This window comes from Nicotiana tomentosiformis, chromosome 2 (assembly GCF_000390325.3).
Source record: "Nicotiana tomentosiformis chromosome 2, ASM39032v3, whole genome shotgun sequence".
NCBI classification, from domain to species: domain Eukaryota; kingdom Viridiplantae; phylum Streptophyta; class Magnoliopsida; order Solanales; family Solanaceae; genus Nicotiana; species Nicotiana tomentosiformis.
This window is the reverse complement of record NC_090813.1, coordinates 10,683,331-10,755,419: the sequence shown is the minus strand read 5'-3', so window position 1 is coordinate 10,755,419 and position 72,089 is coordinate 10,683,331. Positions and strand designations below refer to the sequence as shown.

The 72,089-nt window shown below is 38.8% G+C and overlaps 1 protein-coding gene across 2 annotated transcripts; it reads right to left on the bottom strand.

Annotated features, from left to right (window-relative positions):
- Window positions 1-43,820: 43,820 nt before the first annotated feature.
- Window positions 43,821-53,603, bottom strand: LOC104101027 (syntaxin-52-like). Of its 2 annotated transcripts, XM_009608431.4 has the most exons (8): window positions 53,358-53,496; window positions 53,067-53,155; window positions 47,891-47,995; window positions 46,417-46,640; window positions 44,935-45,140; window positions 44,740-44,840; window positions 44,549-44,593; window positions 43,821-44,269 (listed from the first exon to the last, which is right to left on the bottom strand). In XM_009608431.4, exons 4-8 carry the CDS (start codon window positions 46,632-46,634, stop codon window positions 44,144-44,146), a joined length of 696 nt encoding a protein of 231 aa, XP_009606726.1. In that variant the 5' UTR covers window positions 46,635-46,640; window positions 47,891-47,995; window positions 53,067-53,155; window positions 53,358-53,496; the 3' UTR covers window positions 43,821-44,143. The 2 variants fall into 2 exon arrangements, with proteins under 2 accessions (XP_009606726.1, XP_009606725.1); XM_009608430.4 differs by lacking the exon at window positions 53,067-53,155 and having other exon boundaries at window positions 53,358-53,603.
- Window positions 53,604-72,089: the final 18,486 nt, after the last annotated feature.

The following is a 72,089-nucleotide window of genomic DNA, read 5'->3' as shown; positions in this document are numbered from 1 at the left end:
AAGGATATGCTGAGCTCTATACGGGTCTCCAACTCACTTTGTACTGCTCTCCAGAAATGTGAAGTAAACTGAGGACCTCTATCTGATATGATGGAAATTGGCACACCGTGAAACTGAACTATCTCCTGAATATAAATTTGGGCCAACCTCTCTGAAGTATACGTTGTCACAACCAGAATGAAATGTGCCGACTTGGTCAGCCTGTCAACAATGACCCAAACTGCATCAAACTTCCGCAAGGTCCGCGGCAACCCAACTACAAAGTCCATAGTGATGGTTCCCATTTCCACTTCGGTATAGTCATCTGCTGAAGTAGGCCACCTGGCCTCTGGTGCTCATATTTAACTTGCTAACAATTTAGACACCTAGCTACATGCTCAACAATGTCCTTTTTCATTCGTCGCCACCAATAATGCTGCCTCAGGTCACGATACATCTTCGTAGCACCTGGATGAATAGAATACCGAGAATTGTATGCCTTCTCTAGGATCTTTTTCCTCAGTCCATCCACATTAGGGACACAGAGACGATCTTGGAGTCGCAGAACGCCATCCACTCCAATAATAACTTCCTTGGCACCACCTCGTAGTACCGTTTCTCGAAGAACCATTAAGTGTGGATCATCATACTGGCGAGCCTTGATCTATTCAAATAGTGAAGACTTAGCTACAACACATGCAAGAACTCGGATGGGCTCTGAAATTTCCAGCCGCACTAGTCTGTTGGCCAAGGACTGAATATCCAAAGTTAATAACCTCTCCTCTGCTGAAATGGAGGCCAAACTATCCATACTCTCCACCTTTCTACTCAAGGCGTCTGCAACCACATTTGCTTTGCCCGGATGATATAGGATAGTAATATCATAATCTTTCAGTAATTTCAGCCATCTGCGCTGCCTCAAATTTAGGTCCCTCTGCTTGAACAAATGAAGCAAACTGCGATGATCAGTGTAAACTTCACAAGACATCCCATAAAGATAATGCCTCAAAATCTTAAGAGCGTGAACAATTGAAGCTAACTCTAAATCATGCACTGGATATTTCTTCTCGTGGGGATTCAGCTGACGTGAAGCATATGCAATAACTCGCCCTTCCTGCATTAATACACAACCCAAGCCAACGTGTGAAACGTCACAATACACTGTATACATCCCTGAACCAGAAGGAAACACTAGCACTGGTGCTGTAGTCAATATTGTCTTGAGCTTCTGAAAGCTCACCTCACAATGATCGGACCATCGGAACAGCACTCTTTTTAGTTAATTTGGTCAAAGGTGTTGCAATAGATGAAAAACCTTCAACGAACCGACGATAATAACTTGTTAAACCCAGAAAACTCTTGATCTCAGTCGCCGAAGTGAGACGATGCCAATTATGAACTGCCTCAATCATTTTGGGATCAACCTTAATGCCCTCGCCCGATACAACATGCCCCAAAAATGCTACACACTCTAGCCAGAACTCATATTTGGAGAACTTAGCATATAGCTTTTGTTCCCGCAACGTCTGAAGCACTACTCTCATATGTTGCTCGTTCTCCTCCTTACTGCGCGAGTAAATCAAAATTTCATCAATGAAGACAATGACAAATTAATCAATATATGGCATGAATACCCTGTTCATCAAATCCATAAACGTTGTCGGGGCGTTAGTTAAACCGAAAGACATCACCAAAAACTCATAATGACCATATCTGGTCCGAAAAGCAGTCTTCGGAACATACGAATCCCGAATCTTCAATTGATGGTACACCGACCTCAAGTCGATCTTAGAGAACATTCTAGCACCCTGCAACTGGTCAAATAGATCATCAATACGCGACAACAAGTACTTGTTCTTAATAGTGAATTTATTCAATTGGCGATAATCAATACACATCTGCATTGTTCCATCCTTCTTCTTCACAAATAATACCGGTGCACCCTAAGGCGATACACTCGGTCCGACGAACCCTTTGGCTAGTAACTCCGCAAGCTATTCTTTCAATTCTTTCGGAGCCATATGATAAAGTGGGATAGATATAGGCTGTGTATTTGGAGCCAAGTCAATACAGAAATCAATATCACAATCATGTGGCATACCTGGAAGATCTGAAGGAAATATATCAGAGAACTCCTGAACTACAGGCACTGAATCAATAGTAGGAGTCTCTGCAGTAGTATCCCGAACATAAGGTAGATAAGCTAAACAACCCTTCTCAACCATGTGTTGAGCCTTTATAAAAGAAATAACTCGATTAAATGAACTAACAGACGAGCACTTACATTCCAGCTTAGGAAATGCTAGAATAGCCATGGTAACAGTCTTGGCATGACAATCTAGAATAGCATGATATGGAGATAACTAGTCCATGCCCAGAATAATTTCAAAATTGGTCATCTCAAACAATAGGAGATCTGCTCTAGTTTCATAACCACAAAATGTAATAATACAAGACCGGTAGATCCGGTTCACAACAACAGAATCGCCCACAGGAGTGGACACATAAATATGAGTACTCAAGGACTCACGAGAAAGACCCAGGAATAGAGCAAATAGAGATGACACATATAAATATGTAGATTCTAGATCAAATAATACTGAGGCATCTTTGCCACAAACAGAAATAGTACCTGTAATCACGACATTTGGGGCCTCGCATCTGGTCTGGACAGAAAAGCATAGAACCGAGCTGGAGCGCCAACTGGCTGACCTCCACCTCTAGGACGGCCCCTACCCACCTGTCCTCCACCTCTTGGTGGTCAGACAACTGGTGGAGCAACTGGTCCGGTAATTATAGGTTGCTAACCCTGTTGCACTAGTTTACCCTGAAGCCTCAGGCAAAATCTCCGTATGTGACTGGGATCCCCGTACTCGTAACAACTCTTTGGTGCGAGGGCCTGCTGACTAAGTGTCTGGCCCTGGGGACCTGAATAGCTAGTGGGCGATAAGAACTCTCTAGTATACCACGTAAATAAGGTCGCACTGGAGTACCCCGAGGAGGCGGTGGTGCTGGATATGGGGGACTGCTGGACTGCCCTCTCGCGAACTGACCTCTACCCCCCAGACAGAGCACCTATGAACTCTCCAGAATACCTGAATCGCTTATCTCTCATAACCTTCTCTCGGCTCCACTGACGTACACCTTCATTCATGCGGGCTATCTCTACGACCAGCTCATAAGAAGTACCCATCTTAACCTCTATAGCCATAGTGGTTTGAATGCCAGTATGTAAACCCACAACAAACCTCCGCACTCTCTCCGCCTTAGTAGGGAGTATCATAAGCACATGGCGAGATAACTTTGAGAACCTCGCCTCATAATCGGTCACTGACATCTGACCCTATTGGAACTGCTCAAACTGAAACCCAACTCTTCCCTCTGAGAGGGTGGAATATACCTGTCCGGGAAAATATGGGTGAACCTGTCCCAAGTCATGGGAGGAGAATCTGTTGGTCTGCTAAGAACATAAGACTGCCAACATCTACGGGCTCTTCCCTCTAGCTCAAAAGTAACAAAATCTACCCCATGAGACTCCAATATCCTCATGTTGTACAGTCTATCCTTGCACCGATCAATGAAATCTTGGGGATCCTCATGTTGCTCACCCCCAAATACAGGAGGATGTAGTCTAGTCCATCTGTCCAATAGTTTTTGAGGATTAGCGGTTGCAACTAGCCTGGGCTCCAGTGTAGCTGCTGCCACTGGCTGGGCTCCACCCACAGGTAGTGCACCCTGGGTCTGATATACAACAGCTACCTATCCATGAGCCTGCGCGGTAGGGTCTGTGCTCCCACGCCCACCTGAGATGTGGTTGGGTCTGCCGGAAATAAATTGGCCTGAGCCATATTGTCCATGAACCGTAACATACGACCCATGCCATCCTGAAATCCCGGTGCAGATGTAAAATCCACCAGAGCTGGCTCTGCCACAGGCACCTCACCCTGTTCCTCAATAATGGAATTCTCTGCTGGACCCACTGGCGGCATAACTGGAATAGTCCCAGGACGTCCTCCCCCTACCACGGGCTGGAGCCCTCCCTCGGCCTCTGCCGCAGCTTCTAGCAACTGGGGGAGTAGCTCTTCCCTGGACTGGAACCTCATTAGAGCCCGTTCTCACAATTTGTAAGAGAATAAGAGAAGGATATTTAGTACTACATTAATTGCACGATGGAATATAAAGAAAGGTAGTTTCCTAACACCCTATAGCCTTTCGAAGATAAGTACAAACGTCTCCGTACCAATCCGCAAAACTCTATTAGGTTTGCTCATAACTTGTGAGACCTACATGAACCTAGTGCTCTGATACCATGTTGTCATGACCTAGTTTCACCTATAGGTCGTGATGGCACCCAACACTACAACTAGGCAAGCCAACAAATAAATTAAACATATATCAATTATTTTCAGGATAATTTTCTAAGTAATTTTATTATTTTTCTAGCAATATTAAATAAATTTGAAAAGATACTCATTAACATAAATCCAAGAAAATAAAACCAAATTCTAAATTCTACCAATGTGTGTGCCAGGACCTGGTGTCACAAGTGTATGAGCATCTAGTAGATTATACAAAACTCCAAATACTGTCTGAAATAAAATAGACAGAATGTAAATACAAGAAGAGGCACTGGTAGCTGCAGAACGGCTTAGAAAGGCAGCTCACCACTACGCCTCTGGATAACTTAGATGTGCGATGATAGGTCCTCCACTAGTACCTGTCTCAGATCCTGCACAAAAAGTGCAGTAAGTGTAGCATGAGTACGTAAACAACGTGTACCCACTAAGTATCATGCCTAATCTCGAAGTGGTAGAGACGAGATGGCCAGCTTGACACTCACTAAGAGTTAATAATAATAAATAAAATAAAAATAGCAATATCTAGATCAACATGATTTATAGAATTTACAATGATTTTTCTTTAACCAGCAGAAATAATTAAATTCCTTCAAATGCAACAATTCTCAATATATTAATTAAATTCCTTCAATTCCAATAAATTTCCAATTTATCAATTAGCTTTACAAGCTGCAATAAAATATCAAAGTATCGTGTAATTATTATTATTAGGTACGATTTCTGTCGAGGTCGTACGGCCCGATCCAGAGTGTCGTGTACACTGCCGAGGGACGTGCGGCGCGATCCATAGATGCATCTATCCTGCCGAGGCGTTCGGCCCGCTCCACTAGAAAGGAAGACATTTTCTTATGTACCTTCAGAAGGAGAGTATATTTATTATAAAATAAATTCGGGAGGAAGAACAATTTCTCTTAATAATTAATTAATTTAAACAGAAAATCAACCATATGAGATTTCCATCCTTTAATATTTTTATCTAACAATTCACATACACACACACACACACACACACACACACACACACACACACACACATATATATATATATATATATATATATATATATATATATATATAAAAATTAAACAAAGAATACAATTTACTCAAATAATTCATGCACTACCCGGACTTTAGCATTAATAGTAGCTACGCACGAACTCTCGTCACCTCGTGCGTATGTAGCCCCTACAGTTAGCAACAATAATTACTTTAATTACCTATAGGGTAATTTTCCCCTCACAAGATTAGACAAGAGACTTACCTCAATTTGCTCCGATTTAATCCAATAGTAGGACTTTTCCTCGACTATCCAACTCTAAATGGTTTGAATCTAACCAAAATAATTCGATACAGTCACCAAAAATTATAGGAATTAATTTCATAAGAAAATACTACATTTGCAATAAAAGTTCCGAAATTAATTAAAAATTCGTTCGTGGGGCCCACATCTTGGAATCCGGTGAAAGTTAAGAAATTCGAAAACTCATTCAATTATGAGTCCAATCATACCAGTTTCACTCAAATCCGATTCCGAATCGATACCGAAATCTCAAAAATTCGTTTATATGAGATTTCTAAAAATTTCCCAAATTTCTATCTCAAAACACTACTTAAATGGTGAAAACAATGATATATTCGTGTATATTGACCAAATCCGAGTTAGAATCACATATCCCAATGTCCTTTCCTTGAAAATCTATCAAAAATCGCTTCTGCTCAAGCTCCAATTTGTCAAAAATGACGAATGAGACGAATGCCCTCCTTTATAATTCGGCCCAGGCATCCCTTGTTCATGACCTCGATCCTCGGCCTCGATCATTTGTCTTCGAGCATTGTAACAACCCGGCCGGTCGTTTCGAGAGTTATAGCCCAGTTTCCCCCATTTCTACTTCCTTTACTCTTTTAAGCTATATTATGATATACCGGGTTAGTTGGTTCGGGTCCGGAGTAGTTTCGGAGTGGATTGAGACACTTAGTCTCCTATTTAGATGTTTAAGTTGGAAAAGTCAATCGAATGTTGACTTATGTGTAAACCATCTCGGATTTAAACTTTTATGGTTCCGTTAGCTCCGTTAGGTAATTTTGGACTAAGGAGTGTGTTCAGAATGTGATTTGGAGGTCCGTAGTGAAATTAGGCTTGAATTGGCGAATTGGAAATTTGGCGATTTTCGGTCGGCAGTGAAAAATTTGATATCGGGGTCAAGATGGATTTCTGGAAGTTGGAGTAGGTTCGTGGTGTCATTTGTGACGTGTGTGTAAAATTTGAGGTCATTCGGACGTGATTTGGTAAGTTTCGGCGTTGTTTGTGGAATTCGGAATATTTGAAGTTCTTAGGCTTGAATCCAAGGGTAATTTGGTGTTTTGATGTTGTTTGGAGTGATTCGAAGGTTCGACTAAGTTTGTATGCTGATATATGACTTGTTGGTATTTTTTGTTGAGGTCCCGAGGGCCTCGGGCATGTTTCGTATGGTCGACGAATTGGTTTTTGGTATTTGAGAGTTGTTGGTGTGAATTCTGCTGGTGTTTCCGCACCTGTGGAAGGGGAGTCGCAGGTGCAAGGCTACATGTGCGCTTGGGAAGTTCGCAGGTGCGGACAGTGCTGGGCTAGGCAGGATGCGCAGGTGCGAGAAGTCTGTCGCACCTGCGAGCCCGCAGGTGCGATGCCTGGGCGCAGGTGCGGAGGCTGAAGAATTAAGTGAGTTTCGCAGGTGCGGCGATTTGACCGTAGGTGCGGTTCCGCAGGCGCGAAGAATAGGCCGCAGGTGCGAAAAACCTGGGCAGATAGTATAAATTTCACACTTCGCGAATTTTGGTCCATTCTTCACCATTTTCAGTCGGTTTTGAAGCTTTTGGGAGTGAGTTTGAAGAGGGATTCAAGGGGATATCAGTGAGGTAAGTTTCTTGAGCCCTAATACACGTATATATGGTGATTTTCAGTTGTTTAATCATGTAATTAGTGGAAATTAGGGGTGAAAATGAGGGGTTAGAGCTTGGGATTTTGGAGAGTTTGATTTAAGGATTTGAGGGACCAAGTGAGGTCGGAGTTTGATAAATTTCGTATGTATGGACTCGTGAGTGAATGGGCTTTCTAGCTTTGTAAATTTTGTTGGATTTTGAGACGTTGGGCCGGGGGCCGGGTTTGAGCCGATTTTGTTTTTTTGGTCTAAATTGGTAGTGTTTCTTGTGAAATTGATGGTATTGTACTGATTGTAAATAGATTCAGAGCATTTAGAGGCCGAATCGAGGGGAAAAAGCATCGCGGAGTAGGGATTTGATCGGTTTAAGGTAAGTAACGATTGTAAATCTAGTCCTGAGGGTATGAAATCCCGGATTTCGTATCATTCTACTATTTTAAGGTGACGCACATACTAGGTGATAGGCGTGTGGGCATGCACCGTTGGGGATTGTGACTTGATCCATCCCGTAGCAACTGTAAAGTTGCATATTTTGTTGAAACTATATGATACTTATGAGTTTTAGAAATGTGTTTCTGTAAATTGGGCGGAATGCCATGTTTGGGCCTTGTGTCAGTGCTGTTTGGACACTTAGGGGCATTTTTCTTACTATCCTCTCACTGTTTTCGATTGAAAAAATCTATACTCAGTCATGGTTATACATGTTTACTGCATAACTCAGTTTTATTACTTTGTTTTGATGCATATAAATGTTGTTTTGGGCTAAGTACCCTGTTTTTACTGAGAGCCCAAGTGATTTGAGAGGTTTATGATTGAGTGAGGCCGAGGGCCTAATTTATGAGGATATTGATGGGATCGGGATGCATGCCGCAACATGTTTGGTATATACCGGGGGGCTGATTGATTTATGCCATGATTTGGCTTGATATAGTGCTTGGGCTGAAGGAGCTCCTCCGGAGTCTGTACACACCCCTAGTGAGTGCAGGTACCTACTGAGTGCGAGTGCCGAGTGCTGAGTGACTGGGAGGCATGAGTGATTGTGAGGTACCTGAGAGGCTGTATACGAGTGATTGTGAGGTTTTCCTGAGGGGCTGTATATGAGTGATGTTGTCCGAGGGGATGATTATGATTTCATCATTTTTTTTGCTCACATTTGCATTGAGCCTTTGTTGAAAATTTTTTGAAAAAAATATCTTTAAATGATTTTTACTGGAACTACGTTTAAACGAGATGATTTGATTCAAACACTGATTTTAAAGCATGTTGTATTTTACCGAGATTTCATGATATGAACTTTATATGCTTTATTGCTCGTCACTATTGCTCAGTCTTTATTTACTGTTGTTACTTACTGAGTTGACGTACTCACGTTACTCCCTGCACCTCTTGTGCAGATCCAGGTGTAGCTTGACACGGTAGCGGCTGTTGACTATTCTGGTTGCAGATTTTCTCGATGATAGCAAGGTAGTTTCCTGGCGATCGCAACCCTGCTCTTCTCCCTCTTATCTTCCTTTAGTTGTATTTAGCTATTTTTTTCAAACTATGTTAGTCTCATGACTAGTGACACCCCGATGTCGGGCTTTTCTTTCTGCACTTTTGTTTTGCTTTGAACTCCTTTACGAAGGTTTTTATGTTAAGAAGTCTTGAAATTTTCTTCGAAATAAAAATATCGGTTTGTTTTGAAAATGAGTCATGAGCGGGTTTAGTAGAGTCTTGCGAATCGGTACAGAGACGTTTGTACATATCTTCGATAGGCTGCAGAACCCTTAGGAATCTCCACATTCTTGAATTCTTGTCATGTGAATCTGTTGATTCTAGTATCTAAACATCTGTTGTTTCATTCTCTCATAGATGGTGAAGACTCATACTACCAGTCAGGAGGGCCAGCCACCAGTACCACCAGCCAGGGCCGCGAGAGGCCCATGCCGCAATAGAGGCCGTGGTAGGTGAAGAGGTGCAGGCCGCACCGCAGCTGGGGCAGTACCTGCAGATCTACCAGTTGCCCCAGATCAGGACCAGATTCCAGTTGATGATGCACAGCTCAGGTACCACCTGTGCCTATTGTGATTCCAGACCTTCAGGAGGCCCTAGCTCAGATTTTGACAGCATGTACCGGCCTTACTGAGGCAGTCTCTATCTCGACGGCCGCAGCCACTTCTCAGGTCGGGGGAGGCACTCAGACTCCCGTCGCTTGCACACCCGAGCAGGTTGTTCAGGGAATCTAGGCACATGGGGCACCACCAGCCCAGTTGGTTGCAGCTGCATAGGATTATGTGGTTCCTGATATGCCTGAGGATGATCAGTGTAGGTTGGAGAGGTTTGGAAGACTCCAGCCACCACCTTTCAGTGGCACAGAGAGAGGATGCTCAGGACTTCTTGGACAGGTGTCAGAAGATACTCCGTACTGCTGGTATTCTGGAGACTTGTGGGGGTCTCATTCACTACTTTTCAGTTTTTCGGGGCTGCACTCAGATGATGGGAGACTTACGAGAGGCATAGGCTTGTTGGCGTAGCACCCCTTACGAGAGGCGTAGGCCTGTTGGCAGCAGTTCTCCGTGATCTTTTTGGAGAAGTTCATGCCTCGGTCCCGCAGAGATGAGATGTGCAGACAGTTTGAGCTGCTTCGCCAGGGTGGTATGTTTGTGATGCAGTATGAGATGCGATTCTCGGAGTTAGCCCGTCATGCTATCTGGTTGGTTCCCACGGACAGGGAGAGTATCATGAGGTTTATTAATGGTCTCACTTTTCAACTACAGTTGCTTATGACCAGAGAGAGGGTGTCTGGTGCTACCTTTGATGAGGTTGTCGACATTGCTCGGTAGATTGAGATGGTTCGTGGTCAGGAGAGGGTTGAGAGGGAGTCCAACAAGCCTCGTGGTCAGGGAGGATGCAGTAGTGCTCCTTTTGGTGGTCAGTTCCAGCACGATAGAGGTCGTCATTTCAGACAAGCTCAGTCAGCCCGGCCATTTCACCGGGGGGCATCATCTGGCCATGGTTCTCACAGTTCTCATCAGGGCCACTCATCACTCAGTGCCCTTCCAGCTCAGAGTTCGTCCCGTGCTCCATCAGTTCAGGGCTCCAATATGCCAGGTTCTTCTACCAGTTATCCCGGTGCTCGGGGTCCCTTCAGTTCCATCCACCAGCACCAGGGAGTTGTTTTAAGTATGGGGAGTTTGGGCATATGTGGAGGCAGTGCCTCGCCGTCATGGAGGTCTATCGCAGTAGAGGAGTCAGCCTTCGACTTCAACACCAATTACTTCACCACCCGCCCAGTCAGCTCGGGGTGAAGGTCAGTCAGCTAGGAGTTGCCCTAGAGGGGGAGGCAGATCAGGAGGTGGCCAGGCCCATTTCTATTCCCTCCCTGCCAGACAAGATGTTATTGCTTAAGATGCTGTGATTATATGTATTGTCTTTATTTGTCACAGAGATGCCTTTGTATTATTTGACCTTGGTTCCACATATTCATATGTTTCCTCGTATTTTGCCCATTTTCTGGATATGCCCCGTGAGTCTTTAATTTCATTTGTTCATGTATCTACTCATGTGGGTGATACTATTATTGTGGACCACGTATATCGATCATGTGTGGTGACTATTGGGGGTCTAGAGACCCGAATGGACCTTTTTCTGGTTAGTATAGTTGACTTTGATGTGATATTGGGTATGGATTGGTTATCTCCATGTCATGCTGTTCTAGATTGTCACGCAAAGACCATGACGTTGGCGATGCCAGGATTTTCGAGGGTTGAGTGGAGCGGTTCTGTAGATTATGTACCAAGTAGGGTGATTTCATATTTGAAGGCTCATCGTATGGTTGAGAAGGGTTTCCTGTCTTATTTGGCTTTTGTGAGGGATGTTAGTGCAGAGACTCCTACCATTGATTATGTTCCGGTGGTACGTGATTTTTTGGATGTGTTTCCTGCAGACCTGCCGGGCATGCCGCCTGACAGGGATAGTGACTTTGGTATTGATTTGGTGCGGGCACTCAGCCTATTTCTATTCCACCGTATCGTATGGCACCGGCGGTGTTGAAGGAGTTGAAAGAACAACTTCAGGAACTCCTTAATAAGGGGTTTATTCGGCCTAGTGTGTCACCTTGGGGTGCACCGATTCTATTTGTGAAGAAGAAGGATGGTTCCATGAGAATGTGCATTGATTACAGGCAGTTGAACAAGGTCACAGTCAAGAACAAGTATCCTTTGCCTCGTATTGATGATTTATTTGATCAGTTTCAGGGAGCAAGGGTGTTCTCCAAGATTGATTTGAGGTCCGGTTATCATCAGCTGAAGATTCGGGATTCGGATATTCTTAAGACAGCTTTTAGGACCCGTTATGGCCATTATGAGTTCTTGGTGATGTCTTTTGGGGTGACCAATGCCCCAGCAGCATTCATACATTTGATGAACAGTGTATTCTAGCCCTATTTGGACTCATTCGTTATTGTATTCATTGATGACATCCTGGTGTACGCTCGTAGCCAGGAGGAGCACACTCAACATTTGAAGATTGTATTACAGAGATGGAGGGAGTAGAAGCTTTATGCAAAGTTCTCCAAGTGTGAGTTGTGGCTCGGTTCAGTACCATTCTTGGGGCACGTGATGTCCAGTGAGGGTATTCAGGTGGATCCGAAGATGATAGAGGCGGTGCAGAGTTGTCCTAGACCGTCCTCAGCCACAGAAATTAGGAGTTTTCTTGGTTTGGCGGGTTATTACCGTCGCTTTGTGGAGGGATTTTCATCTATTGCTTCGCCCTTGACAAAATTGACTAAAAAGGGTGCTCCATTTAGGTGGTCGGGCGAGTGTGAGGAGAGCTTTCAGAAGCTCAAGACTGCTTTGACCGCAACTCCAGTGTTAGTTCTGCCATCAGCTTCACGTTCTTATACCGTGTATTGTGATGCCTCGAGGATAGGCATTGGTTATGTTTTGATGCAGAAGGGTTAGGGTGATTGCCTATGCCTCGGGCCAGTTGAAGACCCATGAGAAGAACTATCCTATCCATGATCTTGAGTTAGCATCCATTGTTCACGCCTTGAAGATTTGGCGCCATTATTTGTATGGGGTTCATTGTGAGATCTATACTGATCACCAGAGTCTGCAACATCTTTTTAAGCAGAGAGATCTTAATTTGCGTCAGCGAAGATGGTTGGAGCTTCTTAAAGACTATGATATCACTATTTTGTACCATCCGGGGAAGGCCAATGTGGTGGCCGACGCTTTGAGTCATCGGGCGGAGAGTTTGGGGAGTTTATCATATCTTCCAGTAGCAGAGAGACCTTTGGCATTGGATGTGAGGCCTTAGTGGGCCAGCTTATGAGATTGGATATTTCAAAGCCGAGTCGGGTGTTGGCTTGCGTGGTCTCCAACTCTTCTCTTTATGACCGTATCAGGGAGCGTCAGTATGATGACCCTTACTTGCTCGTTCTTTAGGACAAGGTTCAGAGAGGTGATGCTAGGGATGTGACTATTGGTGATGACGCCGTGTTGATGATGCAGGGCCGGATATGTGTGCCTAATGTAGATGGGCTTTGGGAGTTGATTCTTGAGGAGGCCCATAATTCGCGATATTCCATCTATCCAGGTGCCGCGAAGATGTACCATGATTTGAGACAACACTATTGGTGGAGGCAGATGAGGAAGGATATATTTGGGTTTGTAGCTCGGTGTCTCAACTATCAGCAGGTTAAGTATGAGCATCAGAGATCGGGTGACTTGCTTTAGAGATTAGAGATCCTAGAGTGGAAGTGGGAGCGAATCACCATGGATTTTGTAGTTGGTCTTCCACGGACTTCGAGGAAGTTTGATGCTATTTGGGTGATTGTGGATCGGCTGACCAAGTCCGCGCACTTCATTTCAGTTGGTACTACTTACACTTCAGAGTGGTTGGCTGAGATTTATATCCGAGAGATTGTTCGCCTGTATGGTGTCCCAGATTCCATCATTTAAGATAGAGGTACTCAGTTCACATCGCAGTTTTGGAGGGCTGTGCAGCGAGAGTTGGGTACTCAGGTTGAGTTGAGCATAACTTTTCACCCACAGACGGACGGTCAGTCTGAGCGCACTATTCAGATATTGGAGGACATGTTGCGTACTTGTGTCATTGACTTTGGGGGTTCATGGGACCAGTTTTTGCCACTCGTAGAGTTTGCATATAACAATAGTTATCAGTTGAGTATTCAGATGGCTCCGTACGAGACTTTATATGGGAGGAGGTGTAGATCTCTGGTTGGATGGTTTGAGCCGGGTGAGGCTAGGAACCTTGTTACAGACTTGGTCCAGGATGCATTAGATAAGGTAAAATTGATTCAGGAGCAGCTTCGCACGACACAGTCTAAGCAGAAGAGTTATGCGGACAGGAAGGTCCGTGATGTATCTTTCATGGTTGGGGAGAAGGTTTTGTTGAAGGTATCATCCATGAAGGGTGTTATGAGGTTTAGGAAGAGGGGTAAGTTTATCCCCCGGTTCATTGGGCCTTTTGAGTTGCTTCAGAGGATAGGGGAGGTGGCTTATAAGCTTGCCTTGCCACCCAGCTTGTCGAGCGTGCACCCAGTGTTTCATGTTTCCATGCTCCGGAAGTATATTGGAGATCCGTCCCATGTTTTGAATTTCAGCATGGTTCAGTTGGAGGGTGATATGGCTTATGATGTGGAGCCGGTGGCTATTTTGGATCGGCATGTTCGAAGGTTGAGGTCAAAAGACATAGCTTCAGTGAAGGTGCAGTGGAGAGGGAAGCCAGTGGAGGAGGCCACCTGAGAGACCGGGTGGGAGATTCGGAGCAGATATCCACACCTATTCGAGACCCCATGTATATTTCTAGATCCGTTCGAGGACGAACAATTATTTAGGGGGGAGGATGTAATGACCAGGCCGGTCATTTCGAGAGTTATAACCCTGTTTCCCTCATTTCTGCTTCCTTTACGCTTTTAAGCTATATAATGATATAACATGTTAGTTAGTTCGGGTCCGGAGTAGTTTCAGAGTGGATTGAGATACTTAGTCTCCTATTTAAAAGTTTAAGTTGGAAAGGTCAACTGTATGTTGACCTATGTGTAAACGATCTCGAATTCGAATTTTTAAGGTTCCGTTAGCTCCGTTAGGTGATTTTGGACTTAGGAGTGCATCCGTAATGTGATTTGGAGGTCCGTAGTGGAATTAGGCTTGAATTGGCAAATTGGAAATTTGGCGATTTTTGGTCGGCAGTGAAAAATTTGATATCGGGGTCGGAATGAATTTTCGAAAGTTGGAGTAGGTTCGTGGTGTCATTTTTGACGTATGTGTAAAATTTGATGTCATTCGGACGTGGTGTTTGGAGTGATTCGAAGGTTCGACTAAGTTTGTATGTTTATATATGACTTGTTGTTATTTTTGGTTGAGGTCCCGAGGGCCTCGGGCGTGTTTTGGATGGTCGACGGATTGGTTTTTGGTGTTTGAGAGCTGCTGGTGTGAATTCTTCTAGTGTTTCCGCACCTGCAGAAGGGGAGTTGCAGGTGCGAGGCCGCAGGTGCGCTTGGAAAGTTCACAGGTGCGGACAGTGCTGGGCTAGGCAGGATGCGCAGGTGTGAGAATTCTGTCACACCTGCGAGCCCGCAAGTGCGAGGCCTGGGCGCAATTGCGGAGGCTGAAGAATTAAGTGAGTTTCGCAGGTGCTGCAATTTGACCGTAGGTGCGGTCCCGCAGGCGCGAAGAATAGGCCACAGGTGCGAAAAGCCTGGGCAGATAGTATAAATTGCACACTTCACGAATTTTGGTCCATTCTTCACCACTTTCAGTCGGTTTTGATGCTTTTGGGAGTGATTTTGAAGAGGGGTTCAGGGGGAATATCAATGAGGTAAGTTGCTTGATCCCTAATACTCTTATATATATGGTGATTTCCCATTGTTTAATCATGTAATTAGTGGAAATTAGGGGTGAAAATGAGGGGTTGGGGCTTGGGATTTTGGAGAGTTTGATTTAAGGATTTGAGGGACCAAATAAGGTCGGATTTTGATAAATTTTGTATGTATGGACTCGTGAGTGAATGTGCTTTTTAGTTTTGTTAATTTTATCGGATTTCGAGACGTGGGGCCGTGGCCCGGGTTTGAGCCGATTTCGAGTTTTTGGTCTAAATTGGTAGTTTTCTTGTGGAAATTCATCCCTTTAGCATAAATTGATGGTATTGTACTGATTGTAAATAGATTCTAAACATTTGGACGCCGAATCGAGGGGCAAGAGCATCGAAGAGTAGGGATTTGATCTGTTTAAGGTAAGTAACGATTGTAAATCTAGCCCCGAGGGTATGAAACCCCGGATTTCGTATCATTCTACTATTTTGAGGTGACACACATGCTAGGTGGCGGGCGTATAGGCATGCACCATTGGGGATTGTGACTTGGCATGTCCCGTAGCAACTGTAAAGTTGCATATTTTGTTGAAACTATATGATACTTATGAGTTTTAGAAATGAGTTTCTGTAAATTGGGCGGAATGCCATGTTTGGGCCTTGTGCCAGTGTTGTTTGGAACCTTAGGGGCCTTTTTCTTAGTATCCTCTCACTGTTTTCAATTGAAAATCTATACTCAGTAAATGGTTATATATTTTTACTGCATAACTCAGTTTTATTACTCTGTTTTGATGCATATAAATGTTGTTGTGGGCTGAGTACCCTGTTTTTACTGAGAGCCCGGGTGGCTTGAGAGGTTTATGACTGAGTGAGGCCGAGGGCCTGATTTGTGAGGATATTTATGGGATCGGGCTGCACGCCATAATATGTTTGATATAGGTCGAGGGCTTGATTGATATATGCCATGATTTGGCTTGATATAGCTCTTGGGCAGAAGGAGCCCCTCCGGAGTCTGTACACACACCCAGTGAGCGCAAGTACCTACTGAGTGCGAGTGTCGAGTGCCGCGTACTGAGTGAATGGGAGGCATGCGTGATTCTAAGGTATGCCCGAGAGGCATGAGTGATTGTGAGGTATGCCTGAGAGGCTGTATACGTGTGATTGTGAGGTTTGCCCGATGGGCTGTATACGAGTGATGTTGCCCGAGGGGCTGATTATGATTTCATCATTTTTTTTGCTCACCTTTGCATTGAGCCTTTGCTAAAAAGCTGTTGAAAAAAAAGATATCTTTAAATGATTTTTACTGGAACTGGGTTTAAATGAGATAATTTGATTCAAACACTGATTTTAAAGCATGTTGTATTTTATCGAGATTTCATGATATGAACTTTATATGCTTTATTGCTCGTCACTAATGCTCAGTCTTTATTTACTGTTGTTACTTACTGAGTTGGCGTACTCACGTTACTCCCTGCACCTTGTGTGCAGATCCAGGTGTAGCTGAACACAGTAGCGGCTGTTGACTATTCCGGTTGTAGATTTTCTCAGGGATAGCAAGGTAGCTGCCGGGCGATAGTAGCCCTGCTCTTCTCCCTCTTATATTCCTTTAGTTGTATTTATCTATTTTTTCCAGATTATGTTAGTCTCGATATTGTCAGACAAATTGTAGTAGATGCTCATGAGTAGTGACACCCCGATGTCGGGCTTTTCTTTCTGCAATTTTGTTTTGATTCAGACTCCTTTACGAAGGTTTTTATGTTAAGTAGTCTTGAAATTTTCTTTGAAATAAAAATATCGGTTTGTTTTGGAAATGAGTCGGCTTGCCTAGTTCCACAATAGGCGCCATCACGACAAGGCTAGTTTGGGTCGTAACAATCATGGCTTTCGATCATGGGCCTTCGATCATGACCCTCGAGCCCTGCCTTCGATCATGAACCTCGGTCTTGGCGTTTCGATCCTGGGCCTCGATCTTGGGCTCGATCACACCCCAGAATTTCCAGCAAAAAGGAAAAATTGTAGCAACTGTTTTAAGTCAAACTTTTGATCCGTTAACCATCCGAAACTCTCTCAATGTGATAGGCAGAAACTTCTCTATGAAGAGCTGAGAGAAATGGTCCCAAGTAAGAGCAGGCGACCCAGCTGGTCTGGTTAGCAAGTAATCTCTCCACCATTTCTTGGCGGAACCAGTCATCTGAAATGCAGCAAAATTGACCCCATTAGTCTCCACTATACCCATGTTTCGTACAACCTCGTGACAGTTGTCAAGATACTCCTAGGGATACTCTGAAGGAGTGCCACTGAAGTGAAGAGGAAAGAGCTTGGTAAACCTGTCCAATCTCCATAAAGCCTCAGAAGACATAGCTGGTCCATCTCCGACCTGTGCCGCAATAACCGGCTGAAATAATCCGATTGGCTGAGCTGCTGGAGCCTGATATTGGGAGCTATATGCTCTGGAGAGGGAGTGGTGGGAGTTTGGGCTCCTCCTCCAGCCTGAGAGACTGCTGGTGCCATGGGAAATGCGCTGGTCTGGGCCAAACTATCCATAAGGCCCACCAAACAGACCAAAGCGTCCTGAAGTACTGGTGTGGCAATGAACCCCTCCGGAACCTGAGCTGGTCCGGTAGGAACAGTCTGGGCTGGAACCTCCTCGTCAAGCTCTATGTGAGGCTCCACTGCTGGGGTTGCTGCTCGGGGCCTAGGCTGAGCTCTGCCCCTACCTCGGCCTCTGGCACGGCCTCGGCCTCGACCTCTGCCCTGCGTAGGAGCTCTCACTGGAGGCTCTGGCTGCTTCTCAGCTGAGGAAGCGGTACGTGTTCTCGCCATCTACGAGAGAATAAGAGTAGAAGAGTTCAATCAGCATTGAGAAAGCAAAATCGCACGACAGAGAAGAAAAGAAGTGAAACTTGTTCCTAACTTCATAGCCTTTGGAAGATAAGCACAGACGTCTCCGTACCGATTCTCCAGACTCTACTAAGCTTGCTCGTGAATCATGAGACCTAGGCAACCTAGTGCTCTGATACCAACTGTCACGACCCGAAATTTCCCACCAACGGGACCGTGATGGCGCCTAATATTTCACTTGCTAGGCAAGCCAACGTTAGAGAATCATTAAACCAATTCCTTATTCCCATTCAGTAATTAACAATAATTAACTAAGATGAAATATAATAAGTGCGAAATATCATAAAACTATATTAATTACTACCACCCGGATCTGGAGACACAATTCACAAGCATTCTAGAATTTACTACAAGTAATAGTCTGAAGAAATACAACTGTCTGAATGAAAGAAACAGTAGAACAGAAAAGATAGACGGGGACTTCAAGGTATGTGAATACCGACAAATCTACCTTGAGTCTCCGGACAGCGGACCAATAGCAAAATCTCGATCAACCCGAGCCAGTATCAAAATCTGCACAGAAAGTGCAGAGTGCAGTATCAGTACAACTGACCCCATGTACTGGTAAGTGTCGAGCCTAACCTCGATGAAGTAGTGACGAAGCTAAGGCAAGGCACCTACAAATCAACCTGTAGAATTCAACAGTATATATGCAAATAATAGAAATGGAGAACTAAACAGGAAATGCCAGGAGGGGAAACATACTGAGGGGAATACAAGATAAAGAACTACAACAAAATGACCACCGGAGCAGTCAATATACCATGAATCAATAGGAATAGTGAATACAGTAAGGAAAAATGCATGGCATCACCCTTCGTGCTTTTACTCTCAATCTCACCATAAAATTAATAGAAACGGCATGGCGTCACCCTTCGTGCATTAACTCTCATATCATGGCACGACATCACCCTTCGTACTTTTACACTCACAATATGGTACGGCATCACCCTTCATGCATTAACACTCACAACATGGCACGGCATCACCCTTCGTGCATTAACACTCACAATATGGTACAGCATCACCCTTCGTGCATTAACACTCTCCCTTACCATAATGCAATGCATAAATAACAACAGGGAGATAGAATAACAAGTACAAACCTTACCTCAACATTTGATTCCACAATATAAATCTCAACTTTTAAATGAATACTCGATTACCAACAAAAAATCCGTAAACATAATAAGAACGATAAATTTAACAACACTAGTATAACACGTAGCAATTAGGCATAGGAATGAAACAATATAAGAAAAACTAAGAAACATGGAAAACAAGTAAATTGGCGGCGCATAAATACTCGTCACCTCACATATACGCCGCTCACATGAATTTCACTTAGCAAGTAATCTAAGGTTCCTAATTCCCACAAGTCGGGGTTAGATACAACACTTACCTCGCTCCGAAGGCCACTTAATTCTCAATCACAGCTTTTTCTTTGGAATTCACCTCCAAACCACTCGTATCTATTAAAAAATGACTCAATAATATCAAATATTGCTAAAGGAATCAATTATATTGCATAAATTAAATTTCCCAAATTTTCCTCCAAAAAGTCAAAAAATCAACCTTGGACTCGCTTGGTCAAAACCCGAGGTTCAGACCAAACTTTATTTACCCATTCATCCCCGAGTCCGAATATATAATTAGTTTTGGAATCCGACCTCAAATTGAGGTCTAAATCCCCAAATTCCCGAAATTCCTAGTTTCTACCCTAACCCTTAATTCTACCATGAAAACTCTAGATTTTACGTTGAAAATTCAAGAAATGTAATGGGTAATTGAAAGAAAATGGTTTAGAATCACTTACCAATAATTTGGGAAAGAAATGGCTATTGAAAAATCCCCTCTCAACATTTGGTTTTTGAGAAAAATGAGTTTTTTGGCTAAAATCCCGTTTTTGGATTATGTTAAGTGCTGGGCGACTGTGTTCATCGCGTTCACGAGAGCACTGTCATGTTCGCGAAAGTACTGGCTGCCAAGCCTTCGCGTTCACGAGGCATTGCTCACGTTCGCGATGAAGGAACGACTGACTCCCCCTCCCTAATGCCTAACACTACGCGTTCGCGATGGGCATGTCGCGTTCGCGAAGGGTAATGCCCCCATCGCTTCGCGTTCGCGAAGAAGAAATCCCTGCCTCATCAGTTTAATCTTCGCGTTCGCGAGAGGACCTTCGCGAACGCGAAGAAGGACATGCCAGAACACCTGCTGTAGCAAAATACTAGATTTTCAAAGTCCAAAATATCTCGTGGCCTATCCGAAACTCATCCGAGTCCTCGGGGCTCCAAATCAAACATGCACACAAGTCTAAAAACATCATATGAACTTGCTCGCATGATCAAATTGCCAAAATAACACCTAGAACTATGAATTTAGCACCAAATCAAATGAAATTCTCAAGAACACTTTAAAATTTCTATTTTCTCAACTAGACGTCCGAATCATGTCAAACCAACTATGTTTCTCACCAAATTTCACACACAAGTCTTAAATATCATAGTGAACCTGTACCGGGCTCCGGAACCAGAATACGGACCCGACACTAATAATGCCAAACATCAATCAATTCTTAAAAATAATTAATTTTCAGACTTTTAATTTTTTTTATCAAAAATTCATAACTTGAGCTAGGGACATCTGAATTCGATTTCGGATATACGCACAGGTCCCATAATTCGATACGGACCCACCGGGACCGTCAAAATATGGATTCGGGCCTGTTTACCAAAAATATTGACCGAAATCAACTAAAATCAACTTTTAAGGCATAAATTCTTATTTTTATCAATTTTCAACATAAAAGCTTTTCGGAAACCTTCCCGAACTGCGTACGCAAATCGAAGAGGGTAAAAATGAGATTTTCAAAGCTTAAGAGCGCAGATTCGAGTTCTAAAATATAAAATGACCCTTTGGGTCATCACAAAGGATGAGTAATGTTGTGTTGATATTTTACAAAAAATAACTTAGTAATGTATAAAAAGATATAGATTTATTGGAATAAATAAAAAAGAAAGGAAATAATTAATAAACTCTCATTTAGAATACCGCAAAAAATTATACTTAGGTTATAATGTTGTGATTAAATAATATCAAAATTATTTATTGGATATAAATTATTTTGGTAGATGTTTGAGTCAGTGGATTAAAATAGAATATAAAGAGTATAATAGAAATAATTGTTTGATTTATCATATTTAAACTTGAACAAATTTTTATTATTAATTTTAACCTTAGACTTTTTAAATAATTTAGGCGAAAAGCTTTGAAGGAGGAGGTCATTTGTTTTTTTTTTTTCCTTGTGATACATAGCTAATCTTTATATTATTATGTCATATTGAATATAAAATCAAAATAGTACCAAATTATGGTATAACTATTTTCGTAATTTCTTATGTCGAAAACTTAAATTCAACCAAACATGAAATTGAATAATCTCACATTCTATCTCAAGATTATTATCCTTCAATATTGTTCGCGTGAAATTATTTTTACATTCTTTAATTTTATTATTTATTTTTTAAATTGTTGAGAGTAGTTTCAAGTACTACACATATAATCGATGAAGAGAAAGTAATTAGTGATTTGTTCATTTAGTATAGTTCCAAAAATTATGAAAGAAACGATGAAGAAAAAATATATTATGAAAGGAGGTCAAATATTAAATATATGAAAGTGTCGACAATGTCTTCAAAGTTATTTATTGTCGAAAACTAAAAAATGTTGGTCCAATATAAATTTAAAGATGTTATGTAATAGGATTGGTTTACTTTGTTGGAGAAATTTTTATACGTTTATTACTTATTTGCATAATATATTTTTTAATCCTAAATAATAGGGCTTCCTACCTGTATAGTTCAAATGTGAACAATTTAATAAGTAAAATTTTAATAGATTTCAAAGTCCTAAATGTTAGGAATGTAAGATTTCAAAGTCTAAAATATTAGGAATATAAATTAAATTATAATTTTGTCCAGTGTAATATCGATTTTAAAAGGGTAGAAAAGGCGAACGACATTTCGCTAAGGGCCTTCGTGCTTTTAATATAGTATAGATATAGATATAGATATAGATATAGCAAGATATACATTATTAATGCATAAATATCTATGTATTATTAGTTGACTAGTCAAAGTGCATATCCAATATTAATAAGTACGTAATTTCTATGAATTAAATAAATATTATTAAACCATGTGTTTAGGTTATAAAATAAATATTTAAGAAATTATATATTCTTGAAAATGATGAATGTTGATCCCATTTAGCTAGCTTATTATGAAAAAATATTGTGCCTTCTTATTGTGATTTTTGAGGATTTCTTTGAAGATATATATTATGAAAATTATTGTTGTTGTGAGACTTAATACTCGAAATAAGCAAGTGACACAGCAATGGTTCATTACAATTCTCCAAAGATTTGTCAAATAACGCAATTGAAAAAAATATTTTTTTTTGACCTTTTAGACATTTGAGAATGGAGTGGTTGGTTCTATAGCTCCTAACAAAACATTAATAAGTAACAATATAAAGTATAAAATAACCAACTTTGAGTTACAATTTTAAAATAAATAACTTAATATATTAAAAAAAACTTGTTATTTGTTAGACAAATTCAAAGGAAGGAAAAGTAATTAATGAAAAATCATTTCGAAAATATTTTTTTTTACTATTTTGTCCTTATTACTTTAAGTATGTATTTTTATCAACTTGACTCTCAATACTATATTATAGCTGATTTTGCTTATCATTAATACTCTTCTTATGAGAATAAGTTTATGTATACTATGAGTTTTACAATTACTTACATGATGAATTTGTAAATAATTGAATTGGATTCTCTAACTAATTAGTTAATTCAAAAATATTGTTAAATTAGTTCAAAAACCTAACTATTCATATTCAACATTAGGGAAATAATTTTTCTTTATTCAAATTATCAATATCAGCTTATCCCAAGTTTTTTTTATATTTAACTATAATTATATTTTATCTAATAAGAATTATATGTTTAATGGATAAAATATCGATGGATAATTTTAGTTGATTTAAAAATTCTAAATATTAGAGAGATAATTAAATAACAAAAAAAATCAATGTAAAATCTATTTGCAGTGCATAAAAATATTGACCAACATATCATTATAACAAATTTTAAAATTTAATTATTTTTAACCACTATATTAGAGTGTAAAAAATTCAAATCCTTCAATATGTTTAAATAAATGCCATCATAAATAAGAGACTACCTTGAGTCTTAATGTCAGCTATATATGTTTGAGAAACTTAGTTGGGGTGGAATTAATTTATATAATTAAATTAAGAAAATATTTACTAATAAGTAAATTTTTAGTTGAAAGTCCTAAAAATTTAAAAAATTAATTGAATAAATATTCCTAAATATTACTATATTAATTAAATAAAGTTTTAGTAAATATTGGAGAAATAATTAAATGACTATTTTATCTAGTCTGAATTTTATTTTTGAAGAATAAAAAAATGAAAAGGATATAGATAATATCGTAAAAAATTTATATGGCGCCTAGTTTTGCGCAACCCATTGAATTTGTACCAACTTTTAAAAAAAAAATTTAACTGATACTTAATTTTTGGATAACTTCATATACATATACTTTTCTCTTCTTCTTTACTGTTGTTCTCTTCTTCTTCTTCTTCTTCTTCTTCTTCTTAGTTGCAAAATGGGTGTTAAATTTATTGTTATTTTAATAGTTTGATGATTGAGATTTTTTCTTTATGATATTTGAAAGTTATGTTTCAAATTTAAACTCATTTGGAGTAGATTTGGGTATTGAATTATGTATTGGATTGTTGAAATTCGAAGAATAAATTTATGTTTTAGAACGTAAGATTCGAAATCCGAAGTTGCATTAATTAAATTGCACTACTCAAGATTCGAATTTCTGAAATTGCATTTGAAAGATAGAAGAACTTCAGATTTGACTTTTGAAATTGCATTGAAGAGTCCGATCCGAACGGATACACTTTACAAAATTTTGTGCAATGCGATTATAATTTTAATTGTGGTCCCAAAAGTAGGCCTCTTGCAACAAAGAGACTTAATGCGGTCTTCTTGATGCATGTCAGTGAAGATAAGCATAAATCGGTGAGATAACATATTAGCCCATAACAAGAGATGAACAAAGCAATCACCTAGATTATGCTAGTGATGTGATTATCTTCTCAGCCGGAAATGATTCATCTTTAAATTTAATCATTCAGCAACTCCAAAAGTATGAATTATGTTCAGGCCAACTTATTAATACAGATAAAAGTTGCTTTATGGTACATTCAGCTACCCCCAGTGATGACATTCAGAGAATAAAGGATATCACAGGATACAAGTATAAAGAATTTCCTATAACTTACTTGGGGTGTCCATTATATGTGGGAAGAAAGAGGATTTCTTTATTTAATGATATGATCACAAAGATTGTGAGAAAAATATCTGCATCGCAAGAAAAATTTCTATCAATAGGAGGCAGGGCTATTTTAATCAAACATGTACTGCAGTCGCAACAAATTCATCTGCTAGCAGCTATGGAGCCTCCAATCACTGTTTTGAAGAAGATAGAGAGATATATGGTTAAATATTTTTGGGGTTCTTCTGAAAAAAAACAAAGATATCACTGGAGTTCTTGGGCCAATCTATGTTATCCAGTGGAAGAAGGGGGTATAGGTTTTAGGAGTGTGATGGATATCAATGAAGCTTTGGCTATGAAAAGATGGTAGAGGTTCAGGACATTTGAGTCCTTATGGTCTACTTTCCTGAAATACAAATATTATAGGATTGATGATCTAGTAAAGAAGAAATGGAGGACAAGGCAGTCACATGGATGGAAAAAGCTCATGCAAGTTAAGGACAAAGTTGAAGACAATATGCTATGGAAGATAAATTCATGCAATTCTAGCTTGTGGTGGGACAACTGGACAGGTTTTGGGGCCATTGCTCAGGTCATTCATTATGATTATTCATCGGCTAATCAAATTGTTAATAATATCATCGTAGATGGAAGATGGAGTATTGATCATCTACAACTACCTAAATACATGACTGAACAGATTTTATCCATTACCATTGGAGATCACAGGAAACATGATGCTCCTATTTGGATGCCAACTTAAAATGGCAATTTACGGCAACATCATCTTGGAGGATAACTAGACAAGTTAGGGGACACATTCCCCTTTTTCAGAATATTTGGCCTAAACATTTGCCTTTCAAAATGTCTTTTCTCATGTGGAGACTTTTAAAAGAAAATTTTCCCTTCGATGAAGTTTTTCTCAAGTTTGGTCAACATTTTACTTCCAAATATTTTTGTTGCAGGATACCTAAGGGAGAAACAATTCATCATACATTCATGACCGGAGAAGTAGCAATCAGACTATGGAAAACCTTTGGCAACCCTTTGGACATTAAATAGGAAGATATTCTCATAAAATTGATAATTTTAAGATGGTGGTCAATGAAGCCCAAGAATTTTATTCATAGAGAGATTCTGAAGATTACTCCTATAGTTATTTGTTGGGAGATATGGAAGGCGAGATGTGTAGTCAGATATGGATCTTCTAGAGTTTATGTTGCTAGAATACTCCATCAAATACTTTCACACCTTAGATGTCTAATGCAAAGAATCTGAAGAAGGGTTGGGGCAACTAATGTGATGTCATTTGCCATCAAATTTGTGCACTTGTTCCTACTGTTGAAACTACTATTATTAGATGGATTAAACCAGTTACAAACTGGTTTAAACTTAACACAGATGGTAGTAGGGATGGAGAAGGGAATATGGGATCAGGGGGTATCATTATAAACTCTAATGGTGTTTTGATTATGGCATTTGCACAACCACTAGGAAGGGGTAGTAGTAACTTAGCTGAGGTTAAAGCAGCATTACTTGGAGTTAAATGGTGCATCGACCAGGGATATCGCAATTTAATTTTAGAATGTGACTCTTTGATCTTGGTTAACATATTAAAAGGCATGTATGATCCATCTTGGCAAATGCAGGATACAATTAAGGATATTCTACAACTCTCACAATCTAACGAGTTTTCCATCGAGCATTGCTATCGTGAAGCTAATTAAGTAGCAGATGCATTGGCTAAATGGAGCATCATTCATGGGAATTCTATCTTTTATAATTGGAAGGATCTTCCCAATCAAGTTACATGCCCATATCTGATGGATAAGATACAAATGGCTATATTTAAACACAAGGGAAGAAGGAAATTTGTTACTGAACCTATGTCATTTTCTGTATAGCACTTTCTGAGAGCTCCTTTCATACATAGGTAGATTTTCCTACGTACTTTTGATATGTGCTTTTTGTATATTGGTAAGAAAGCTTCTCTATCTTCGTATTTGTTCTATTAACGGTTATAAGGATGGTCTTTTGGATGTAATGAACAGAGGTCAAGTAGAATGTCCCCTTCTGTTATGTGCTCTTTTTGATGGGATTATATAAAAGGAAGGCGCCACCTGAAGGCGTAAAATTTAAAAAAAAAAAAAAAAAACAAAGCAATCCTCTACTTTTTTTTTATAAATTCAGAATGTTATAAATTATTTTATTAATAATATTATTTTAAGACTTTTTAAAAACTAAAATAATTTTAAAATATACTTTATTTGTAGCAAAATGATCAAGTATATAAGAAGCTATCGGACAGTCAGAGCAACTCCAATCCCTTAAATCAGAAGAAGAAAAATGGATGCAATTTATGCACATAATTTTCTCTCCAACATATTAACAATTGCTTCTTGTCACTTGCTTTAACGAAAAAAATGGATGCAATTTATGTAAAAAGTTTTCTCTCCAACATCTTAACAATTGTTTCTAGTCACTTGCGTTAGCGAACATAAAATATTAACTCACAACACTCCTTGGACTTGAAAGAGAAATTGCATGTTTTTAACTCAATCTAATTAAGATTCCAAATGAATGCCCGCTCCTAGACAAGCATGTTGGCTTGTAAGGAATGTATTTGATACTAGAGAATGGTTTTTGCACATGGATCCTTTTGCAAACCTAGCAAATACAGCAAGGGAAGAAGTTTAATATCCAAAAAACATACATCTCAGGACTTGCACAATATTAAAAGATGCCATGAAAGAGGTTAGTACTGGGCTCAAATCGTAGTTCCTAGACACCAATTGATTGATTGACGTGAATATGTATTATGCAGAACGAATACAGAGGAAACAATGTCTCATCTCTTCTTTGACTGTGAGTACTCTAGGACCATCTGGAATATGTTAAATTGGTTGGAGAGAGGCATCATTGGAATCGGGAACCCGGGTACTGTAAAATTAAAGCAGATAAAGAAGGCACAAATTTAACGTGGTTCGGTCAAGGTGACATACGTCCATAAGCGGAGAGGAGCAAATTCACTATATCAATAAGAGTACATAAGAGAGTGCAAGATTAGAGTAAATATTCTAATTAATCCCTAATACCCCCGAAAGAATAACCTCACTATATCACTCCAAAGAAAGAGGATCACACAAGTGTTTCCCAACAGTCAACTCTCTTAAAAATACTCTTAATAAATAAAGGAGGAGAGAAAAAGCAAGAGAAGTTCTCTCAAATTTTGGTGTGTTTGACATTAACATTTGCTAACCTCTTTATAGAGAAAATATGAAGTTTTTCTCTCTCATACAATTGGACAACGAGGCCTAGAATGAGAGGACATAATATGTCCAACAAAGTCACTAAGGAAAGGCCATGAAGAAGCCAACAAGGCTAATAATTATTGCTCAAAAGTAGGCCACATATATTACAAATCTTCACCTTGGACTAGTTTTGGTTGATATAGTAAATTTGCTTCACCTTCTCCGAAAAATCCCTAACAGGCAAAATCATTCTTCATAAATGCCAATCAAGTTCACGTAAAGCTTGAACTTGACAACTGGAAGAGGTTTCGTAAACATGTCAGCGGGATTGTCTCTAGTGTTGATCTTCTGAACAAAAACTTTTCCTTCAGTAATAGTTTCTCAGATGAAGTGATACTTGATATCAATATGCTTCTTCCTCTTATGATACATTTGATATTTAGTCAAGTGAATGATACTTTGACTATCACAGAAAATGGTAATACTACTTTGGTGTAAACTGAGTTCAACAAATAGACTCTTCAACCATAAGGTTTCTTTGATCTCCTCGGTCACTGCTATATATTCTGCTTCAGTAGTAGATAAAGCTACTACATATTGTAATTCCAACTAAAAGCGCAACACCAATGCAAAATACGTAGCCTGTCAGTGATCTTCTTTTGTCAAGATCACCTGCATAATTTGAGTCTACAAAACCAACCAAAGTGTTAGTATTACTCCCAAACTCCAAATATGTGTTTGAAGTACCTCACAAGTATCTGAGAATTTATTTCACAGCTTGCCAATGAATTTTACCAGGGCAAGACATATACCGACTTACCACACTCATTGCTTGTGAAATGTCTGGATGTGTACAAACTATTGCATACATAATACTGTCGACTGCACTAGAATAAGGTACATGTACCATATACCTCCTTTTTTTCTCTGACTGTGGTGACTAAGTAGCTGATAACTTAAAATGAGCACCAAGAGGAGTAATTACTGGTTTAGCATCTTTCATGACAAACCTCTCTAAGACTTTCTCCAAGTACTTCTTCTGGGTCAGGAATAGCCTGTTGGCTCCTCGATCTCTTTTGATCTCCATACCAAGAATTTTTCTAGCTGCTCCCAAATCTTTCATCTCAAATTCACATTCAGGAGACTTTTCACATTATGAATTTCTGTCAAATCCTTAGAAGAAATGAACATGTCATCAACATATAATAATAGGTATACAAATGAACCATCATTTAACTTCCGAGGGTAAACACAACTATCATACATGCTCCTCGAATAACAGTGACCCAACATAAAGGAATCAAACCTATTGTACCATTGTCTTGGAGACTGCTTTAATCCGTATAAGAATTTCTTCAACGAGCAAATTGTAATGAACCGACCGGTCGTTTTGAGTATTATAACCATGTTCCTCCATTTACTGCTCAATCTATGCTTTACAGTTGTCTTATCACTTACCGAGTTAGTTGGTTCTGGTTCGAAAGGATTTCGGAGTGAATTGAGACACTTAGTCTTATAATCGAAAACTTAAGTTGGAAAAATTGACTGGATATTGACTTATATGTAAACGACACCGAATTTAAATTTTGATGGTTCCTTTAGCTCTGTTAGGTGATTTCAGACTTAGGAGCGTGTCCGGATTGTGATTTGGAGGTCCGTAGTGGAATTAGGCTTGAAATGGCGAAAGTTGAATTTTTGAAAAGTTTAACCGGGGAGTTGACTTTTTGATATCGGGGTCAAAATCTGATTCTAAAAATTAGAACAGGTCTGTTATGTCATTTATGACTTGTGTACAAAATTTGAGGTCAATCAGACTTGATTTGATAGGCTTCGGCATTAAATGTAGAAGTTGAAAATTCTTAGTTTCATTAGGCTTGATTTGGGGTATGATTCGTGGTTTTAGCATTATTTGAGGTGATTTGAGGGTTCGACTAAGTTCGTATGATGTTTTGGGACTTGATGGTATATTTGGTTGAGGTCTCGGGGGCCTCGGGTGAGTTTCGGATGGTTAACGGAATGAATTTTGAACTTGGAACTTGGCTGGAATTTTCTAATGCCTTTGTCTGGTTTCCTTCTTCGCGTTTGCAAGTGGGTTCTCGTGTTTGCGAAGGGGAACTTGAGGCAGGTAAGATTTTCTCTTCGCATTCGCGAGTGGGGTCTCGCATTCGCGAAGAGGAGCTGGAGGCAGACGAGGTTGTTCATCGCATTCGTGATTGGGTATCGCGCTCGCGAAAGGGAAAATAGCTAGCAAGGATTTTTGGCTTCGCGTTCGCGAAGGGAAGCTCACGTTCGCAAAGGTTCGCCCGATAAAGATTCGTGTTCGCGAGCTGTGACTCGCGTTCGCGAAGGGCAATGTTTGGACAACACAATTTTGTGCTTCGCGAACGCGAGGGACCTATCGCATTCGCGAAAAAGGAATGCCTGGAAAGAATGTTTAAGTTCTAAAAATGGGTCCATTTTTGACGAAATGGAGCTCGGGAATAGGAGATATTTTGGAGATATTCAAGGAAAACAACGGGATTCGAGGCGTTTGGAGGCCGATTCCGAGGCAAAGGCATTGCAGAATAAAGAATTACACGGTCTGATGTAAGTAACTGTTCTAAATTTGGTCCTGAGGGTATGAAACCCCGGATTATGTGTTATGTGACTGGTTTTGAGGTGACGCACATGCTACGTGATGGGTGTGCACCATAGAAATTGCGACTTGGTCAATTCCATAAAACTGTGTAGTTGAATAATCTGTTGATATCCGTATATTTTTCCACGTATTTAGAGAAATTAATCTATAAATCATGTTTAAACTATGTGTTGACATTGTTGGGATCCATAGAGGTCGTGTACATGTTGAATTATCTACTAAATTGTTGTGTCATACTCAGTCACAATTGTTACTCACATATTACATCTGAGTCTCTCTTATTCATTATTGATGCATCATATCATTGCTGTTGGGCTGCTTATCATGATTTCTGAGAGCCCAAGAGACTGGATAGGTTGATGGCTGAGTGAGGCCGAGGGCCTAATTGTGAGCATATTTATGGGATCGGGTTGCACGCCGCAACATATTTCATTGATTTATGCCATGATTGGCTTGTTATATCGCTTGGGCTGAAGGAGCCCCTCCGGAGTCTGTACATACCCCCAGTGAGCACAGGTACCTACTGAGTGCGAGTGCCGAGTGCTGAGTGATTGAGAGAAATGAGTGACTGTGAGGAATGAGTGACTGTGAGGAAAGAGTGACTGTGAGGTTGGAGTGAATGGAATGACTGAGTGACTGTTACTCTGAGAGGATGCATTGATTTCATTATTGCTGCATTTCAGCTGTCATATGTCACTGTTTTGGAAATTTCTGAAAGACGTTATCTTCTGTTTCAGTCGAAGTTGATATGAAATTACTGTTTGGGTTTTTAAATGTTGAACTTAAAAGCATGCCTACCTTTTTATGTTGGAAACTACTGTATTTGGACTTAGTTGTGAAGCTCGTCACTACTTTTAATTGTTACTTACTGAGTTGGTTGTACTCATACTACACCCTGCACTTCGTGTGTAGATCCATGTGATCCCGGACACAATGGGTGTTGATTCTTTCGCACAGTTGATTTTCTGGAGATTTAAAGGTAGCTGTCGTGTTTCGTAGACCTTGTCTCTCCTTCCCTATCTCCTTGTTTACTATATTTGGTCTCAGATTATTATAGACCGTATTTTCCAGACTTGTAATGTATAGATGCTCAAGTACTTAGACACCGGATTTTGGGAGTGTATTTATATCCACTATTTATGGGATTTTCTCTAAAACTTAATTATTATATTTTCAGTATTTAAAAGAAATTGTGGGTTATCGATGTTGTCGGCTAGTCTAGTATTAAGATAGGCGCCATCACAACATATGTGATTTTTGGGTCGTGACAAGTAGGTATAAGAGCCTAGGTTACATAGGTCTCACGAGTCATGGGCAGGTTTAGTAGAGTCTTGCGGATTGGTACAGAGACGTCTGTACTTATCTTCGAGAGGCTGTCGAACCCTTAGGAAAATTTCACCTTCTTGTATTCTGTCGTGCGAATTTTTTGATTCCGGAAACTAAATTTTTATTATTTTATTCTCTCACAGATGGTGAGGACACGTACTTCTGGATCGGACGGTCAGCCATCAGAGCCACCAGTTAGGGCCACGAGAGGCCGGGGCCGAGGTAGAGGTCTAGATGTAGCTCGTATAGCAGTTGGAGCAGCACCTGTAACACTACCAGTTACTGCAGCTCAAGAGCGGATTCCGGGTATAGTTGAGCCGCGAGACCAGCTCAGGCACCAACTACACCTATTGTGATTCCAGGCCTTCAGGAGGCTCTAGCACAGATATTGACAGTTTGTTTCGGCTCAGGCCGCACCTGCCACTTATCAGGCCGGGGGAGGTGCTCATACCCCTGTTGCCCGTACTCCAGATCAGGTAGTGCAGAGACTTCAGATAGGGGTGGCATTACCAGCCCAGCCGGCTGCAGTTGCTCAGGACCCGGTAGTCCCCGTTATGGCAGATGATGACCAGAGGAGACTTGAGAGATTTGGGAGGCTTCGACCTTCATCATTTAGCGGTGCTGAGTCAGAGAATGCTCAGGGTTTTCTGGATAAGTTCTAGCAGATGCTTGGTACAACGGGTATTCTGGAGACCAGTTGGGTTTCGTTCACTACTTTCAGCTTTCTGGGGCTGTCTTTAGATGGTGGGAGGCTTGTGAGAGGTGCAGGACGATCGGTGCGGTACCACTTACATGGCAGAAGTTCTCCGTTCTCTTTTTAGAGAAGTTTGTGCCTCAATCTCGCAGAGAGGAGCTGCACAGACAGTTTGAGCAATTATGTTGGAGGCAGTGACCTCATCGCCTAGGAGGTTCAGTGCAGCAGAGGATTCAGACTACGACTTCAGTACTAGTTACTTCACCACCCGCCCAGCCAATTTGAGGTAGGGCTCAGTCAGCTAAGGGTCGCCCAAGAGGGGGAGGCCGATCAGGTGGCGGTCATGCCCGATTCTATGTTTTTACTGCCAGGACAGATGTTGTTTCTTCATATGCGGTGATCACATGTATTGTTTTAGTGTGCCACATGGAGGCCTCTATATTATTTGACATTGGTTCCACTTATTCGTGTGTATCATCATATTTTTCTCATTATCTGGATAGGCCCCGTGAGTCCTTAGTTTCACCTGTTCGTGTATCTATACCGATGGGCAATACTATTACTGTGGATTGTGTGTATCGGTCGTGTGTGGTAACTATTGGAGGGCTGGAGACTAGAGTTGATCTTTTATTGCTTAGTATGGTTGATTTTGATGTAATTCTGGGTATGGATTGGTTGTCTCCATGTTATGCTATTCTAGACTGTCACGCAAACACTGTGACATTAGCAATGCTAGGGTTGCTAAGGTCTAATGGAGAGGTTCGCTAGATTATGTTCCCAGTAGGGTAATTTCCTATTTGAAGGCCCAACGTATTATTGGGAAGGGGTGTTTGTCATATTTGGCATGTGTGAGAGATGATGTATATACTCCTACTATTGATTCAGTACCGCTCGTGTGAGACTTTCCAGATGTATTTCCTGCAGACCTGCCGGGTATGCCACCCGACAAGGATATTGATTTCAGTATTGACTTGGTGCCGGGCACTCAACCCATTTCTATTCCTCTGTATCATATGGCACCAGCTGAATTGAAAGAATTAAAAGAGAAACTTTAGGAACTCCTTGATAAGGGGTTTATTAGGCCTATTGTGTCACCTTGGGGTGCACTGGTTTTGTTTGTGAAAAAGAAAGATGGTACTATGCAGATGTGCATTGATTACAGACAGTTGAACAAAGTTACAATCAAGAACAAATATCCTTTGTCGCATATTGATGATTTATTTGACCAACTTCATAGAGCGAGGGTATTCTCCAAAATTGATTTGAGATCGGGGTATCACCAGTTAAAAATTCGGGATTCAGATATTCTAAAGACGACATTCAGGACTCGTTATGGTCACTATGAATTTCTTGTGATGTCATTTGGGCTAACCAATGCCCCAACAATATTTATGCACTTGATGAATAACGTATTCCAACCGTAACTTGATTCATTTGTCGTGGTATTTATTGATGATATCCTGGTGTACTCACGTAGCCAGGAGGAGCATGCACAACACTTGGGTATTGTATTGCAGAGGCTGAGAAAGGAGAAACTATATGCCAAATTCTCTAAGTGTGAATTCTGGCTTAGTTCGGTGGCATTCTTGGGACACATAGTGTCTAGTGAAGGAATTAAGATGGATCCGAATAAGATAGAGGCAGTCCATAGTTGGCCCAGGCTATCTTCAGCTACTGAGATTTGGAGTTTTCTATGCTTGGCCGGTTATTATCGTCGCTTTGTGGAAGGTTTCTCATCTATTGCATCGCCTTTGACTAAATTGACCTAGAAAGTTGCTCCATTCAGGTGGTCAGATGAGTGTGAAGAGAGCTTTCATAAGCTCAAGATGGCTTTGACTACAGCCCCAGTATTGGTGTTGCCTACAGGTTCAGGGTCTTATACTGTATATTGTGACGCATCACGTATTGGTCTGTCTCGGTACAGTGCTGATACAAGACGGTAGGGTGATTGCCTATGCGTCCAGACAATTAAAGGTACATAAGAAGAGTTATCTGGTCCACGACCTTGAGTTAGCAGCTATTGTTCATGCCTTGAAGATTTTGCGGCATTATTTGTGCGGTGTCCATTGTGAGGTTTATACCAATCACCAGAGTCTACAACATCTGTTTAAACAAAAGGATCTTAATTTGCGGCAGCGGAGGTGGTTGGAGTTGCTTAAGGATTATGACATCACCATTCTCTATCATCCCGGAAAGGCCAATGTGGTGGACGATGCTTTGAGTCGTAAGACGGAGAGTTTGGGCAGCTTAGTATACCTACCGGTAGCAGAGAGGCCTTTAGCCATGGATGTTCAGGCCTTGGCCAACCAGTTTGTCAGATTGGATATTTCCGAGTCGAGTCGATTTTGGCTTGTGTGATTTCTCAGTCTTCTCTTTATGATTGTATCAGAGAACGTCATTATGATGACCCTCATCTCCTTGTCCTTAAGAATACGGTTCAGCATGGTGATGCTAAGGAAGTCACTATTGGATATGACGGTGTATTACGGATGCAGGGAAGGCTATGTGTGCCTAATGTAGATAGTTTATGTGAGTTGATTCTCCAGGAAGCTCACAGTTTGCGGTACTCCATTCATCCAGGTGCCGCGAAGATGTATCAGGATTTAAGGAAGCACTATTGGTGGAGGTGAATAAAGAAAGATATAGTTGGGTTTGTAGCTCGGTGTTTAAATTGTCAATAGGTAAAGTACGAGCATCAGAGACCGGGAGTATTGCTTCAGAGACTTGAAATTCCTGAATGTAAATGGGAGCGTATTACCATGGATTTCGTAGTTGGGCTCCCACGTACCTTGAGGAAGTTTGATATTGTTTGGGTGATTATAGATCGGTTGACCAGATCTGCGCATTTTGTTCCAGTAGGTACTAATTATTCTTCTGAGCGGTTGGCTAAGATTTATATCCGTGATATTGTTCGCCTACACGGTGTGCCAGTGTCCATCATTTCAGATCGGGCCACGCAGTTTACATCACAGTTTTGGAGAGCAGTGCAGCGAGAATTAGACACACAGGTTCAGTTGAGTACAATATTTCACCCTCAGACGGACGTACAATCCGAGCGCACTATTCAGATATTGGAGGATATGCTATGCGCTTGTGTCATTGATTTTGGGGGTTCTTGGTATCAGTTTCTTCCACTCGCGGAGTTTGCTTACAATAACAGCTACCAGTCCAGTATTCAGATGGCTCTGTATGAGGCTTTGTATGGGAGACGGTGTCGGTCTCTGGTGGATTGGTTTGAGCTGGGTGAGGCTAGGCTATTAGGTAGTGACTTGGTTCAGGATGCTTTGGAGAAGGTAAATTGATTCAGAAGAGGCTTCGCACGGCACAGTCTAGACAGAAGAGTTATGCCAATAGGAAGGTCTGTGATGTTACTTACATGGTTGGGGAGATGGTTCTGCTCAAGATTTCACCTATTAAGGGTGTGTTGAGGTTCGGGAAGAAGGAAAAGTTAAGCCCTCGGTACATTGGGCCTTTTGAGATACTTAAGAAGATTGGAGAAGTGGCTTATGAACTTGCTTTGCCACCTAGTCTATCAGGTGTTCATCCAGTGTTCCATGTATGCATGCTCCGGAAGTATGTCAGGGATCTGTCTCATATTTTGGATTTTAGTACCGTGCAGTTGGACCGTAATTTGACGTATGATGTGGAAACGGTGGCCATTTTAGACCGGTAGGTTCGAAAGTTGAGGTCAAAAAATATAGCGTTAGTGAAGGTACAATGGAGAGGCCAACCAGTCGGAGAGGCTATTTGGGAGATTGAGCGGGCGATGTGGAGCAAATATTCACACCTATTTGAAACTCCAGGTATGATTCTAAACTCGTTCGAGGACGAACGTTTATTTAAGAGGGAGAGAATGTAATGACCCGACCGGTCATTTTGAGTATTATAACCCCGTTCCCCCATTTACTTCTCAATTTATGCTTTATAATTGTTTTATCACTTACCAGGTTAGTTGGTTCGGGTTCGGAAGGATTTCGAAGTGAATTGAGACACTTAGTCTCACAATTGAAAACTTAAATTGGAAAAGTTGATCGGATGTTGACTTATGTGTAAACGATCACGGATTTGAATTTTGATGGTTCTGTTAGCTTCGTTGGGTGATTTCAGACTTAGGAACGTGTCCGGATTGTGATTTGGAGGTCCATAGTGAAATTAGGCTTGAAATGGCGAAAGTTGAATTATTGAGAAATTTGACCGGGGAGTTGACTTTTTTATATCGGGGTCGAAATCCGATTCTGGAAATTGGAACAGGCCCGTTATGTCATTTATGACTTGTGTGCAAAATTTGAGGTCAGTCAAACTTGATTTGATAGGGTTTGGCGTTGAATGTAAAAGTTGAAAGTTCTTAGTTTCATTAGGCTTGAATTAGGGTATGATTCGTGGTTTTAGTGTTGTTTGAGATGATTTGAGGGTTCGACTAAGTTCGTATGATATTTTGGGACTTGATGGTATGTTTGGTTGAGGTCCCGGGGGCCTCGGTGAGTTTCGGATGGTTAACGGAATGAATTTTGAACTTGGAACTTGGCTGGAATTTTCTGATGCCTTTGTCTGGTTTCCTTCTTCGCATTCGCGAGTGGGTTCTCGCGTACGCGAAGGGGAACTTGAGGCAGGTAAGATTTGCTCTTCGCATTCTCCAGTGGGGTCTCGCGTTCGCGAAGAGGAGCTAGGGGCGGGCGAGGTTGTTCATCGCATTCGCGATTAGGTATCGCGTTTGCGAAAGGGAAAATAGCTGATGAGGATTTTTGCCTTCGCGTTTGCGAAGGTTCGCCCAGTAAAGCATCGCGTTCGCAAGCTGTGACTCGCATTCGCGAAGGGCAATGTTTGGACAGCACAATTTTGTAATTCGCGAACGCGAGGGACCTGTCGCATTCACGAAGAAGGAATGCTTGGACAGAATGTTAAGTTCTGAAAATGGGACTTCGTCCCATTTTCCATTTTTGACGGATTGGAGCTCGGGAAGAGGCAATTTGTGGGAGATTTTCAAGGAAAACAAGGGGATTCGAGGCGTTTGGAGGCCGATTCGCGAGGCAAATGCATTGTAGAATAAAGAATTACACGATTTGAGGTAAGTAACAATTCTAAATTTGGTCTTGAAGGTATGAAACACCGGCTTATGTGTTATGTGACTGGTTTTGAGGTGACGCACATGCTAGGTGATGGGCGTGTGGGCTTCACCGTAGGAATTGCGACTTGGTCAATTCCATGGAACTGTGTAGTTGAATAATATGTTGATATCCATATATTTTTCCACGTATTTAGAGAAATTAATCTATAAATCATGTTTAAACTATGTGTTGACATTGTTGTGTACATGTTGAATTATCTACTAAATTATTGTTTCATACTCAGTCACGATTTTTACTCGCATATTACATCTCAGTCTCTCTTATTCATTATTGATGCATCATATCATTGTTGTATGGCTGTTTATCATGATTTCTAAGAGCCCGAGAGATTGGAGAGGTTGATGACTGAGTGAGGCCGAGGGCCTAATTGTAAGCATATTTATGGGATCGGGCTGCATGCCGCAACATGTTTCATTGATTTATGCCAATGTTGGCTTGTTATAGCGCTTGGGATGAAGGATCACCTCCAGAGTCTATACATACCCCAGTGAGCCCAGGTACCTACTGAGTGCGAGTGCCGAGTGCCGAGTACTGAGTGATTAAGAGGAATGAGTGACTGTGAGAAATGAGTGACGGTGAGGAAAGAGTGACTGTGAGGTTGGAGTGAATGGGAGGACTGAGTGACTGTTACTCTGAGAGGATGCATTGATTTTATTATTGCTGCATTTCAGCTGTCATATATCATTGTTTTGGAAATTTCTGAAAGACATTATCTTCTGTTTCAGGCGAAGTTGATATGAAATTACTGTTTGGGTTTTTAAATGTTGAACTTGAAAGCATGCCTACCTTTTTATGTTGGAAACTACTATATTTGGACTTAGTTGTGAAGCTCGTCACTACTTTTAATTGTTACTTACTGAGTTGGTTGTACTCATACTACACCCTGCACTTCGTGTGCAGATCCAGGTGATCCCGGACACAGTGGGTGTTGATTCTTTCGCACAGTTAATTTTTTGAAGATTCAGAGATAGCTGTCGTATTTCGCAAACCTTGTCTCTCCTTCCCTATCTCCTTGTTTATTGTATTTGGTCTCAAACTATTATAAACCGTATTTTTAAGACTTGTAATATATAGATGCTGATGTACTCAGTGACACCGGATTTTGGGAGTGTATTTATATCCAGTATTTATGACATTTTCTCTTAAACTTAATTATTATATTTTCAGTATTTAAAAGAAATTGTGGGTCGGTTAGCCTAGTATTTAGATAGGTGTCATCACGACAGGTCTGATTTTTGGGTCGTGACACAAACATGATCTGATTTTCCTTCAACTTCAAATCCTTCGGGTTGATGCGTGTAAATTTGTTCCTCAAGTTCACCATGTAAGAAAATTGTCTTAAAATCAAGATGTTCTAATTCCAAATTATACATGGCAACTAATGCAAGCAAGACACGAATAGAGCTATGTTTAACAACGGGTGAGAAAATATCATTAAAATTAACTCCTTGTACCTCACTATAGCCCTTTGCAACTAATTGTGCCTTATACCTCGCATCTTCAACCCCTGGAATGCCATCTTTTTTCTTGAAGACCCATTTGCAACCAACAACTCTCTTTCCTGATGGCGGCTTCACAAGAGACCAAGTACCATTCTTGTGTAGAGACTCAATTTCTTCATTCATTGCAATAAGTCACTTGGCTGAATAGTACCAGAAACTGCTTCTAAATATTTTGATGATTCTCCAATTTCTTCAATTTCATGTGCAACTGAAAAAATAAATGCAACATAATCTCCAAGCCTTAATTGTTGTTTACTTTCTCTTCTTGGTCTATGTTTGGCTATAGAATACTCCTCTTCTTTCATTTCAATTTCAGGAGTCTCAACTTCAGGAATTTCAGCTTCTAGCTCAACTTCAGGAGTTTCAACTGTATTTTTCTTCAAAGTTGATAAGCTTGGCTCAGAAGGAATACCAATCTCAACCTCCACGTGCTTCTATGTACTCTTCCCTTTATCTGTATTACAAGATCTAGAAGACTCTTTTCTGTAATGTAACATAGATGATTCATCAACGGTTACATCTCTGCTAATTATAAATTTTGGTGTCATGGGATCATGATACTATAGTCGGTATCCTTTCACCCCAAATGCATATACAAGGAAAATGCACTTTTTAGCCCTTGGCTTTAATTTTCCATCATTTACATGCATGTATGCATTACAACCAAATTTCTTCAAATAAGAATAATTAGCAGGAGTACCTGACCATATTTCCTCTGGAGTCTTAAAGTTTAAGGGTGCAGAAGGAGCACGATTGACAATATAACAAGTTGTAGAGATAGCTTCTGCCCAAAAGGCATTTGTCAACCTAGCATTTGAAATCATGCAACGAGCCTTTTCCTAAAGAGTTCTATTTATCCTTTCTGCCACACCATTTTGCTGAGGTGTCATTCTCACAGTACGGTGTCGAGTAATTCCTTCATTCTTGCAAAATTCATTGAATTCATCATTACAAAATTCCAAGCCATTATCTGTTCTAAGCCGCTTAACCTGTTTTCATGTTTGCTTCTCAATCAAAACTTTTCATTGTTCGAAAGTTAAGAAAACATCACTTTTATTTTTAAGGAAATAAACCCAAACTTTTCTTGAATAATCATCGATGAAAGTTAACATATTCATGGCACCACCTTTTTGATGGGGTACGTGAAAGACACCAAAGATCTGAACAAATGTAATCCAAAGTACCTTTTGTTCTATGAATTGCTGGAGATTTGAAGCTGACTCTTTTCTGCTTCTCGAACACACAGTGTTCACAAAACTCCATATTTTCGGTACTTTGGTCACATAAGAAATCTCTTTTGCTAAGGATGGAAAGACATTTTTCACTCATATGCCCCAATCGCATATGCCACAATATGGTGATGTCAGAATTGGATTTATCTGATGTTGAAACTGCAGCAGCACCTGTAACTCGGGGTGTACATGGACCGGTTTGATTCGATTTTTATCAAGACCAAACCAAACCAACTATATCGGTTTGGATTGGTTCGGTTTTTCGGAATTTTTTATATGAATATTATTTCAATCTTACTTTTTTAAATTTTTGATAAGTAAATATATGTTTAGTAAAAATTAAAAAAACTGACAAATATATGATCTATTAAAATATTCTTATGAAAGAATTTTCTTAGTAATACATGATAGTTATTTTTTTGTCGTCTGACAATAATTTTACGTTGATGTACAGTTTCAAGGTTAACCGAATTTAATAATTAAACATAAAAATAAATATGAACCCATATAATAAGGCTGGCAAATGGGTCGGTCTCAGGCCTAAACGGGCCTAGTGGGCCGGTCCAAACGGTCTTGGGCCGGTCTCAAATTAAACGGGCCAAATGGTCCCGGACCAAATGGTCTTTTTGTAGGGACCGGCCCGGGATCGGGACCGTTTGGTCCCGGGCTAAACGGTCCCGACCCGCGGGCTAAATGGGCTAAGTGGGCCCAATAATTTGTTTTATATATAAATTAAATAGAAATTAGAGACAAAAGGATGTTAAAAAATAATATCTAAGGCAATGCCTTGTAAATTTTATTATAGAATTGTGACCTAAATTTTTTAATTCAAATTTAAAGTCTAAAGACAAAAATATTGTAAAGAGATATTCAAATCAATGCCTTGTAATTTTATTATAGCATTAAAAAAAATATGGCAATATCTTTCTTAGTCTTCATCTCCCCTATGGAATGAGCACAACAAGGTGCTAATACCACCATTGAGAAGAAAAAGAAACTAATCAAGATGTGCCAAAATACAAGTTACATAATACATACTAATTTTTGTTCATACAAGTTATTTGGTATCCCTTACAAACTTCATAAATCCATCAAGGTTCGAAGGAATTTCCGTTGATGGTGGCAGAAAAATAACTTGGTCATCGTCACTTTCGGGCGAAGCTACATCCTCCGCAAGTTCAGCTAGTCCCATTGCTTGCCAAGAGTGGATGCACTAAAAGTATACAAATAACCTGAAATGACGCATTCTCCAATAAGCTAACTAGCAAACAAGGTGAAATATATTTTCAATATAAGCTTGTCGGATTATTATGTCAATACATGAATACGCTGATGCAATTACAAAGACGTATCTTCAAATTACTATGTCAATATAGGAATATGCTGATGGCATTCTAAGATGCATCACTTTGGTTAAAGGTATAACATATATGGAATTTATTACTTACATTTATATGTTCAAAGAAGACTTATTAGCTTTATCAAATGTAAATAAGACATAGAAAATTTAGAAAACAGTTATAAGACCAAATTGATGACATATTCTTAAATTTTATATAAGACATTCACTTCATAAATTCATGTGTGTGCAGAAAATGTTACATGCAAAGTAAGAAAAAAGTGTAATTATAAAAAGTTTGGGGTTAAAACAAAGTTGAGAGGATTAAATATCTATTTTATAAATAGTTAACGGCTATTTTTGACAGCCCAACAATTATTTTTTAATTTATTTTTTTTTAAAGTTGACCGTTGGGACCGTTTGGCCCGCGAGGGGACCGGTCCGGTCCCGATCCCTAGCAGGACGGTCCCGGTCCAGGCGGGCCCAAAGCATAGGACCGGCCCACGAGACTGGCCCAGGCCCACTAAAATCAGTCCTAACGGTCCTGGCCCGTTTGGCCCGCGGTTCCGAGCCTGGACCAGCCCACTTGCAAGCCTTACCATATAATGATATGTTCTATTTAATTTTAAATCATCAAAATTCCATTTCAAATTCGAAAAAGATACAAGAATATAATAGATTTTGATATATGAATATGGAAGAACAAATAAATTGACGCATTCACTAACACTTGATAAAAAAATTATCATACAACCCATTATTTAAAGTTAATAAATATGGAGCACTTCATATTTAACGAAATATTATATCCCATAAGCGAATCGCAAATATTTCTAGACATTTTTAAAGAACATTCTATAAAAAGTCTTAAAAGTAAATATAAATATTATATATTTATATGTCCGTTTGGTTCGCATTTTTTTTTTTTTGCTAAATACCAAACCTAATCGGGGTTTTCAATCGGTTTGGTTTGACTTTTCGGTTTGGTGAATTTTTCGATTCGGTTTGTACACCCCTGCCTGTAACAGTAGATCCCAATAGAGTATACAACGTACCAGATCTGCGTGCTTTCATGATTACAAGAGTACTATGTGAAACTTTCAGAACTCCACATTCACATGTGTACTTGCACCCAAGAGATTCTAGAGTGCCCAAAGAGATGAGATTTTTCTTCAAGTCAGGAACGTGTCTAACATCGGTGAGAGTTCTCACCACACCATCGTGCATTTTGATTCGGACTGTACCTTTTTCAATAACTTTGCAGGCAGCATTGTTGCCCATAAAGACAACTCCACCTCCAATAGATTCATATGTGGTAAATAAATTCCGATTGGGACAAATATGAGAACAACCCGAATCTAAAATCCACTCATTGTTAGATTTGAAACTATTATTAGTTGCTAAAAAAATAGTTCCATCAATCTCAATAGCAGCTACACTTGCTTCGACAATTTTAGTATATTTGTGCTCTTTTTTTTTTCTATATGCTTTTCTTTGTTTTTCAATTTAAGGCATTCAGAAATAATGTGACTTTGACCTTTCTTATGACAGTATTTGCACATGACATTTTTGTATCTGAATTTTGACTTTGATTTAGATCTCTCACTACTTGAATCTTTTTTATTGGATCTAACTCTTATGAACAAGCCTTCCCCTTGGTTCCCACTAGCTTCCCTAGTAATATTTTTATCTATTTGTTCTTTTAATTTCAAAATAGATTTGATATCTTTATAAGAGATATTATCATTTCCATAAAACATAATATCTCTTATATGCTTAAATGACAGGGGTAAGAAAACAGGCAATAACACAACTTGATCCTCATCTTGATTTTAGAAAGTTCGAATAGTTTTCCTCTCTAGTTTTGTAAGACTAATTATAAATAGATGGATCAGAGGGGAGACAATTAAGTAGCAATAGTGGTTTTATTTGAGTTCAGCTCTATAGTTCATTGGAGCTACCGGAAGTAAATAATTATACTTTGGTTGAACAAAATTTAGCCCATTTGACCCACCCCCAAAAGAAAAAAAGATTCTAAGTGAATATTTATATTTATTTTCATATTTGACACTCAACCGTTCTTCTTAGAAGATAGGCCAAACATGGAACTGTCTCTTTGTTACTAACAAAAGCACTTCTCAAATGACTTAGACCAAACACAAATTATTATTATTATTCCAATGTAATTCGAAAATATAATTTGAAGAAAGCGATTCTGAAAACTTGGCCAAACAGGGTCAAAGTGACAGTAACAATAAAGTGGATTAATATGTGTGATCCTTATACATTCAGAAGCATGTATGCAAGAGAGTAAAACCACCAAAACAATCACATTTTGATAAGTCATAAACTGCGTAATAGTTTAACTATAAGCCTGAAGAATGCATTGCACCATAAAATTTAATACGTTCATAAGAATTGCCACTAGTATCCATGGCAGAGTTTTGTTTCTTCTTAAATTAAAAGCTATATTGTGTTATGTACGACTTCCAGTAGCACAGGAAAACGCAAAATATACACACTACCTGCTTTCAAAACAAATTGATGAAAAAATTGCAGTCCTTGTATAACTAGAACTTTAGAAGTTGATTGAAGAAGTTGCAAAAGGAATGCAACAAAGGGCTTCTCTTGTAGCCAACAATGAACAATATAGAAGAATTGGATGATACTTTACCATCATATTATCACAAGAACTTTACCAATAGGAAGATGACAACAGCTAGAATAACGATAAATATGACCAAAAGGCACAACCAAGTACAGCCACCTTTTGTGCGTTTATTCAAAAATGCCAATTTCCTTTGCACTCTCTGTTTCAAAGGACAGTAAAAAATCGCATTAGCTTGAGCGCGACAAAATCAGAGATTTTACTTCTTATTAATTCCTTCGTCCGATTTTACCATCCACAGGTTTGAATTGGTAGCATTGGTTTGTGTAGTGATGTTATGCAATAAACTATATGACTTTAGCAAAAGCAAAACTACTACTCAAAGAAATGTATCTATAAGAATGAATAACTCATGTAACACACACAACACAACCAAAAAAAGAAAAAAGTCAATTTGAAGCATATTGAAAACGAGCAATACCAGAAGCCGGGAGTTTGTTGTATCAACATGGTAGTCTAAGTTATCCTGCATATTAGATCAAACATTATGCTGCTAAAATTTAGAAATAGTTTTTGAAAACCCCATCAAAATGAAAGGGAGAGAAATGCTTTCAAGTGTTAGACAAAACCATAAAAGATTAAAATGAAACTTTTTGCAGTGATATCACCCACCAGTAGTGCAGTATGTAGGTTCAGCTCCTCATTGATTGCTAATGCAACATGTTTTGTGCTTGTCACTGTCTCCTCCAATTTATCAAGATCCTCATCCTGCTCTGTTTTAAACATAAATCAAAAGACAACCACATTAACTAAGCTTTTTGAAAAAATAAGCAGAACATGTAGATTTCCAGTGTTATGACAACATGCCTTTAATAACTTGTCGTTGAAAACCTACAAGACCCTGGTTGTCAAGACCAGTTGCCCGACTGATAACATCAGGTCGCTTAGTTTCTGGGCCAAGCAAGCTATCCCTATTTGCAAGGTTATTCATGTTGAGTGTGGTCGCCATCTGATTAGCTTTCGTAATCATATTATCGAGCATGTCATGACGACGCTTCATCTCCTTTTTGGTTCTGTTTACGAGTAAAAAACCATGAATAAACTTACAAATCTTCATCAATTAATAACAGCAAAATATATACTCTGAAAAACTGTTGAAGACATAATTAAGTAAATAAAAATGTGCTCTCTCTAACAGCTTAACCTTTTAGATGAGATGGTCGCACACTTCAACATTGTATCAAAGCATCAGAGGTCCTGGGTTCGAGTCTCACCGCCACCCAATATCAAAAAGAATTTTCACGTGCTTGGCTCATCAAAAAGAATCAAGCCCGTACGTGAGGGGGCGTGTTAAAGACATAATTAAGTAAATAAAAATGTGCTCTCTCTCTAATAGCTTAAGCTTTCAGATGAGATGGTCGCACACTTCAACAAAAACATAAAAATTCCCATACAACTATTAAAATGATTTCGCGATTAACGAATCACTCCACTTTCATTTTTCAGCTATAAATATTTAACACCTCCGGTTTATGGACTAAGACCTAACTTATTTTTGGAACTAATAAAAGTGTACTGCACCTGTACCTCCAGAAGATGAACACTTCTTTAACTATATCATTTGTATGCTGACCATCAAAGTCATCTATTCAGCCACCAAGTTGACCATCAAAGTCATCTATTCAGCCTACTCCCTTAACTCCCATCAAACTCCACCGGAGTCACACTCTCCTCAAACCACACCAGCAATCCAGCTTTTCCTAACCTCTCCGCCCTCATGTTAACCCTCTCAATCTCTATGCTCCACTCAACCCTATACTAAACCCTGTTCCAACATACCTAGGACTCATCAACTCACCTTTAAATAATGATTTTAAACTTTATGTTCAAGTTGCAAATTGTCCCTCCCGTATCAACAGTGGATTAAGATTAAAAACTTATTAACTTCACTTCTACCCGTTATCACAGCGGGTTATAAACATAGCTAATAATCTGAGGAGTTATATCTCAAATCTGAAACTGGAATTTAACTCTATTCCAAAGGCAATAACCAGAGAAACAAAGCCATTTCAGACCAAACTGTATACAGAGGTAACTAGTACCAGATCTTTCAAGTAAAGATAAGGTTATAATCATGAAGTAAATTTTCAAGTCAATGATAGTGCATCCTTGAGCACAAACGATAGAACAGAAAATGTTGAAGTAAATTTGTGAAACAACATGAAATCGTTGATTTACCATCTTTCTGTTTAAACCTGAGTACTTTATAAGGATATCATAATAAACTGAAAGATGATTTAACATAATATCATAAAAACCCAAATAGAAGTCTGTATGCAGTTTTCTTACAAAGGCTGCTTGCTTGGGAGTGTTGGAAGAAGGGACTGGAGAGTATCAAGCCTTGTCTTTAATATAGTGATTTTTCTCCGAGCTGCAGATAAATGTCGTTGTGTTTCAGGTCCGGAAGAGGGCAAGGAGTTCCTCGCAGAAATCATAGAACCGATTTCATCCGCAAGTTTGGATGCTTCATTAAATTCTCGCATCCATGAGTCAGCAGACGATGCCATAGATAGCTGAGAAATCAAAATTGCATCTTAGGCAAAAAAAATAAGAAAATGAATATTAAACATTACTTCTGACTCTTATTCAAAATATAAAAGGGATACTTAATTAGCTCTACGACCAAATTGAATTCCCACGTTTGAGTTGACAAAATTAGTAACGACGCAAGTCGAATTAGGCATTGTATGTGGGTGACTATTCTGTTATTGAGGAATAGATAGGAAAAGAAAAGAGAAAAGGTTGTCTCTGGAACAATAAAGCTGGATTCCATATAATATTTTCTTGTGTAAAATATTGCGAAATTTCCTTTTCAGAAGATGAACATTGTTTTAGGAATGATAAAAAAGATATAGGCAGACAATCATTTTGGGAGTACGTTATTTGAAGTTTAACTTTGGAGCTGCTTTCCATAATGAGTTAATTTGCAATAACTTTATAGTTAATTCCAAGGTGCAACAGAAAAATAACATCTCAGACTTTTATAAACACACAAAGATCAGCATCCATGCCAAACTGCCTCTGAGATATCACAGTGCAGCCAAAAGTAAAGAATATGTGGAAAGAAATAAAGAGAAATAAAAGGGGGCACAGGCTTGGAGCTTGCCATAAAAGTCAAAACGCAGGGAAAAGAAGCAGAATGTTGTATAATAAGGCTTTTCAGTGTAAAATAAGGCTTGATGCTGCAAATAAAAGTAATGAAAGATAAGATACAGGTAAAGAACAGAAAAAAAAGCTTCATGATTGTTGGTTCAACACTCAAGCATAACTCACGCAAAAAAGTTTAAGTGTAAAAAATATAACTCTAAAGCTTGAGTTCACATAGTCTAAACTCTAAAGTGAATATTAAAAGTCTAGTAAAACTATAAAAATCTGAAACCAGAATAAAAAGTAAACATTGACAGATGAAACTTAGGACACCATGTCTCCTTATTTGAAAGGACAAAAACTACAATCAACAATGACTGTCGAAATAAAGGGAACCATAGAAAAATAAGGCCACCCGGGACATGGCAGAACAGAAGCCCTTATTCTTCATCATCCAAAAATGCAAATATGTTATACACTTTGGGAGCTGTTTTACAACGTATTACATCTAACATTTACAAGCAAAAACATCTAAACGCAAATACACATGCACATGAATAGGTTTTCACGGAATGAAGCTCATAAGAAGCAGAACAGGCATGTTTTGGAAGTTTAACATACTAGAACATCAATCATATGCCAAATCTTCCACAGTGTGAAAGGAAATGAATCTGACCTTTCAACCAAAACGATTTCAACTAGGCTTGTTGATTTAGAGCTTTAAACTAACTCACTGAATTACCCCAATATTGCCTGAGAACTTCTCAATTGCAGCCCATGCCTAACAAAGAAGTAGATATACATAAATATTCATAAAATTTAAAGAAACTAGAGTAAAAATCTGAAAAAGTTAATGTAATAATGGTCATGACTTGCTATAAAGAAGCATATTAACTCTTGACTTGTGTGCATGGAACGAACAAGAATGAAGTTAAGCAAACCAAATGATTGTGAAGACAACCCGTTGCAAGTAAAGGGAAGTTATATAGAAGCATATTAACTCTTGACTTGAATAGCGCAATTCATTTGAGGGATTTGTCTAGCAAACCCTTCTAGAGTTGTATGCTCATTAAATAATGTGGAATAAGATTCTAATAGGGGTTGATAAGAAAATATTATAAAAGCGATCAGAGATTTGTAAACCCATCCTTCAAGAAGCTATTCAGCAATAGGAAAAAGAACAACAACAACAACAACAAACTCAGTATAATCCCACGAATGGGGTTTGGGGAGGGTAGTGTGTACGCATACCTTACCTCTACCTTGAGGGTAGAGAGGTTGTTTCCGATAGACCATCGGCTCAAAGAAAGAAAAAGAAAGTACTAACAACAAGCAATACCAACAACAAGATAATAAGAAAACAAGCCGTAACAATAACAAGATAATAAGAGAACAAGCAGTATCAACAACAATATAATAAGAAAACATGTAGTAATCAAGACTGTCAATAACCGAATACAAGGCTAACTACTACTACTACCGGTATGGGGAAGACACACAGTCGACTGCCTACTAAACTTCTACCCTAATTCTCGACCTCCACACCTTCCTATCAAGGGTCATGTCCTCTGTGAGCTGAAGCTACGGCAAGTCCTGCCTAATTACTTCTCCCCAATACTTCTTTGGCCTACCTCTACCCCTCTTCAGACCACCCGAGGCTAACCTCTCACACCTCCTCACTAGAGCATCTGTGCTTCTCCTTTTCACATACCCAAACCACCAAACCCTCGCTTCCCGCATCTATTCTTGTCCTCCACTGAGGCTAATCCTACCCTGTCCCAAATATCTTCATTTGTAATCTTATCAATCCTGGTATGTCTGCACATCCATCTCAACATCCTCATTTCCGCTACTTTCATCTTCTTGACATGAGAGTTCTTGACTGGCCAACACTCTGCTCCGTACAACATGGTAGATCTGACCACCACTCTGTAAAACTTACCATTAAGTTTAGGTGGCACATTCTTATCACATAAAACACCGGATGCGAGTCTCCATTTCATCCACCCTGCTCCAATACGATGAGTAACATCCTCATCAATCTCCCAATTCGTTGGATAATAGACCCAAGGTACTTGAAAAATAGGAGTTTTGCTGCTGTTCCTGAACGGAAACTAATAGAGCAAAGCATCTCTTTGAACCAGACCATTCCGACACCCAATGATTTATTTCTTAAGACAAATTAGGGGTTCAACACTAGAAGGATGCCCATCATAAAGAGAATGAAATGCTGCAGGCAGGAATGCGACCCAATGGCTAGTGAAAGCTTAGGAGGTAGACGTTCATCCGGTAAGCCAGAATAAATCCTTGACCGATAGATGTCTTATGCAGGCTGTCAAATTACCACGACAGTCCTCCTTTATTTGGGTTAGACAGTTGACACTAGCAATATGAGGTCAAATAGAACACTAAGCTCTCAAAATTCTGTGAAGACTCCCAAGAAAATTAAATAATTGAAAAAATGAAGAACATCCTGTAGAACATTTATTTGGGATAACAGAATTTTCTGATACCACTAATTACTAGCTGGTGAATAATCTTCTGAGGTTAAAATATACCATATTCCCTACTTAACAAGCTTTTTCTATTATGTTCAAATTAAAGAGGTATAGAACCAAGATAAGAACTAGTTTTACAAATTCGGTTATTATCTGCCCACAGAAACCGTTCATTCTTTTCCATATGCATAATTTCTCCTTAATGCAGTTTTAGATAATTAGTTTTAAACACACAAACACACAATATAACTCAGAGTGATTATGTGTCCACAGAAATCATATTCATCCTTTTCCCATTGACAAAAGTTCTCTTTAGTGCAGTTGCAAGTTAACCGTCTTCATCACCTCATATGACCATGATGATATCATGTCTACAGTGAAGACCCAAAAACGAGCCAAAGAAAATAGATAAATAAAAGTTCACCCAAAGATGGTGTTCCTTATATTCTGGTAAGCACAGAGATTATGAACTAATATGGTCTAGTTCACCATAACATTAGAAAGAACAAAAAGTACGAACAGTTACGCTAAACAAATGAACAAATACACAATCACCAAACACAAACACATTTTATCTATATAGGTATAGGTAACTCTAGTGATGAAGAAATCAAGTTGCTTCCTTAGTGCTGTTCACTCCTACTTGATACTTTTAACGGTACGGACAAATTTGCAAAGCTACTTCTTTTTGGGAATTGATTTGCGAACTAGCTGTCATGTTTATTCGATCAAATTTATGTAACACTTCCATATGCCTTGCCTATTTCCTCTTTGTATGGGAACATTAGTAACTGCATCAACAGAAAGTAAACAAACAGTTGAGCCACCACATACAACCAGAATCGATCACTTTATTATGAATGTAAGTTTCTTTAACTAAGTGACAATATTAAATTCTATTTGTCCAGCGTCACTCCTATTAAGAAAAGACCAAGTTCCTGGTATAAGATGTTCTGAAATCACCTGACGATTAACAAGGATAGCTTTGCAAATTTCTTTCTTTGACTAAATTTGCTATCGAACCGCAACACTAAAATCATATCACCATTTCATCTTATAGAGATAAAATCGAAGATAAATTTATTACAGCGCATCCATAAGTTTGAAGAGACACCCTTTTCTATGGAACACATGAAGGCATTTGCTTAACGGTTATCTGCTGCATATTTACTTTGGGACTACGAGGCGGTTCCTCGGGAGATCCCCTTGTCTTGCATATTTACTTTGGGACTACGAGGCGGTTCCTCTCCCTGTCTTGCATACTTACTTTGGGACTACGAGGCGTTTACTCGGGAGATAACCCTGTCTTGCATATTTACTTTGGGACTACGAGGCGGTTCCTCAGGAGATCCTCCTGTCTTGCATACTTATTTTGGGACTACGAGGCGGTACCTCGGGAGATCCCCTGTCGTGCATATTTACATTTGGGACTACGAGGCGGTACCTCGGGAGCGCCCCTGTTGTTTACCTCTAATTGTTGTGTCGTTATTCTCTGAAGTTCTCGTTGTTTAAATTCTGAGTCATTTCAAATATTATTATATCTTCTGCCTTAATTTCTTTTAAACCAGTAGGGCCATGACCTGACCTCGTCACTACTCTACCGAGGTTAGGCTTGGCACTTACTGGGTACCGTTGTGGTGTACTCATACTACACTCTGCACATCTTTTTGTGCAGATCCAGGTTCTTCCTACCATACCAGATACCAGTGAGCTAGACTGTACGTGGAGACTTCAAGGTATATCTGCCAGCGTCCGCAGACCTCGGAGTCCCCCTATATCTTATTATGTTGCTTTCCTTACTCTCTTTAGACTCTGATGTATAAAGACACTCAGTATTTTCTCTTAGAAGCTTGTGACTTATTTCTACTGGATTTTAGGAGTTGTAATTATTGATTTGCAGTTTTATATTTATTTCACGTGTTGAGAATTGGGCTTCAGTTTTATATTATATTATTCCGCAAATTTGTTAGGCTTACCTAAAAAGCTGCTTGCTCTGAAGCCAAAATTTATTTTATATTGTAGCATTTTCAGAAAGCTGCTTGCTCTGAAGCCAAAATCAATTGACTTCCCTGATATGTTTTGTCACACATGTCCAGGCCTTCAATAGACTCTTTAAAGTCTAGCAAACGGCTCACACTCGACAACTTACAAAAGAGAGGCATCATCCTTTGCAGTTAATGCATACTCTGTGAGGAAGAAGAGTTAAATGTCAATCACTTATTCCTATACTGAAGCTTTACATACCAAATCTAGAATTTTTCTTGAACTCCTTGGGCATTAGAAGTTGTATGCCAAGATCTAGTGATCTACTCTGTATTCGTGCTTGCTTGGCATAAGAAGGGAATGACCAGATCCTCTCTTGGTATATGGAACTCAATTCCAGCAGTCGCATGGTGGGTTATTTGGAAGGAGAGAAATGCTAGAGTTCTTGAAGATAAGGACATGTAGATATCTCAAACACAAATGTCTATGTTGGTTTTTGGTGCAACATGGGCATGGAAAATGTGTTAAGAGCCTGACACCATGAGTGACTCCCTTAGTTCTTTACACACACTGTAAAGTACTTACCTTTTTGGATGTACATTCCATCATTATCTCTTTGCTGGGTTTACATTAACTAAATACTTACATTACCTATCTTAAAGTGTGGGCTCACTTTTGTTTCTCATAAGAGACATATCCTGTTCACACATTACCTATTGAGGGCATCATATCATTGTACAGTCTATGAAACAATATGGTCCTATCCTCGACCAACATAGGTTTTAATTACGACACCAACTGCATAACAGAATCTCAGTTATTACAAAAACTCCAAAGTATTTGTTTTCTTGAATCTAACTCGGAAGTCCCTAATTGTCTTAAACTTATACCAAAAAATATCTTAAACGCCAAATTTATTGAGTATTGAAACGAACCACGTCGAAGTAGAGCAGAATGCATAACGAGGATTCGTAAAATCCAAAATGAATTAGTTTGAGAATTACAATTAGGCATAGTCGTTGTCGTAATATTGCAACTCATAAGTGACAGCATAAGACTAAGATCAGCTCTTTTATACTTATAAAGGAGAGCTGAGGCCCCAGTTGCTACTAAAGGAGAGCTGAGGCCCCAGAGCTCTTTTATACTCATTAGAAACTCTTAACAATACAATAAGATTCAATTTAAGGTAACAATCAAAACAAACATTTTATTTAAGGTAACAGTACACTACAACACAACACGTAACAACTAACCAAACAAGCTATTATGTTACAGTTCTGTTAGATGTTTCAAATGTAATACAAGTTCTTTCTGCAGTATTGCGGAAACTAAAATTGTAACTGAAGCAACTAATTCCAGAATTCAATTTACCTCTAAAACATAGCAAACCTTTAACACCAGAAGTGAACTATTGGCTCTATTAAGAACCCACTTTTGGCATCATTACAATCTCCATACAACTGTCAAAATAGTACCAAAATAACAAAACCCAATTAAGATAAAAGCTAAAACTTTCGAAATTCTTAATGTTTACGCAGCACTCTTCCTGGGCTTATCAGAAACTCAAAAAGAAAGGATAAATACAAATTCATCATGAAAACAAGAGGAATTTAGATTCAAATCAGAAGGAACAAGTAATTAGTGAAGGGTGTTGGAATTTACCTTACGCAATGAATTGAATCAACAGTTTGCTGAGAAATATTGGATCAGGATTCCCCGAGTATTCTGTATATGACCATTTTTTTCCCCTTAAATTCTTTTAAAGAATTAATTGAGGAAAAGGTCAAAAGGAATGAGGGGGAAGGAAGGAAGCCAGCTTTATTGTCCGTTTCCACGTAAATTACGACACGAATTTACTTGTTATGCTACTCCCATAATGTGGGCCGTCTGATCTTTGGCAAGTTCTTTGATTGGGAATTTATTTTGAAGGGATAGATATAACGAGTATTTCTTTTCCTGATTTCTTTAAAACAGGAAAAAACAATTGTGTTTGTTCTATAATCGTTTGGTTTGAGGTATAGAAAGAAATAATTAAGGTATAAAGGAATTGCAATAGTTATACAATATTTAATTTATCTTTTTATTCATGTATAGTTAATCCTTATATAAAGTTGGAATAATATAATTTTATACTACTATCAACATGTAATAATTAATTCATGTATAATTTATATATGGATAAAATATTAAAAGGACAAAATTATCCTCTCTTTTTTTTCAAGAAATCTATGAAATTCAGGCATCCAAGGTATAATTGTAAATTCATTGGTTTTTAGTTTTAAACAATATCTTATATATTCAATTTTATTGCAATGAACCAAACTCCCAATAAAAAATAATTCAAGCATTATTAATCCATGTGTTGCTAATAACCTATTAGGCAAGCTTCTCTAAGGCCAAAAATACTTTTTTTAAATTAAAAAAAAATCAAAGTTGAAGTGTTTGGCCAAGCTTTTAGAAGAGGAAAAAAACTGCTTTTTTGAAAAATATATTTAGAAACACTTTTTAAAAGTTTGGCCAAACACTAATTACTGCTTAGAATTACTTTTCAAATTAATTAGTCAAACACAATCTACTTCTTACCAAAAGTATTTTTGTGAAAAATCACTTCTCAAAATAAGTTGATTTTAAAAGTTTGATTAAACATGGTATAATACTTGTAGTGTAGTCCTTATCGTAAATTTGCAATCCATATATAATTGTTATATAGTATACATGTTTTCATACTACATCATACAACTTTTATATAACTTTTATAGTATATGTTTCATACAATGTTACATCTTCAAACGTGTAATCAGGTATAGTTTGTTTGTCATGCTTCATACAACATCATACTTTTTTCACGCAATTTGCATACAACTTACAAACAATTATGTATATCGTTTGTATGTATTTTGTATGTCATGTATTTTTTTCGTCTTCGAATTTCAATCTGTAAAACCAAAATCAACTATAATCTCACAAACACCATCAAAATTGATATATAAATTTCAAAGAATATTCCCAATCGTTTGCAACAACACCTAATCTAAACAATAAAAAATTAAAACAATCTTAATTTAAATTTAAAGCTATGAAATTTTTTAATTGTTGTCAATGGCTGGCACTGCTTTAGAATTAATGAACAAAGTTGGAACTTTGTCTAGACAGTGAGTTGAATTTAGAGAGAGAGAGAGTGTGTGTGTGTAGGGTAATTCTTATTCTTATAAAGAGAAAGGGAAGGGTTTTGAAATTAAGTTGAAAAGCGAATAAAAAAAAAGAAAAATTTTTAGAAATCACTATTGTTTGGTGGCTATTAACTTACTATAGCTACCATATACATAATTACTTCCTATAACTACTATTCAGTTATTACGGTAGTGTATTCACATATATTCGTATTGATGTATTCATGAATACATCAGCAAAAAGCGCCTAAAATCAGGGCAGCCCAACTGTACGCGCATGTATTCGCGCCATGTATTTATGAATACAACAGTAAAAAGCATCTAAAATCATGGCAGTCCAATTGTAAGCGCATGTATTCACATGTACTCGCACTACTCTATTCATGAATACAGCAGTAAAAAGCACCTAAAATCAGGACAGTCCAGTTGTACGCGCATGTATTCACATGTATTCGCGCAATGTATTCATGAATGCAGTAACGACAATCTTTTAAAAATAGGTATGTCTAGTTGTCTAAAAGAAAGAAAAAATATAAATAGCGTATTTCATGCCTTATTTCATGCCTCAATGGTAATATATACCATAAAATACTTATTTTGCTATAAAATATAAAAGGTAAGTATAAAAAATAATATTTTAAAATAATTTTGGTTTATAATAAATAGGGTGTATTCCTTTGCTATATGAGGTAAAATTTCCTAAAAAGAAATTGTGGATTGGGACTGATTACAGCAGTGTGATCGGATGACAAATGTGGGGGAGGGGGGAGAGAATTAATTGCCTATAATTAAGGATTTTCTGTTATTATGAATCTGTATATAACTTATAAATATAGATATGATATGTAATTAAGAAGAAACTCTATAAAAATGATAAAAGCCTATAATTTAGCATAGCTATGTGTAGGCATATAAATTTTATTAAAATTAAATCCATAAAATAATTTGGACTACATTTTAAATTCAAGATATGTTGGTCCAAATAAATATATGGGCTAATATAATTGAATTAATTGTATAAGTCCGATATAAATGGATTAAATAAATAAGTCTTAATACATTGGGCTAGTCCATTTAATTGGGCTAAAGTGATGAGCTCACTTCATTAGGCCCAAGATGTCATCTTTCTAGAGGCCCACTTTGGTGCCACTTGTCAAATAACGTGGCGCGCCAGGTCAAATAGAAGAGCCAATAGGATCATGCCACGTGTCAAAATGACAAGGCATATCAAGTCACATTATAAGGCCAAGGAAACCGCGCCACCTGTGCAAGTGACATGCTCTACCCAATCAAATGCGGTCATGTCACACTTCAATTTGATTGGTCGGAAAGAGTTTATTCTTATCACAACTCCTCCTTCCATAACTATAAATAGGGATCTGCATAACTTAGAAAAGGGACCAGAAGTTATAACAAGAAGTAAGAGGGAGCTCGTGGATCAAACGTTGCGGATTTCTCTAAAAGCTACAAGCATTCAAGTTGTTGGCCCAAGAAAGAGAATAGTTTTAAAGATTGACAAAGGAACTCAGATATGAACCAGGTCCATCACTAGCAGACATAGACACCGGCATAGTCAAGGCACGTGAGGTACACATGCAGAAGATAAGCGTATTCTGGTAGAATGAGATATCTCCCGATCGAAAAGATTGCGAAAATGATAAGGAGAAGGACTCCTTATTCAGTAAGAACAATACTAAGATAAGGAAGGATTTAGGAGTTGAGTTTAACTAGAACTCTTCCACCAAGGAAGAGTAACATTAGGATTCTAGTTAATTCTTTATCTACTAACTCCTATATGTTGCAGAATATTCTTATTGTACAGGTACGCACAAAATCAGAAGTTAAGCAAGAATTAAGAGCAAAATAGCAAGGCAATTTCGCAAGCAGTTCGAGTGATATTTGAGTGTGCGAATCTGACGCTACTTGAACCAGCTAGAAGAACTAGTTCCAACTGTTGTCTTTTAGTCTAGTTATTTGTAGTAGGTAGTTTTAACTTGTACCTTTTTAGCTTTATATAAAAGCGTCTGTAATAGGTACTTTGTGTTTTCAAGTTAGAGTTTACTTGAAGTTTGTCGCAAATAGCTAGAGGTTAGTTTGCTACAAAGGGTTAGAGGTAATCCTAGGTTTACAAAAGAGTTTTTATAAATGCTATTTTGGCTCACTGATTTAGTAAAGAGTTTTGGAAAAATTCTACTGGGAAGTAGGTCGTGGATTTTTTACTTTTTAAGCCAGGTATTTTCCACATAAAAATCTCTGTGTTCTTTATTTCCTGTACTTATTATTCCGCAGCAGTAGTAGTTGGAACACATAGAAGAACCAGGTCCTTCTATAATCTGTGCACGTGAAAAATTAGACACCACACAAATCACCCTCCCCCTCCCTCTTGTGTGGTATTGGTGTATAAAATATCAATTGGTATTAGAGCGGGTTATCCTTGAAGAGGCTAACACCTTAGGAGAAGATCAAGATGAGTGCACCACCTGGGAACTGGGAAGGACAATCAACTGCTAGGCCTCCACTCTTCAATGGCCAGTACTACTCCTGGTGGAAGAACATAATGAGAGACCACATAATTGGAGAAGACTACGAGCTATGGGACATTGTTATTGATGGTCCTTTGGCTACCATGAAGAAGAATGCTGAAGGAGTAGATGTGCCAAAGACAAGAGCTGACTGCACTGCTGAGGACTTGAGAAAGTGAGAGAAAAATGCTAAGGCCAAGAAATGGCTTGTGTGTGGACTTGGTCCAGACGAGTACAACAGAATTCAAAGTTGTACTACTGCTAAGGAAATTTGGGACACCTTGCAAGTGGCTCATGAAGGAACTGCTCAGGTGAAGAGGTCCAGAGGTACTTTACTATATTCTCAATATGAGAATTTCTCTATGAAGGAAGGAGAGACTATCCAAGAGATGTATACAAGGTTCACCACACTGACTAATGAACTGAAGTCTCTTGGAAGGACTCTTCTTGAAGAAGACAAAGTTGAGAAGATTCTGACTAGGGTTTTACCAATTTCTTGGGAAAGCAAAATCACTGCAATTCAGGAATCTAAGAATATTGCAACTCTTAAACTGGATGAGCTGATTGGAAATCTCATTGCGTATGAACTTAAAAGGCAGACCATAAAGATGGATGTGCCCAAGAAGGAAATGAGCATGGCACTCAGAATCATTGAAGGTGCTGATCTGGAGGAAGATTAAATGGCTATGATCAACAAGGACTTCAAGAAATACCTTATGAGAGGAAAAGGTTCCTCAAGAGGTGGAAATTACAACAAAGTAAGGGTTCCTGAAAAAACGACCAATGAGGGATGCTACAAGTGTAGGAAGACTGATCATCACACCAAGAACTACCCTCAATGGGAAATTGAATGGAAGAAGGAAAGATCTGAACAAAGGAATAGGAAGAAGGAACATGTTCATCCCAAGAAGAACAAAGGATCAACAAAGGCTATGGTTGCTGCTTGGGGAGAAAGTTTAGATGAGGAATCAGATGATGAAGATGAAGATGAACAAGCACTTATGGCAATTGGAGAATCATATGGGGAATCTCATGAGGAATCTGAGGTTCAAGTGAAGGGGAGCAGCCAAATATGGTACATGGACAGTGGCTGCTCAAAGCATATGACATGAAGCAAGGACCAGATCCTTTCACTTGAGGACCTCAAAGGAGGAAATGTCTCCTTTGGAAATGGAAAGAAAGGTGAAATCATTGGGGTTGGTAAGGTAGGTAAGGATGACTCTCATTCCATTAAGAATGTCTACTTGATAGACGGCTTGAAGTATAGCTTAATCAGTGTGTCACAATTATGTGATAGAGGTAACTTGGTAGCATTCACCTCTACTAAATGTTTTGTGATAAATCTTATCACTGACAAGATTGTTTTGCAGGGTAAAAGAGTGAATAATATATATATTATAGATTTGTCCACACTCTCAGAGAATGAATTAACTTGCTTAAGTGAGTTGTATAGTGATCCCCTCCTTTGGCATAAGAGGCTTGGACATGGAAGTCTAAGTCAACTCAACAAATTAGTCTCCAAGGACTTGGTGATAGGACTGCCTAACATTAAGTTAAAGGAAGACAAAGTTTGTGAGGCTTGTGCAAGGGGGAAGCACGTAAGATCATCGTTTAAATGCAAGAAAGTGGTAAATACTACCAGAACGATGGAACTGGTTCATATGGATCTCTGTGGTCCAATGAGAACATTAAGTAGATGTGGTAAGAGATATGTGATGGTGCTTGTTGATGATTATTCTAGGTTTACCTGGACACTTTTTTTAACATCTAAAGATGAAGCATTTGACATGTTCACTTCCTTTGTTAGAACAACTTAGAAACAATTAGGAAATCAACTTGCATCAATTAGGTCTGATCATGGTACTGAATTTGAAAATGCTAAATTTGCTGAATTTTGTGATGTGCATGGCATAAATCATAATTTTTCTGTCCCTATAACTCCATAACAAAATGGAGTAGTTGAAAGAAAAAATAGGACTCTTGAAGATGTGGCTAGGACTATGCTTCTTTCTAGTAAGCTGCCCCATAGCCTTTGGACAGAAGTTGTAAATACTGCATGTTATATCATAAATAGGTGCATGACAAGACCTCTAGTAGAGAAGACTCCCTATGAGTTACTTAAAGGGAGAAAACCAAACATATCCCATCTTAGGGCATTTGGATGCAAGTGCTTTGTGCACAATAATGGTAAGGACTTCCCAGGTAAGTTTGATCCCAGAAGTGATGAGGGAGTATTCTTGGGATATTCTTCACATAGTAAAGCTTATAAAGTTTATAACAAAGAACTATGTGTGTTGAAAACAGTGTACATATGATTTTTGATGAAACTAACATTCTTTCTGAGAGACAAGAACAGGATGGTGAAGCAATTGGGCCGGTTAAACACTTAAATGAAACCATAGCCCAGACTGAAGCATCTCTGGAGGAAGGAACATGTGATAGAATAGGTTCATCTATCCCCAGCAATATGACAGGGGGAATAGAACAAAACAATTCTCAAACTTCAGTGGAACCTGTACCTGAACCTGTTCCACAACAACAAAATATTGAGGGAACATCAAGGGGTAACCAGTTGGTTGTGAAACCTTACATATATCAAAGTTCTCATCCTATTGAGAATATCATCACTGATCCAACCTCTAGAATCAAAACCAGATCTTCTTTAAAGAATCTTTGCACTTTTGATGCTTTCTTATCTCTTATCGAACCTAAAAATGTTACTGAAGCTTTGCAGGATGCAGACTGGGTAAATGCAATGTAAGATAAACTCAACCATTTTGAAAGGAGTCAAGTTTGGAATCTGGTACCAAGACACTTGGATAGATCTGTAATTGTCACTAAGTGGGTCTTCAGAAACAAACTTGATAAAGATGGAAGCGTTACAAGAAACAAAGAAAGATTGGTGGTTCAAGGATATAGTCAGGAGGAAGGCATAGACTATGATGAGACTTTTGCCCGAGTGGCAAGGCTGGAATCTATAAGGCTCCTCATAGCCTTTGCTGCCTATATGGAATTCACCCTTCACCAGATGGATGTCAATAGTGCCTTCCTAAATGGCTATTTGAAGGAAGAAGTGTTTGTCAAGCAACCTCCAGGGTTTGAGAACAAGAAAAATCCTGATCATGTGTACAAACTTGACAAAGCACTCTATGGACTCAAGCAAGCTCCAAGAGCATGGTATGAAAGATCATCAAAGTTTTTGCTTGAGCATAACTACAAGAGAGGTAAAATTAACAGCACTTTGTTCTTGAAAGAAAAAGGTAAAGATCTCTTGGTAGTTCAGATATATGTAGATGACATAATCGTTGGAGCAATTACTGATAAACTAAGTAAAGAATTTGCTAAACTAATGGGAGTGAATTTGAAATGAGCATGATGAGTGAGCTTAATTTCTTTTTAGGCTTACAAATTAAATAAAATTCAAATTGAACTATGATCCATCAGCAGAAGTATGTAAAAGAGTTGCTTAAAAGGTTTAAAATGGAAGATTCCAAAGAAATTGACACTCCTATTGCAACAACCACAAAGTTTGATATAGATGAACCTGGTTCATTTGTTGATTAGAAGTTGTATAGGGGATGACTGGTTCATTATTGTATCTCACTGCTAGTAGACTTGACATTGTTTTTAGTGTAGGACTTTGTGCAAGATTTCAGACAAATCAAAAGGAATCTCACTTGACTGTTGAAAAGAGAATCTTGAGATACCTAAAAGGCACTACTAATCTTTGTCTTTGGTATCCAAAATGTAGTAATTTTAATCTTGTAGGATATGTTGATGTTGACTATGCAGGTTTTCTAGTGGACAGAAAGAGCACCTCAGGTATGGCACACTTTCTTGGCTTATGCCTTGTGTCTTGGGCCACTAAAAAGCAGAATTCTGTGGCCTTATCTACTGCTGAGGCTGAGTATGTTGTTGTAGCCTCATGTTGTGCTCAACCCCTCAACTATTGTGGATTAAACAGTAATTGAGGGATTTTGGAATCGATGTTGGATGTATCCCTATCTTTTTTTATAACACTAGTGCTATTAGTATGACAAAGAACCCCGTTCATCATAAAAGAACAAAGCACATATATGTTAGACATCACTTTTTAAGGGACAATTATGAGAAGGGATTGATCATTATAGATTTTTGTGCTACTGATAAACAGATTGCTGACATCTTTACAAAAGCACTAAGTAGAGAGCACTTTGAAAGGAACAGGTTAGAATTAGGGATGATTAAGATCACCTAAGTGAACCAGTTCAGATTGTACATGAAAAAAAAATGAAAAAAAAATTTGGTTAGAAAATCTGGAACTTGTGTAAATAACCAGATTAATTGTTGCTCAGTCTCATACTGTAAATAATATACTCCTATGCCATGTTTTGATATGAATCACTGGTCTCTAATGAAATTTTCTCTATTTTTGCAAATTGAGACTTGGTTGAGAGGATTCTTAGTGAAGAACCTGGTTCATCAGTGATGGTTCATCTGAAAAATGAGGTATGTGTTCTACACTCTGCACATTTTGAAATACTAATATTTAAATCATGAGCAGAACTCTACCCAAGTCAAAAATCTTCCAAAGCCTATCCAATAAAAATTTGAACCAGTTCTGTTTCAACTAAAGAATTCTCACTGAATTAAAACACCTAGATTCTAGGGGAGCTGTAACCGTCATTCCAAACTAAAAATTACAGAGTGATTAGACTTCTAATTGACCACAAAAGGCTGGCGTTGTGTATTAATTCCACTTCTCCTTTAAATCCCTCATCATCAACTCTACAAATTCTTCATTATTTCTGAAAAACCGTCGAAACCCTTTATTCTCTCCTTGCCTTCAAATTCAATCCAAGATTTTTCCTTCATCACAAAACCATAACCAAAATGCCTAACCCCTGGAATAACCCTGGTACTCCTCCACCCCCTACTCCTTCATCTTCCTCCACAACACCTCAACCTAGTTCTACCCCCCAACCTAGAAAAAGGAGAGTCAAAATGCTTGCTAGAAAAATAGTGGCCAACGGAATCTCAAAAATTAAATGCCCAGTTTCAAGCAAACCAAGCCCAAAACTCACAAAATTCGAGTGATTCCTTTAAATCAGCGACTGAGGGGGAAGAAACTGGGTCTTCCTATTCTGAATAGGTAACTTCTGTTCCAAAACTTTCATCTGAGGTTATTTCTGAGATCGCTAAAATTTTAGAAACTAGGTTCATCCTGGTTGGTTCTGTGATAGATCTGGAAATGCCTGAGACAAGAAGGAGAGGTGGTAAAAACAAAATTGAAAAAGAAAAAGAGAGAGAGGGAGTACAGAGTGAATAGAAGGGAAAGGGGAAAGAAGTGGTTGATTCTTCATCCACCTATGAATCTGTTAGAATGGCTATTTGTGGAGGTGAGCCAGAAAAGGAGGAAGAAGGTGGCAGGCACACAGGGGAAAGTGGATCAGGAGAAGCCGCTGAAGGGCTAGTAAATCTTGGAAAGCAAGCAGATGAACCTGGTTCATCTGCTGAGGAAACCCTGGCTGATCTCTTGAAAAAGTTAAGTGACAGTTACCAACCCAAGAAGAAAAGAACTCCTAAAGCTACAACCTCTGGGACAGCAAGAGCCAACAAGAAACAGAAAGATGCTCCTTCTGAGACCTCTGATATTCCTCTTCCAAGAGGAAGAACTATAAGGAGCAAGCTAAAGCATAGTGATGAGGAGTTGCAGAGAGCTTTAGAGGAGAGTAAGAAGAAAAGAATGGATAAAGGGAAAGAAAAAGTGGTTGAGCCTGTTGAGTTGGATGAGATGGACCTGGTCCATCAAAGTGAAAAAGTGGCAGGGGTAGAGGTTTAGACCCCTAAGCCAAAGAAAGCCAAGACTTCCTCAAAGAAGTATTCATCTGTTTCTAAGTCTGTTGAACCCTCTATCTTGGCTAAGCGAACCAGGTCTGAAGTGAAAGCCAAGCAAGTGAAAATTACTGAAGAAGATGATTGGAGTGGTGAAGAGGAGGATGTGTCTGATGGTGAGAAGGACAGGCTGACAAAGTTTGGTAAAAGAACAATTCTGAAGGGGAGATTGTTGAAGGACTTGGAAGAAGAAGGAATGATTTTATTGCTGGAGAAGCTTGAGATACAGGGGTGGAAGGACATAGTCCTTCAATTGGATGGGAGACTGGCTAGGAATGAGATTGTGGAATTCATGGCCAATGCTGAGGTCAAGGAAGCCAGAGTCACCAGCCTAGTGAAAGGGGTCCAAATCTTTTTTAATGCTAAAGAACTGGTGAAATCCTTGGCATACCCTCTGAAGGTTGTGATGACTATACTAGGCAGAAATGACCCAGTCCGGATTCTCTTCCAACTGCCCTGGATATCATAAGGAAATTTTGTGATAATGAAGAAGAGAGTGAGCCCAAGGCAGTCTATAAGAGTGAAATGAAGCCACCCCACAAGGTGATATTTGAATATATCAACAAGTGCATGTTGCCAAGGCAGGAAAGGAGGCATATTGCAAATTACATGGACTTGGTCTTGATGGAGTGTATGGACAGTGGGAGGCAGATAAACTGGCCTAGGTTCATCATTTAGCTTTTGGATAGAGTTGTCAATGGCTCCAAAGCCCATGTCATTCCTTATGGTTTCATCCTCACTTCTGTTCTTGCTCATTATAAGGTGTCATTGAAGAAGGCGGAGATGGCTACAAGCAAAGACCATTTTGGAATCAATACTCTTCTTGCTTGTGATTATGAGATCCATGGCGTCCCCAATGAACTGGTTCATCGAAAAGGACACCTGTAAATAGCAAGGTCAGAGCCCTAGTGCAGGAGAGTGGGGCAAAGGATACTGAGATAGCAAGGCTGAAGACTCGTTTGGCTGAGGTTGAATCTGAGAGGGATGTTCTTAGAGTTGAGCTTACAGAGGAAAGGGAGAAGAATAAGTGAATTCTTCACGATATGTTGAATCTTCTCCAAGCCAAAACCCAAGCCCCTAGTTCTTCCAAGCCTTAGTTGCCTAGCCTGCCTAGAAATTCAGTGACCCAGATTCGGGACTTTTTCTTTTTGTTGCTCATGCTTTAAATGTTTTTGTTTTATTTTGTGGATTGTGGAAGAACCGTACTTTCTATCAATGAAATTTACTGCTCTTGTTCTTATGCACTGTCTCTATTTCTTTAATAGTTTGAATTCTTAGTTGATTACTGATGATTGATCCATGAATGCATTTGCAGTTGCCCCAGTGGCCATGAATAATTTTTATAAAATTTGGGACTCGCACATCTTTTTGCAACTTTTCGATGATGCCAAAAGGGGAAGATGTGCTCTGAACAAGTGATATTTATAACCTAAATGACCATGGTTCTTTATGATAAGTGCTTAATACTCTAATATGTGTCAATGTTGGATTAAGTTGAAACACTCCTAAGTTTATGGACGCACAAAGTTTGTCATCATCAAAAAGGGGAAATTTGTTGGCCCAAGAAAGAGAATAGTTTTGAAGATTGACAAAGGAATTCAGATATGAACCAGGTCCATCACTGGCAGACATAGACACCGGCAGAGTCAAGGCATGTGAGGTGCACATGCATGAGATAAGCGTATTCTGGTAGAATGAGATATCTCCTGATCGAAAAGATTGTGAAAACGATAAGGAGAAGGACTCCTTATTCAGTAAGAACAGTATCTAAGATAAGGAAGGATTTAAGAGTTGAGTTTAACTAGAACTCTTCCACCAAGGAAGAGTAGCATTAGGATTCTAGTTAATTCTTTATCTACTAACTCCTATATATTGCATAATGTTCTTATTGTACAGGTACGCATAAAAGCAAAAGTTAAGCAAGAATTGAGAGCAAAATAGCGAGACAATTTTACAAGCAGTTCGAGTGATATTTGAGTGTGCGAATCTGACGCTACTTGAACTAGCTAGAAGAACTAGTTCCAACTGTTGTCTTTTAGTCTAGTTATTTGTAGTAGGTGATTTTAACTTGTACCTTTTTAGATTTATCTAGAAGCGTCTGTAATAGGTACTTTGTGTTTTCAAGTTAGAGTTAACTTGAAGTTTGTCGCAAATAGCTAGAGGCTAGTTTGCTACAAAGGGTTAGAGGTAATCCTAGGTTTACAAAAGAGTTTTTGTAAATGCTATTTTGGCTCACTGATTTAGTAAAGAGTTTTGGAAAAATTCTATTGGGAACTAGGTCGTGGTTTTTTCACCTTTTGAGCCAGGTATTTTTCACGTAAAAATCTATGTGTTCTTTATTTTTTGTACTTATTATTTTGCAACAGTAGTAGTTAAAACACATAGAAGAACCATGTCCTTCTATAATCTATGCACGTGAAAAAATGGACACCACACAAATCACCCCCTCTTGTGTGGTATTGACGTATAAAATATCACAAGTGTTCTAAGGATTAAAAGATCAGGACGAAGATTCAAGAACAAGCTGCAAGCCCTTGGATTAAAAATACGTCAGGATCAAGATTAGGCCTCAAGCACTTGGATTAAAATAAAATAAAATTCAAGATTAAGCTCAAAAGCTCTTTTATTTACTGTTGAAAAGAAGAATGAGAGAATTCATAGAAATTGTAACACTCAAATACTTGAAATAAAATACTACGATTGTTACAATATTTTTCAGTCTATTTTTCTCGACGCAATTTATTGTCTACACTATGTATCGAACCAAATGACCCCGTAGAGTTTGTTGGTGTCAAGGGTGAAGCTAGAGCTTCCAACAAGGCAAATGGTCTGAGGAACTAAGATGGACCAGGTCTCGAAATGTCACAGTACTTACTTTTGGTGTATCGGTAGTGTGATTAGTTTAAGTGCTAACAAAAGAGATAATGTCGTCGATGAACCTTAACTAACAAGTTCCAATAGATACATGTTTTAAAAAGATACCAAAACTAATATTATATATATATATATATATATATATATATATATATATATATATATATTGAAGAAGAGCTAACCCTTGTAATAAGTAATAAAATTCGTTGAGATTGTATTTCGAATTGTGTAAACGTTGTTGTATGCTGTCATGAATCTCACCCCCTCGTTTTATGTTGTGGACATCTTGACGTTCACATACTTGCTTATGATTATAGACTATCTATTTTGGATTTGGCCACTTTACACGTTTTTTTCTAAATAGATTTTGTATATTGTGTTATTTTAGGTGTCATGTACACTCTTATTATTTTATTTTTACAATGACTGTGTTCAGACTATTGTTACATAACGACGTGTATATGTTGATTGTACTGTGTTCATTGCAGAAATGGTTCTAAAATCAGGGCTTCGGGCTCTGACTGTGCTCCTCTTCATTTACATAAGAACAATCGACGTAATTGCTCAACCAGATTCTGCAATATTTTCTTTTTCTGGATTGCTCAACCAGATTGGAGAAGAATGCATATTCAACGAGCACATAAAAACCAATAGAGTTACTTATCAGAAAACATATTTATTTGTCGAAAAGATTTAGGCAACCAACAAGGATTGTGATTACTACTTTTTCATACTTAACTAGAGGTTTCGGGTTCGAGCCATGGGTACAGAATTGCTTTTGTTAGAGAGCATTTTACTCGTGACGTGAGAATTCTCAAAACGAATTCGGATTACATGGGACCCTAATGCAAATATGGATACGTAAATTTGGGCCGCACAGCAGTTGAAGTCCAGTTCAAATGCAACCTCAAAGCTATCTTGGCTCAACCTCGCAAGTCCAGCCCAAAACACCCAAAAATAATCTCGGGCAAAATATAAAATTGATTGGTCAACCGAAAACTAATCATACCCGCTATCCACAAATTGTATAAATATGTATATAATACACACACGTATATATATATATTTTTTTTTTATCGGTTATAATTTTTAAAACAGCTAAAAATATACATAAGCTTTAGATTTTTTTTCTTCTACTTCAGTCTTCACTATAATAAAAGGCAATCTTGGCCAACTATGTTACAGTATACATACCAAGAATACTTCTCCATATTGTTCTCCAATTTATTATCTCTCTCACTGCAGTTTCTACCGAAGGGGCATTTGTCAAAAAATTAATCAGTACCAAATGTTTGAATCAAACTAATTAATACAGATATTTATCAGTATATAGGAAGTAATTTTTTTTAATAAATTAACCACAATAAAATAGTATGTCCACACACTTTAATTTGTACCATTAAAACTAAGTTACTTAATTTAATGTAAACATCAAATACGAGTAAATATTTCACAAAATTCTCATGGCACGACCTACTATATTTTGCAGGTCATCAAATCGAACTAGTGAATCAAACTCCAATCCCAACTCGTCAATTAACCACTTTCTTAAATTCATTCCGAAAAATATCCAACAAAATTAATCACTTATGACATATAATGCCATGCATTTCTTTCCTATATCATGACTTAAGTTCTTATTCACTTCTATCGGAATAAAAATACAGTCAAGTGTCCTCTAATTGTTGGGAATAAACCCCCTACAAAAATAATATTCACAGTAATAAAAGCGGAATAATCACGTAGCACCGAGATACGGTAATTAGCAAGAAAAAAAGTGACAACGACATCAAAATTTTTACGTGAAAAACCCTTTGAATAAGGGAAAAACCCACGGCCCCGAGACGAGCAACTGATATCACTATAGCAAGGAATTTCACACTTTGTAGGTCCGAGTAAAATACTCCAGAGACCACTACAACACTCAAAAGAAATAACACTCTTTTGATATTCTCACCTCATTACAATATCGCTCACTCTCTATTTTTCTCATACACTATTTTCTTATACCTTGTCTGTGAAACCTTACTCTTTCTTTCTCTCTTTGTTGTTGTGTCGAAATGAGAGTTGAAGCTCTCCTTTTATAGCCGAAGCCTCACTCTCTAAAGCCTACTATATTTGATAATTTGTACATATTTTTCCTTCTTTTTTTTTTTTAATGTTGACAATTCAACAAAGTTGGCTATCAACCCAAAGAAATTCAATAAAGTTGGCTACCAAACCAAAGAAATTTTCCTTAGGCACATGCCTATTACTTTGACTATTGAATGAGATGGAACCCATCAATATCCCCATCCAGTCTCATTCATCTAGAGGAGGTAGCATTGTCTTCTAGTTTGAGTGCATGCCGACAAGTTCTTTGCATAGCTCGAACTTGTCTCTTAGTACCACCTTGGTCAACATATCAGCAGGATTTTCACTCGTGTGAATCTTTTTGACCTGTAAAGATTCGTTCTCCACATGCGCACGAATCCAATGATACCTCACATCTATATGTCTATATGCTTTGTTCTTGTATGGTACATGGAGTTCTTGCTCAAGTCTATTGCTCTTTGATTGTCACAATAGACGACATACCCCTTTTGATGCAATTCCAGCTCTTGAAGAAACCGCTTGAGCCATACCATCTCCTTGCCAACTTTTGTAGTGGCAATGTACTCTGCTTCAGTTGTTGAAAATGCAACACAATTCTGTAATTTAGACTACCATGAAATAGCTCCCCTGAAAATATAAACAAATATCCAGTAGTGGATTTTCTGTTATCAATGTCACCTGCCATATCAGCATCTGTATAGCCCTTCAAGATTGGATGAGTTCATCCAAAGCACAAACAATCTCCCGTGGTACCTCTTAGGTACCTGAGTATCCACTTGACTGCTTCCCAATGTTCCTTTCCAGGATTTTCAAGGAATCTGCTAACAACATCAACTGCATGAGCAATATCAGGTCTGGTGCATACCATTGCATACATCAAGCTTCCGACTGCTGAAGAATAAGGAACTCTAGCCATGTTCCCTTTCTCCTCCACTTTTGTAGGGCACATCTTCTTGCTCAACTTTAGATGACTAACAAGAGGTGTACTGACTGGCTTAGCATTCTTCATGTTGAATCGTCCCAGTACACGTTCAATGTATTTCTCCTGAGACAGCCACAACTTTCTGCTTGTTCTCTCTCAAACTATCTTCATACCCAGAATTTGTTGTGCTGGGCCCAAGTCCTTCATATCAAATGACTTGGACAAATCTCCCTTGAACTTTGTGATCAGCCCTTTGTCTTTTTCTACAATTAACATGTCATCCACATACAACAATAATATAATAAAGTTATTTTCAGCAAATCTTTTGAAGTATACACATGGATTAGAATATGTCTTTGTGTAAGTTTGACTTTTCATGAATGAGTCAAACTTCTTGTACCACTGCCTTGGTGCCTGCTTCAACCCACAAAGACTCTTATTCAGTTTACACACCATGTGTTTTCTTTCAACTACTTTAAATCCTGCTGGCTGCTCCATATAGATCTCCTCTTCCAAATCTCCGTGAAGAAATATAGTTTTCATGTCCAACTGCTCCACTTTAAAGGCTAGCTACTAAGCTCAAGATTGTTCGAATATAAGTCATTTTGACAACAAGTGAGGAAATTTCGTCAAAATCAATACCTTTCTTCTGCTCGAAGCCTTTTACCACCAATCGAGCTTTGTATCTCACCAGTATGCCATTTCCATCTTTCTTGAGTTTAAAGACCCGCTTACATTTGAGTGGTCTTTTACCCTTTGGAAGTTCAACCAGCTTGTATGTGCCATTTTTCTGCAAAGATTCAATCTCCTCTTGCATGGCTTTCATCTACTGGTTCTTTTCTGGATGGGACATCACCTTCTTAAGACTTTCTAGCTCCCCCTCATCACTGATGAGGACATACTCCATGGAAGGGTACCTGCATGACTCTACCCTTGGCCTTTCTGATCTCCTCAGAGGTTGAGGTTGTTCTTCTCCCTGAGTGGGGTGATCCACCTGCTCGACATCATCATTAAGTTGCTCCCCATGCTCAATAACCTCACCAGGTTGCTCCTCCTGCTCGGCAACCTCGTCGGTCGTATTTTCTGCACTTGTGTGATTGTTAAAAGTAGAAGGAATAGTAACAAGGTTAGGAATAATACCATTCTTGGCCTTCTCTGACATATCATCAGCAGTTCCAACTTCACTTTTTCGGAAGACTACATCTCTGCTTCTGATGACCTTCTTCTTTACGGGATCCCATAATCTATATCTGAATTCTTCATCTCCATATCCGATGAATATGCAAGGAACAGATTTATCATCCATCTTTGTTATCTGCTCCTTTGGAACATGTGCAAAGGCTTTGCAACCGAACACCTTCACATGCGAGTAGGACACCTCCTTATTGGTCCAAACTCTCTCTGGGATGTCAAACGCCAACGGAACTGATGGACTCCTATTGATAAGGTAGCAGGCTGTCTGAACTGCTTCACCCCAGAATGACTTAGGCAGTTTAGCCATTCTAAGCATGCTTCTCACCTTCTCCACAATGGTGTGGTTCATCCTTTCGGCTACGCCATTGTGTTGTGGGGTTCCAGGAACTGTCTTTTCATGTCTGATCCCATGGTTCGAACAATACTCTTCAAATTCCCTTGAAGTGTACCCACCTCCATTGTCACTTCGGAGGCGCTTTAGCTTTTGGCCTCTCTCCCTTTCCACCATAGCATGAAACTTCTGGAAAACTTGAAACACCTGATCTTTGGTTTTCAAAATATAAACCCATAATTTTCGTGAAGCATCATCAATAAAAGTAATAAAATATTTGTTACCGCCCATCGATTCAATTTTTATTGGACCACAAACATCAGAATATACCAAATCAAGTATATTCAATTTTCTTTCAGACGATGTCTGAAATGAGACTCTATGCTGCTTACCAAATAAATAATAGTCACAGGGTTTTACCGTTGTAACTTTGGCACAAGAAATAAGTGATTTTCTGGCAAGAATATGCAATCCCTTCTCGCTCATAGGGCCCATCCTTTTGTGCCACAAATCTGCAGAAATCTCATCTTGTGCCGCGTTCAATTCACCTTGGCATATTTCTGCATTTGTCCTCTACAACGTGCCACGAGCAACTCCCTTTGCAATCACCAATGATCCCTTGGTGAGTCTCCACTTTTGATTTGCAAAATAGTTCTCGTATCCATCTCGGTCTAAAGCAATTCCCGAGATCAAGTTCATCCATAAATCAGGTATATATCACACGTCCTTCAGAACCAATGTGCATCCGATATTTTGTCTTTATACAAATATCACCAATCCCCGCAATCTTTGAGTAACTTGTGTTACCCATTCTCATAAGGCCGAAATCACCTGCTACATATCTGCAAAAAAGATCTCTTACCGGTGTGGCATGGTAAGATGCTGCTATATCAACCACCCATTCCGACACTGGACCTGATAAGTGCATGCATTTCTCTACCTCATTTATACAGAGGACAACATTATTATTGTTTTGCACCATGGAATCTGTGTTGTCGTCATTCTTCTGGCCACTAGTTTCACCTTTGCCCTTCCTTGGATTTGTGCAATCTTTTTTGAAGTGACCTGGTTGATCATAATTATAGCAGTTTCTAGCTCTTGATTTGGATCGGTTCATAAACTTCCCACGAGCTCCGAATCTGCCATAGTTGCTCAAACTCCTTTGATACCTCCTGCCTCTGTCTTCTGTGATGAGAGCATGTCCTTGATTTTCAGGCTTCTTTCTTATCTTCTCATTGAGTAAAAGAGCCGATGTGACATCTTTCAACTCAATGGTAGTCTTACCGTGCAGGATGGTTGTTGCCAAATTATCATACGAAGATGGCAATCAGTTCAACAGCGAGATGACTTTATCTTCTTCCTCGATTTTCACTCTGAGATTGGTGAGCTGTGTAATTAGTCCGTTAAACACAT

Coding starts and splice junctions, on each gene's coding strand:
- LOC104101027 (XM_009608430.4), bottom strand. CDS start 46,634: ATGGCATCGTCTGCTGACTCATGGATGCGAGAATTTAATGAAGCATCC. Junction 45,141..46,416: donor CTCCCAAGCAAGCAGCCTTT/GTAAGAAAACTG, acceptor ACTCGTAAACAG/AACCAAAAAGGAGATGAAGC. Junction 44,594..44,739: donor ACCTACATACTGCACTACTG/GTGGGTGATATC, acceptor TCTAATATGCAG/GATAACTTAGACTACCATGT.